Source organism: Dreissena polymorpha, chromosome 4 (genome assembly GCF_020536995.1).
Source record: "Dreissena polymorpha isolate Duluth1 chromosome 4, UMN_Dpol_1.0, whole genome shotgun sequence".
In the NCBI taxonomy this organism is placed as follows: domain Eukaryota; kingdom Metazoa; phylum Mollusca; class Bivalvia; order Myida; family Dreissenidae; genus Dreissena; species Dreissena polymorpha.
Window position 1 is genome coordinate 114,111,300 of NC_068358.1, and position 62,471 is coordinate 114,173,770.

At 35.5% G+C, this 62,471-nt stretch overlaps 2 protein-coding genes across 2 annotated transcripts; both read right to left on the bottom strand.

Moving 5' to 3' along the window:
- Positions 1-25,378: 25,378 nt before the first annotated feature.
- Positions 25,379-43,027, bottom strand: LOC127878713 (sushi, von Willebrand factor type A, EGF and pentraxin domain-containing protein 1-like). Its single transcript, XM_052425245.1, has 17 exons — positions 42,874-43,027; positions 42,405-42,566; positions 40,943-41,104; positions 38,226-38,393; positions 37,546-37,725; positions 36,945-37,106; positions 35,200-35,367; positions 34,199-34,366; positions 33,361-33,528; positions 32,573-32,737; positions 31,978-32,145; positions 30,984-31,151; positions 30,237-30,395; positions 29,507-29,674; positions 28,564-28,734; positions 27,356-27,529; positions 25,379-27,130 (listed from the first exon to the last, which is right to left on the bottom strand). Exons 1-17 carry the CDS (start codon positions 43,025-43,027, stop codon positions 26,415-26,417), a joined length of 3,381 nt encoding a protein of 1,126 aa, XP_052281205.1. The 3' UTR covers positions 25,379-26,414.
- Positions 43,028-43,047: 20 nt separating this feature from the next.
- On the bottom strand, positions 43,048-60,536 carry LOC127878714 (sushi, von Willebrand factor type A, EGF and pentraxin domain-containing protein 1-like). The gene is made up of 18 exons (XM_052425246.1): positions 60,503-60,536; positions 57,964-58,131; positions 56,974-57,141; positions 56,280-56,444; positions 55,015-55,176; positions 54,657-54,824; positions 53,926-54,093; positions 52,744-52,905; positions 52,355-52,525; positions 50,735-50,902; positions 49,618-49,785; positions 48,390-48,554; positions 47,277-47,438; positions 46,127-46,294; positions 45,507-45,674; positions 45,102-45,263; positions 44,728-44,898; positions 43,048-43,378 (listed from the first exon to the last, which is right to left on the bottom strand). The coding sequence occupies exons 1-18, from the start codon at positions 60,534-60,536 to the stop codon at positions 43,185-43,187; spliced, it is 2,892 nt and encodes a 963-aa protein (XP_052281206.1). The 3' UTR covers positions 43,048-43,184.
- Positions 60,537-62,471: the final 1,935 nt, after the last annotated feature.

Genomic DNA, 62,471 nt, shown 5'->3' on the forward strand with positions numbered 1-62,471 from the left:
TGGGCCTGAAGCACGTCAACCAAAATGTCGTGGTCCACGGTATCAAAGGCAGCACTTAGGTCAATTGCGATCATGGCTGTTACTTCCTGGTTTTCCATGCCTGCCAATATGTCATTAACAGTAGGGCAGATTCGCAAGAATGATGCCGTCGGTAGGCGGACTGGTTCTTCGGTAGAAGCTTGTGTGCGTCAACATGTGAATTTAAACGAAGAAGCACTGCTTTTTCAATCAGTTTTGAGAGAAAGGCCAGATTACTCACAGGTCTATAATTTGAAAGATCGAGATCTAAGCCAGCCTTTTTGAGAAGTGGATAAACAATTGCGTGTTTGAATGTGCTAGGAAACACTCCTTGTCGCAGTGACATGTTTACCAGATTAGTGATAAAAGGTAGAAGAGCGTTAATATGAGATTTTAAAATATAATAAGAGAGGTTCAGTATCAATTTGAAGTGAACCGGTGTAGAAATAAGAAAATTATAGTAAAAGGCAATTTTGGGTGGGCGGGGCGCCCCAGAGTTGGTAATGGGGCCATGCATAGTTGAGATTAACTGTATTGTCATAAGAGTGGTTCAGTATCAATTTGAAGTGAATCGGTGTAGAAATGAAGAAATTATAGTAAAAGGCAATTTTGGGTGGGCGTGGCCTAAGCGGGCGTGGCCTTTGTGGGCGGGATGCCCTAGGGTTGGTAATGGGGCCATGCATAGCTGAGATTGACCGTATTGTCATAAGAGAGGTTCAGTATCAATTTGAAGTGAATCGGTGTAGAAATGAAGAAATTATAGTAGAAGGCAATTTTGGGTGGGCGTGGCCTATGTGGCCGGGGCGCTCGAGGGTTGGTAATGGGGCCATGCATAGTTGAGATTGACCGTTTTGTCATAAGAGAGGCTCAGTATCAATTTGAAGTAAATCGGTGCAGAAATGAAGAAGCTAATGTAAAATAACATAAAAAAATGAGTGAAAATCTCTGACCCGGCCCCGCCCCAACCCCCATAACTGTTGACCCAGGGGTCAGATCAAAATTTCGTCACTATCACTGTCGCACATATGCTCATAGCTACCATTTATGTAAGTTTCGAGGTTCTTGTGCTAATAGTGTAGAAGGAGTGGCCAGGACGGACGGACAGACGCACATCACCATAATATCTCCACTTTTTCTCCGAAAAACGTGGGGATAATGATAGAGATGAATATGTATAAACAATACTATCAAATACATGTATTTGCAAACAATGACATTGAAAAACAACCATAACCTTATTTTGCATTATTTAACAAATTGAACTGTTAGTTTAACGTTTGCTGATGATTGTTAGAAAGAATGAAAACGGCATTTATATCATGTGAATGTGAAAAATGTTTATCCATTTCAGTGCTAAATTGCTCCACTGCGACCACAATACTGATGTTATTGCCATGTGTTGATGAAAATGAAGTGAACATTGATGTAGTCGTATAACTTGGATGATGGCTTACAATTTGCAATCTGCTACTCCTTCTCCATTGACATGCTATGTAAAAAGCAAAATATAACCTCAAAGCACAGACATTTGAAAAAGTATGACGGACAGACGGACATACAGACGGAAATGCAAACACTAGATGCCCACTATGGGGGCATAAAAATGAAGTCCTGTTAAAAATCACTTTTTAACATGTTGACCTTCACCATGACTTACAAAATATCCTAAGGTGACTGGGACCATTCAACTTCCTGACCACATTCCTCCAGAGGTGGCTGTGTTTCTGTGTCAGATGGCGGAAAAGTTTCGTCCGAATCTGAAATCTTTATTTAAAAAAAGTAATATAACATTGTAATTGATGTATTAAAACACATGTAATTATTTAAAGTTATTAGTTGTATATTGTATATAGTTACTTTAAACAGTATGAAAATGTGTATGATATTTTATTTAATATACAAACAAGTTATTGTTTCATGTCAAACAAAAACAAGTCAATGCGTTAAATAATTTCCTTTTATCTAAATCACGCCATATTTATGTATTAATGTTATGATCAAATCAATATCTTATTTGCTCATTAAATTAAATTAATAATCTTATATCTTTTAAAGAATATAAAATAAGTATACCTTCTAAAAATAAATATTACATAAATTGTATTGCTTTTAAATCATATCACTTATACAAATTGTTAAACTATTTATAAAACGATTTTCTCAAATAATCCTTGCTTTCCCCTTGCTTGCCAGTGTCTGTACCTCTATAACTGCATCACAGCCATCAGTTCCTTCAGAATCGCACTCATACAGGTCTTCACTCATAGTTCATTAGTGACTGTGTAATCTCTAAAATAAACACAATTTCAATCAATAGGTACGACTATCTGTATCAATGTTATTTTCAATAATTATGTAAAATAAATTAAATTTGGTACCAATGAAGTTTGGTACAAATCGTAAAATTTTGTTTCATAAATAAAACAGTTATTTTCGATTGTTATCCTATGTTTACCCCAAAACAAGTTCAATAGGTTCAAATAAATAAAAAAAACTTACACATGTGTAAGTATTATTATATAATTATATTATTAAACAAACCAATAAACTTCTCAAGTGTTACAGCCAAGTTGTTGTTGTTGTTTGTTTACAATGTAACAGTTACCTCCCTTGTTGTATTTTACCAGGTAATTATAAAATAACAAACATAACATGTACACGCAAAATATTTCAGATTTTTATTTTTTATTATGTAAAGTATACCTTTTTCTTCTAAATAAAACCATTTCATACTTAGAATTCGTAATATAACAAATAAATAATTTAAAATGAAAACTTACCATAAAAAATCGGCAAAGAAATCAACGCGATCGCGAAATATGTTGGTCAAATTCTTCAAGTTTGTTCATCGTTCTATTAAATCCTGTACTTTTTATTTGCCAAAAAATACGTTTTCAACGAGTTATTGACGCGTATTTTGGCAACCTACAGTGGGGTCGGTTTTCGTGAATATACAAAAAACTTATCTCCCCTGAATTAGGTAGGTGTGGTGGTTGCTATTGTAAGTCTGGTTTATACTGCCATAGTTCGACAAATAAAACCCAGTCGAAGTAAAACATAGTAAAACACACTTTTGAAGTATCCGATAATGAAACGTTTAAGTAAAACATATATCTCTTATCTGTAAATAAAGGTGGCTCTGGTCAGAAGGACCCCTTGGGAAACTTTATGTAGACCCAAAAACACACGATTACACAGATATGAAATAGACGTCTGTCTTGTCGAAAGGCTGCTGTATGACTGACGATTCTGCACGACGTTTTCCGGTTTATCGATTAAAAGCAACCGGACTGTTCCGGTTATACACCAGTAAATTTCACCACACTCCCCCCATTTTATCTAACGGGGAAGAGACAAAGGGTCCTTTTTCAGTTTTCAATTTCAACACTTGCTAACTTCGTCAAAAGTTAGGCCTTAACTTACAATATGCCAGGCCTAAGCAATACTTTATTATGCATATGACAATATTTGTATTTTAAAATATATTGCACTACCAGTAGCCTAAATAGATATCGGAAAAAGGCGCCCGGACATTCGGCATTCTGTGTTTATTTTTTATTTTTGCCTTAATAGCCATTGGCAACTAGAATCCGTATAATTGATAACTTATATTGAACAATGGCTACTTCATTTATGAAAACATAATGGAATATTATAAAATAAAGATAGATTTACACTACATAAGGAATAATTGGTATATGACATATGTTGGCTAATAATTTATATGTATTGAATCAATCTCATGGACTTTTTTGCAAACTATTTTGGGAACATGGCATTTACTAGTGAAATTGTAAATTTTAGCTGAATTATTCTGTTAAAGATAAGATAAGATAGATAAGATAAGCTTTATTTAAAGTCGGCAAGACAGCAACATATACAAAACATAAGCTCATGTGAGCTTTTGAACCGACTATTGTACAATAAGGGTATATAATAAAACAAGTGTAAACCAGCTACAATGTTTAGAGGGTAAGTTACATGATAGTTTCACAATTGTAAAGAGGCATAGTATTAAGTAAGAAGGCATCATAGTGCACCTAAAAAGTAAAACATCAAGCAGTTTAATTAAAAAACCCATGAAAAATGCCTATCCGCTTATATATAAATGGTTAAATGAGTATCAGTTATATAAGCTAATGGGATGACATAAATAAGTAAAACAATTTAAAAGACTGTTTAAGAATTCTTCAATAGGAAGACACACAGAGACTTGGCACATGAAGCAGATTGGCAGTAGTCATGATTTGCAGCACAAATACAACACATAGCTATAGGCGATTTAAGATTAGATATAAGCAACGACATAAAATCGACACAAGCAACACCATGCAAATGGCAAAAAACACAGGCATAGTATATGCAAAACTACATTGACTGCTAACTTAAACACAAAGGGGGGAAAATATGACCATGCAAAAGGCAACACAAAAATACATATAAGCACATGAGAAAAAAACACATAGACTGCAAGCTGATGCACAAAGGGGGACACAGAAAAACATATAAGCACATGTAAAACACCACAAAATACAAAGCTGAGACACAAAAGGGAAAAATATGAAACATGCAGCAATAAAGCAATACAAAATACATGAAGCACATGAAATACCACATTTACTGCAAGCACTAAGGGGGGGGGGGCGGAATAAAAATATGCAGCAAGCAAAACAAAATACATATACGCACATGAAAATGTGAACTCCAAGAACTGCTCGTCGGTGCTGTTGGTGCTCACCTACCCAGAATCACAGGCTATGCATTTGCAGTCTTTGTCGCTCCAGCTGGAGATCAGGGTCTTAAACTGACTAAAGCTGGAGCAGGTTCTGAAGTGATCTGGGAGTGAGTTCCACAGCACCGGCGCAGCGTACTTGAAGGAGTTCTTACCATAAGAAGTGGTTCTAACCGCTGGTACCTAAGTTTGCCTTTGAGAGTGACATTGAAATACTTGAGCAGTAATCATCGTAAACAAATCTGAGTGCACGCTCTTGAATCTTTTCCATTTTTTCTAGTATTGCTTTCTGAGCAGAAGTGCCATGCCAATAACAGTGAAAGAGTATTTTTGTTTGGTTCATGCATTATGAATGGCTAATCATATGCCCATCATATAAAAGAAAATCCACCACATAAAGAAATCATTAAAATCACACACACTTTCTAGCTTATCATCTCTATTTCTAAACAACCAATTGGAAATCATCTGAATGGATTTGGTAAAATGATACTTTTTGCGGTTCTTAATATGAACTTGTTTTCAGTAAGGCAATATCAGCAATAGCAGCATTATAAACACTAAAGAGCCCTTTTTTCACAATTAACAAAATAAAAAGATAATCAAAACATTATTAATGGAATTTTTATTAGAGAAAATTTGTTATAAAATAAAATATTCAAAACGTTTATGCAAAGCTTTAAATATTTGCTGGGCGTAAAGTTCACCGCTTTCCCGTCGATTATCCGTCGTAACTTAATGGCTAGAATCCATTTGCGCCTGATAGTATCGTTCTTTGGAAAGCCGAAGAACCCACTGTTTTCAGGACGTGAATTGCATCCAAATGCTGCACACTGCACAATCGTATAATCTGTAGATCCGCAATGTTACGTAACAATTCGAATCGTGATTCACTCATCGTAGATTGAAAAAAAAATGCAAGCAAATGATCAACACAGTCCTGTATACAGCGACGTTTTTCGCTAAATTTGCTAACTGTAAATAACAATGGAGGTCGTTCTGAGTCATGCGCAGTGGTGTTCGACACTACGTACTCGGGAAAACATAGCGGCGGAAATAGCCGAACGCGATACGGAAATTACAGGTCATCAAAATCATCGTTGTTTAGCTCTAAATAATTGTTTTATTTGTTGTGTTTAATTTCAATGGTATTATATAGTATTCATTTTTAAATTGTATTATTAAGTTAGAATTCTTCTGTTGATCTTAAAGTGAGTTTACCAAAACATGTGAAAGTGCAAAATGGTTAACTTACAAGATCAGATAAGCAAATTTTGTCAAAATCATAGCTGTGGCCTAGATGGCGGTGTAACCATAACAACATGTAAACGTAGTCCAATATTCAAAGCTTTTGACACTACAACATTTTACATTTCATGTAAGAGTCACATACGAGCTCAATCCAGGATGCATGGCTCTCGTGGCCGTTTTTTTGCTCAAGAGTCATTGTCTAAGGAACAACATGCATCTTTTCTGTTCATGCCCCCCCCCTTCGGAGAAGAGGGGGTATATTGTTTTGCTGGATGTCCATCGGTCTGTTGGTCGGTCTGTCTGTCTGTTGGTAGCCCCTATCGAAATTGGGGTCACTATTTCAAAGGTTACTGTCACAATAAGTGTGAACATCGTTTCCGATCAATAACTCCTCAACAAATTACCCGATTGGCTTGATGTGCAGGGGACTTGGACAGTAGATGGCCCCTATTGAAATTGGGGTCTATAGGTCAAAGGTTATGGTCACGTCACAATAAGTGGGAACATCGTTTCTGATCAACAATTCGTCAACCAATCGACCGATTGACTTGATACTCCCCATGTGCATTGGCCTTGGACAGTTGATGACCCATATCGAATTTCTGGTCACTAGGTTTAAAGTCAAGATCACTGTGACATAAAGTGTGAAAATTGTTTCCGATCAAGAACTTGTCAACGGATTAAACGATTGGCTTGATACTTCACATGTGCATTGGCCTTGGACAATAGATGACCCCTATTGAAATTGGGGTCACTAGTTCAAAGCCCTGTTTGGGGGACATATGTCTCCGACCGCGAAGCTCTTGCTAATTATTGGTATAATCACCAGTATGCAAGAATGTCAAACATATTTAAATAAACTCACCAGTATATCAGTGAAGTCTTGCATCTAGTTCTTTTAATTGTACACCTCCGTAATGAGGTCGTCCTTGCTCTGGTCCGTATGGAGGTGATATGGCAGGCACCCGTCACCGTTCACATAAATCACATTTATCGAATGCTTCGGGAAGTTCCATGGGCGTGCATTTGTACGCTACGTCACGTGAATAGCATCCAAATGCTGAACAATATCAGACACGCAGACAATTAAAATTCATGGTATTAGTAGATTCTAATGTTCTACTGTCTACTTTTTTAATATGTGTTGGTGTTTATAACACATTAATAATTTTTTAAGAAACAATAAATTCTAATAGATCAATTTAACTTATGGAATGTTAAGTATTTGCATAAGTCCACAAATGGCGTAAGAAGCTTGATACAACTTGACCCTGGTACAACCAATTGCAGACTTTTGTTCGTAATTAACTTTTTTTAGTAAAAACAATTTGGAGGAAAACAAGCAATAGTTTGTTGTTCAAAACGTTGTTCAGAGTTTGGTGGAATACTTCATAGCAGGAACTCGTATGATGTCAAAATGTTCAACGCCATGTTATTTTTTCTCCTGACTTTTCCGTCCTATAATCCTTTACATCAATCGTTGCTTGCTGGTTATTCTATTCTTAACCAGCGTAATATAGCTCCACTGACTGTTGCAAAAGTTCATATCGGGTCGATTAAACATCACTTAACCCATCGAGAGGCCATTGGCAAACTCAGTGCAGCGCTTCCTTTATCAATCCGCAGTAAATGCATGTTTCGGTTCCATTGTGTATGAAGAAGATTATCCCAGTGTGAATCTGTATTCGGAAACCGAATGTTTTGATCTTTTTTAACGAATTATGGTTGTATCTGTTGGAAAGCGTGCATATCCTGAAAAGACAAACTATTTTTATATTAAGATCACATAATAAAACATGGCGTTGTATAGGATGTCAGATACGCTTACGAAACATATACTTGACCAATGCAGGAAACAAATAAGAAAGAGCACAATACTTGACCTGGACAAATATATTGACATAACAGCAATTGTCCAGATTGATGTGTGGGACACAAGTTCCTTTTATATCTTGTAAATACTCCCTTGTACCTTGAATTGTAATCATAAGCCTCAAACTAAAACAAGGGAGTTGCGCGAGTTTGTATTGTACCATGGAAAAGTAGTCCGATATAATCACAATACCCTCATGCGATTATGAGTTATAAAGCAGAAATGAACATCTTTGACCTTTGACAATGCATTTTGACTTTGACCATTTGACCATTGACCATGGTGGATAGAAGTTGTTTGCGACACATCGTCTGGTAATGGAATATCCTCATCCGTACAGACATTACTAGGGCTTTACTCATACTATGTGTACAAACACATGCAAGTCAATCACAACTACATGAATCCTAGGTAAGGGGAGATCATTATGTAAATGCCAATCCCCACATATATTATATGGCCAGGTTGGAATGTGAACTCTAAAACTGCTGATTCAAATTAATGGAAGAGATCATGAAAGCTCTAGCTAATTGGTTGAAATACGATTATTAATAAAAAAATATTAGATGAGTGTGTATGAAGATAAAGTTTAAATAGAAAATATGAATGATATTTAACCAAACTTTATTTGATCATTATTTTATGATCAGTATTGCGATGCTAGTAAACAAAAACCCTTGTGTTAAAGTTTGTAAACACTCATAAAATATTTTCCAATTCTCCAATTTTTCTACATCTCATACCCTTTTGGCCCCCTACCAGCAGCCTCCCGCCTTGTACGAGTCCCTCAGTTCCACGTCTATCAAGCTGCTGTGCAATGGGAAAGACTAAGCGAACGCTGTTATAGAGCAGTACAATCAATTCAGGAACGGTTCTCTTATTTTCTAAGGGGCGGGCAAAAGTAAGTTTACTCTGTTTCCTTCAAAAACTACATGTATCATTCTACCTAAGTACCGTAGTTACCCTTATAAACTATTGGAGTTAAGTGTCTTGTTACATTTGTAATGCGCCAGTATTCACAAACAAAACTGATGACATTTATAGCAAAGTATTGAAACGTTTAATTTGTGCGAGAATAAGGTTAATATTGTAGAGTTGTATCAAGTTATTAGGCACCCTCACAAACTTTCCAGAACAGCGACCTGACATGCTCCAAATGGGCAAGCACACAACAAGATTGAGTTCATACAACGCTACAACGGCTCAAGTCCAGCATCAACAAGGCGAACACAACAACGTTTCCTGGCGCAGTCATCGGGGGTGACTATGACCTAGTGCTCAACACCATCAAGCTGGAGTTAAATAACAAGCGCATCACAAAGAATCCTTGCACGTGATTTGACTTTGGAAAACTGAACGGTCCAGAGATAGTAGATTAATGTCAAGCACAGAGAGTAAGTTTGAAGCATGAACACCGCAGACTAGAACATCAACACCATCACCAACAACATTTAGGAAGTCCTGCTGTTATCGGCCGAAGAAGTTCTTTGGAGAGAGAGAGAGAGCGGGAGAGAGAGGGAGAGAGTGAGAGAGAGGTGAGAGAGAGAGAGAGAGGAGAGAGAGAGAGAAGAGAGAGAGAGAGAGAGAGAGAGAGAGAGAGAGAGAGAGAGAGAGAGAGAGAGAGAGCAGAGAAGAGAGAGAGAGAGCGTAGCAGTCTGGAGATCTAATCGGACAGGGCAGAGAGATCGCGCTCTAGATCTTTACGCCTCTAGCGATGAAGAGATATAAGCTCTATAGAGATATAGGAGCTCTACTCTAGACAGCGCGCTAGAGAGAGAGAGGGGAGAGAGAGAGGAAGAGAGGAAGAGAGAGAGAGAATGAAAAACAAGCCATTGTTGACTACCGAGATCATAAACCTCTGCGACAAGAGACAAGAACCTAGACGTAAGAAGTACACCACCATTCTCTATGAAAGTGCAGGAGCATATGTAGATGTCAAAGAACTAGGTGACCAGCACGAACGTCAGCAGTGCAGTAATCACTTTGAACGGCGAAAAGCTGGAAGAAGTTACAAGCTTCAAGTACTTGGGAGCAACCCTGTCCAATAATTGTACCAGCACCGCTGAGGTCCAAATAAGAATTGTCATGGTGACCTCGCGATGGCAAGACTAAGCAGTTTGTGAACAATCAGCTTCTTAACAACCTACAGGCTCTACAAGTCCCTCGTAGTCTCCATACTACTGTACGGCTCGGAAATCTGGACACTTCACGCGGGCACAGAACGCAGGATACAGGCCTATGACCACAAGTTTCTCCGAAGACTGCTCTGCATCTCCTACATGAAGCACAAGGCCAACGAGTACGTCCGGAACATGACAGCACAGGTTTGCCCACAAGAACCCCTCCTGACGACCGTCAATTGACAAAGCTTGCATGATTTCTGTACGGTACCAGGCATGACTCACTGTGCACAATTGTGCTCCAAGGTACGCTAGAGAACGTAAGCCGTCGAGGACATTAGAATAATAGCTATTTGGAAAATGTGAAAGAGTGCACATACCCCCCCCTCCAATTGATGAGCTATTACAGCAGCCCACAACAGTCGTGACTGGTGGAGTATCTCACTGTCGTCGCCCCTCGTTCATCCCCCTTCCAATTTGGTCAAGGGAATGACGATAATGATGATGAGTAAAAAAGCAATAGCGTGCACATTTGTTTAATTTTTTATACAGACTAGTTTTATATATTTTACCAAATATGTATGTTGAATTGTACGTGTCAATAAATGGATTAATGGCATATAACCCAATACATATATTTGAATAAATTTATGTAAATACATGTTTTCATGGCTTTTGAGACAATATTTATATCAGAAATGTACATGTTAATTATAATATTGATTCATTGAAATATATCAGTCATTTACAATGGTATAATATTATTTTGCAATCAATTAATTAGTTTTGGTTGTCGTCTTGAGCAGACGCACACGTTTGATTTCAAACGAAATAAACTTGTTTGAGTGTTTAAATTGTTTACCATCTGCAAATTACCCACTATGTATGCCTTTCCTTTCATTAATAAATACGAAATATATTTACAAGATACAAGAATCTTTATTTTACGTCGGATATGAACAACAATAAACATTAGCTCATGAGCTATTTCCCGACAAACAAATGTATATATTATAACAAGTATAAATGAGCTAAAAGAAAGATTAAGCATATTATAAAAGCATATAAAGCACAATACTTAGTTAAAACACATAAAACACAAATAAAGTACAAGTGTACATTAAGAGCGAAATATTTTGCATGTTACAAACACATACATATAAGACAAGGTTAAGATACATAAAACTACATTAAAGTTATATAGCATGGTTCAGTATTAAAACATATAATATACACATTTAAACAATTAAAACAAAGCATAGCAGACCTGTAATAAATGTAAGATATAAAAGCAAGAATAGCACATAAATACATGTTTAAAAGCACATGAATAATAGCTACGTAGCATATATATATATATATGTTTAAAACATTTAAAGTACACGAGAGACGAGACATTTAGGCACATAGAACTGACTGATTTAAATCATAATAAGGAACATAAAGCAAACAAACAACAACACAAGCACAAAGTAGAGGTCAATTACACATGGCACATCCACATTTGGGGCCCGTCCAGGTGCGGATCAGCCTCGTGAATTCTTTACGGTCCTTATATGATTTGACAAACTATTCCAAACCCGGACAGCCTCAAACCTAAATGAGTTCTTCCCATGTGCAACTGTCCTCACTGATGGTACTACAAGTGTGTTCTCATACCTAAGATTATATGAGGATGACTTGGTTTTGACAAGATCTCTGATATATTCAGGCGACATACAATTTATCATTTTGTATGTCTCTGTTGCAATTATTCTTAATCTGCTGAGATGAAGGGTAGACAACTTCGCCTTATCTAGCAGGACTGAATATGGAGAGTCATAGTCATTATAGACTATTCGCAAGGCTCTATACTGAAGCTTTTCAAGTTTTTCAGTATTCGCCTTGCTACAAAAGTGCCACACGATTGGACAATAGTTGAAGTTGGATCGGATGAAGGACTTGAAGATAACCATTCTTGTGTTGAAGTTTAGGAGTTTACTTAACCTTTGTAGGACGTTTAATTGCCTATATGATTTTTGACAGATGTTTGTGACCTGGTTATCAAAATATAATTGGGGGTCTAGCATAATACCTAAAAGCTTAACCTCGTCTTCACATTAGATAACTGTACTGTTAAGTTGGAAAGATTTGACCTCTTTATTTGTTTTATTTCCTAGACATATGGCTTGGAATTTATCGGGATTTGCCTGCATTTGGTTATTATCAAACCACTTGATTAGGTCCGCGCTTTCAGATCCAATGATATCTTTAAATACTTTGAGATTGCTGTGACAGAAAGATAAAGTGTTGTCATCAGCATAGTTGTAGAGGGTTGACTTTTTAACAAAAAAGAAAATGTCATTTATGAAGATGTTGAATATCAGCGGACCTAGGATTGACCCTTGGGGCACACCCTTAGTTATTTCTAGCCAGCTACTGTGAACATTATTAATTTTAACCATTTGGGATCTATTGGATAAGTAACTTTGGACTAACTTGCAGGCATTATCTGAGAGACCATAAGCTTTTAGCTTTTCGATAATCAAATCATAGGGAAGACAGTCGAATGCCTTGGACAAGTCCATTAGAATGGTGCAGACATATTTGTTTTCATCAAGAGACGTTTTCCAGTCTTCGATAATGCGGAGAAGGGTAGTCTGACAACCAAACGTTGGTCTAAAGGCGACAAGAAAGGGATGAAATAATTGACTGAAATGCAGATTCAGTTGGTTGCAGATTTGGCGTTCGTATAACTTAGACATCGTTGGAAGTATGCTAACTGGCCTGTAATTTGTCTCAATGAAGGGGTCATCTTTTTTGAAAATGGGAGTAACCTGTGCTAGTTTAAGTTGGGTTGGGAACTGACCTTTCCCTATGATAGTGTTAGCTAGATCAGCTATGGGAAGGGCAAGACACGGGGACCCAGCTTTAATGATCTTTGGCGGTATATTGTCCACTCCTGTAGCCTTCTTACTATCCAGTTTTTTAATACTGTTAAAAATGTTCTCAGTCGTTACAGGGATAAAATCAAATTGGAGTTTAGGTGTATTCTCATGTATTGCTTTAATACTTGGATGCTCTTGATTAACCTGGGTAGCAGTATTTATTCCAATATTTTTTGCTATATTGACATAAAAAGTATTCATTTTGTCAACAACAACGGACTGGTCCGAGATAAGCCTTTCAGACTCTGACTCCTTTAGGATGATCTGACTGTTGGATTTAGTTACGGACTTTTGTGATAGAAACGGTTTGATTGCGGGCCAGAAGTCTTTCGACTTCGGGCCCCCGTCGCACCGTTCTTTAAAGTAAACCGTGATACTATCCCGTTTTACTTTGGTTTTGGTATTTCGGAGTGTAGTGTTCTGTTTCCAATTATCCTGGGTTGGGTTTTTATTATACTTATTTTTGGCCTGTCGGGTTTTAAAAATAATTTTCGATAAGTAGAGTTCATATAGGGTGGTGGGTGACTTTTTTTTCTTTAATAGGGGCATGCTCATCAATAACTTGCTTTAGAAGGGTTTCGTGCGCCCAATAAATATCGTCAATGTCATCGAAAATTTGGGCAATATGAAAGGGAGTTTTGGCTAAATCATTGTTTAAATCTTCTTCATTAAAATTCTTATAACTTCGGTATTTGACCTTGGCCTTAGTAATTGGGTCGTACTGTTCTTTCAGGGAAGTGGCAATGAAATTATGACAATCACTCAAGCCACAATTGAAATTTATTGTCTAGAACACTAGGGGTTTGGAATTTGTCAGAATAACATCAATAAGGGAGGGGATGCAATTTTTCATGAAGCAAGTTGGGTCTTTAACTAGGTTATGGAGGCTAAAGGTATCACAGACACTCAGGAGTGACACACATTTGTCTCGCCGTAACATATCAGAATTTAAATCTCCGAGACATTAGACATTATCAAAGTGTGTATACATTTTGTCTACACAATTAGTAAAATATGCTTCAAATAGTTTGTCAGACATACACACTTAAGATAGCCCATTTTCTCTTTTTTAAGTGTGAGTTCGAAACACATACATTCTAAATCATTCGATTCAATATCGTGTCGTCTTTTGAAAGGCATATCAGCTCTAACGAAGGTCATCAAACCACCTCCTTTCGAATTTCGATACCGCCTTTCCATTTTATATCCTTGTGCTTGAAGAAGATTACTATTGAAGCTTTCATCAAGTTTTGTTTCTGCTATCGATAGAGAGTCAACTAAAATGTAATCGAGCACTTGTTTCAATTCAAAAATTTTATAACGTAAGCTGTTTATGTTTATATAACTTATGATAGGTTTATTTTTGTTTCCTTTCATCAAGTTTTGTTTCTGCTATCGATAGAGAGTCAACTAAAATGTAATCGAGCACTTGTTTCAATTCAAAATTTTTATAACGTAAGCTGTTTATGTTTATATAACTTATGATAGGTTTATTTTTGTTTCCTTTTCTCAAGTTTCTAAGTTGGTCAAATGCATCACTATCTGATGTGTCGTCCGTTGAAGATGTTGTATCATTAAGTGAAGCACTGTTGTCACAATTTGTTGGATTACTGTTATCATTACGCTTACGCTGATACCAAATACTATGCATAAAAATATTGCTATCCCTGCTAGCATGACCCTTGATTTTTCTTGATTTTAGAAAAACAATCTGTATTAGTGTGTTATGTATACAGTTTTTTTCCCTTTCTGTGTGCATATAATCCAACATGTATATATTCCTCATGTATGATAGTGTTAGAATTGTATTTTGATACACCATATTATGCATGTAACAAGAATCCAGTGAAACTATTTAATTTAGATTAAAACATATTTAATAATAATAACATTCATATGATTATGTAACTAAGCATGACTCTTTTTTTGATGGGTTCAGTACATGCTTCAAAATATAAATACATCTGCTATTGTCAAATTTTAACTCAATACCCAGTCATTCAGTGTAACCAATTACTAGATAACTTATGCACTTTAATACCTTCAATTCAATAATTTTTATTTAATAGGTTAATTTGAAATGTATAGTTGTTCAAGGTATTAAAAGTGGAAGACTTAAATCATCCTTTTATTGTTTCATTAAACACTTTATAAATAGCAGTCCTTCATTAATATATTAACAAAAATCTTACTTCATTTTCGCTTTCATATGAAGTTTTTTTAAGTGTTGAGTGAAATTTGGATGTATAATGTAATAACACTGTCTTATTCAATATGTCTTCAAGAGTACTCTCTTTTCTCATATAGATCAGTTACACAATTATTAGGAGAAGTAACACACTTGTCAAATTATATACCTTTTCTACATGCTGATTAAATTATACTGATAATACAAATTAAAAAGAAATTAAAAGTGATTCAAACTAAAGTGTATTTATGTTACAAAATTAACATGCTTGTCAAACCTAAGTTCTCACTTGTATTAAAATTGATTATATAGCTATATTCATTCTACAAATAAAAATTGACTAATGTGTTAACATAATCAAATATAGACAAACCAATTATTATCTACATTAATGCTCCTAATTAAAATGTTTTCAGCATAGGGTTTGATGTGATCATGCAAGTAAATAGAAATTATCACTTACACATTAGAGTTATTGATTTTTTAGGTGTAACTATTTATTATGCTGCTTATAATACAAACTGGCATATCTAACTTGTACCTTAGCTATGTTTATGTTATAAGTTTATGTTATAAGTTTATGGATCATAAGCAAAACTGTTTTAGAAATCACCTTTTAAAGCATGTGTACTTAAATTACATATATTAATCCTAAATAGAAGTTGCAATTATTTTTGTTAAGGGATTGATCCATGTGTTTGAAACTTATGTGTACTTCAATTACATATATTAATCCTAAACATATGTTTTCATTAATGTGTTAATGCTTTTATCTATGGTTACGAAACGTATTTGTTTTTTTTTCTATGTTTATCTTAAAACATTTGGAAAAAAAATATTTTTATTAATTTGCCAAATCTTTGATCCATGTGTATGAAATTTAATAGTTTTTTTTCCATGTTAATCTGAAAATCTTTGAAAAAATAATCCTATTTGTTACCGCCTCAGATTGACATCCGTTGTTGCAAACTTCATTGTGCAAAGTTTTTAACCAACAATCTTATAACCAGCGCGTAATAGATCTTTCAGTTAACTCTACTATTACATGTATAAATTTGTAAATACTCTATGTCAAGCATACGTTATTGTTATGCACTTATGATCACATTAAAATAACAATAATCTTCCATAAGAATTCTAAACGAAGTACATTTATAGATCTCTAATATAAATTTAAAAAAAGTTATTTATTTCTTAATAACATTGTATAAGCTTATATCTGCATTTAAAAAGGGGGAAAGAGAGAACACAAAATCTTATACATATTGTTTATTAAAAATTAAATCAACTTAATAATTTTTAATAACATTATAGTGATCGATATCTGCTCTTAAAAATACTACGAAAGATACTTTATTTAAACATAACTTTCCGAAAAATAATTATGAAATTAACTATTTTCTGATTGCATATGTCTGTTTATTTTTTATAATGTTCAGCCAAGCTGCCGTTACACATATTGTCTTTATTACTTTTACGTTTTTCTTGGTTTATTGTGTGTTTTTTTGCTTCCATCCACAATACGTAGATGATGCTAATGCTTTTTTTTCTATGTCTCCATTGGGGACCAGTCGTTTTTTGTGATTTCTGTTCACCTTTGTGATTACTTCTTTTAACTTCTTCATTTCTATGGAATATTCATCCTCTTGTATCCCTTATTTTTGTTTTCTATTTTTGTTTGCATGTATGGACATTTTATGTCTCATAATAGAAAGCAACTGGACATGTTTTAAAATTGAAACTAACTGTACAAGCACACACGAATTAATATTTACAACACCCTTCATCATTTTAAATGATTAAATTATGTACTTTGAATGTAAAAGGGCTAAACAATAAAGATAAACGCATAAAAATCTTCAAATGGTCAGACGAAAAAAATATAGTATATGCCTATTACAAGAAAGTCACTTGACACATACTTTAGCACAAACCTTAAAAGATTAATGGGACGGAGACATCTATCTCAGTGGACAACAAACTAATAAACAAGGCATTGCCTTTCTAATAAAAAATAATATAGGGATCACAGTCGATAACTTTAACGAAATAATAATTGGCAGACAAGCAAGTATAGATATTAAAATACACGAAACACAATTAACATTTATCAACGTTTACGGCCCTAACATAGATGATTCCACTTTTTACGAAACATTACAATCCTTTATAAATAATAACCGAGATAAAAACATTATAGTCGGTGGTGATTTCAATACTGTTCTTAACCCATTATTAGATAAAAAGAAGGGAAACCTTTATACTCATCCTAAAAATAGAAACATTTTAAATAACATAATTGAAAACTACAATATGATAGACATCTGGCAAACAATATATCCAAACGAAAGCAAATTCACCTGGAACTCAAACACAAAACCAACAATGTTTTGTAGATTAGACTATTTTTTTAATATCTGAGTCTCTTTGCAACATTATTGACACATGTAACATAAAACCAGGATTTATGACTGACCACTCTCTAGTTGAACTTAAACTGCATAATATACAACATGAAAGAGGCCCAGGATACTTTAAAATTAACAACAGCATCTTATTAGATACACAATATCAAGCACAAATAAAACGGGAAATATAAAAAACAGTTCAAAATAATAAAGATGCAAACCCAAACACCTTATGGGAAGTAATTAAAGGAAATATACGTAACACAACAATTAGATACACATCATTTAAACAAAAAGAAACGCACAAACATGAAACTGAAACCATCAAAACCATTGAAACACTTGAAAAACAATTGCATCAAACAAACACAAATGATACCACCGACATTGAAAATGAAATAACATTAAAAAAACAAATATTAGATGGAATCTATCATACACATCTCAATTTAATACTACTAAGAGCGCGTGCACAGCATGTTGAACACAATGAAAAAAATAAAAAATACTTTGCAAACATTGAAAAACGTAGAAGTGAACAAAAAACTGTACACAAATTAGTAGTCAATGGCGAAGATATAACTAACAGAACTCAAATACTAGAAGAACAACGTTTATTTTTTCCGAAACCCTCTACAAACGAAAACATGTTGAAAATAACACCCTTTTTAAAAATACACATCACGCTTTAAATCAAGAAGAAAAACTATTGTGTGACGGATTACTAAATGAATATGAATGTGGACTAGCACTAAAAGAAATGCAAAATAACAAAAGTCCAGGATCTGATGGCATCACCATTGAGTTTTATAAAATATTTTGGAATGATATCAAAACGCATTTAATTAATTCAATAAACCATTCATATAATAATGAAAACTTAACTACGCTTCAAAAACAAGGTATAATATCACTCATTCCAAAACCTGAAAAAACTTAGAATCCTTATCGAACTGGCGCCCAATTAGCTTACTAAACAATGATTATAAAATTGCAACTAAAAGTTTAGCAAACAGAATAAAAAAAAAAATTACCATCAATCATTTCAAAATCTCAATCTGGTTTCATAAAAGGACGTTACATTGGTGAAAACGTTCGTCTTTTCCAAGAATGCATAAACTATTTCAACAATACAAATAATCCTGGTCTAATATTCTTTGCAGACTTTGAAAAGACATTCGATTCGCTTGATCATTCATGTTCTCTTGCTTTGAAAATATGAACTTTGGTGAAAGTCTTAGTCAATGGGTCAAACTATTCTATACCGATATTAACAGTATAATCATTAACAATGGCTTCTTTTCAAACAGTTTTAACATCGAACGAGGGGTTCGACAAGGATGTCGACTCTCATCATCGCTATTTATTATTTGCATCGAGTATCTATCACATCACATTAAATGAAATAAACACATACAAGGCATATCACTAGAACCTGACGAAGAAATCAAACAGTCCCTATTTGCTTACGATGCAACTTATTTTTTAAACGACAGTTACGATTCTTTCCATAACCTAATAGAGTCGCTAACCCTTTACGGAATGACATCGGTCTTAAACTAAACAAAAGTAAATGTACTGTGCTACGAGTAGGTAAATTAAAACAAAGTTATGTCCAATATAAAAAAGAAATGAACTTTAATTGGACATCCGATGAAGCCACAACGTTAGGAATTACTTTCACAAATAATGAAAAGGATAGAGTTCTTAAAAACATACTCCCTAAATTACAGAATTTAAAAAACTGCTTAAAATCATGGCATCACCGTTAACTTACACTAATCGGAAAAAACACAGTATTGAAAACTTTTGCACTTCCTAAATTAATTTATGTATAAACAGTTCTCCCAAATCCACCAAATGATGTTATTAGCGATATAAAATCAGCAATATTTAATTTCATATGGGACGGTAAGCCTGATAAAATAAAACGAACTCAGTGAATTCAATCTGTAGAAAATGGAGGTATTCAATTAACGAATATTGACTCATTCTTGAATGCAATCAAATGCAGCTGGGTTAAAAGATACCTAGATAACACCAATACGAGTAAATGGAAATTATTCTACCAGAAAATCCTTAAAAAATATGGTGACTCCTTACTCCTTTAATGTAACATCAGCAATACTATCTTACATGAAATTGCAAACGAAAACATATTTCTGTCTGATGTTCTATCAGCATGGAGTGATGTCACTCATAACCTAGAAACCCAAACCAGCAGTAAAACTATTTTATGGAACAATTAAGACATAACTTTAAACAATAAGACGTTTTTCTATAAAGATTGGTTTGAACGAAGCATTAAATATGTCGACCAATTATATGACTACAGAATTAAGGATTTCTACTCTTTTGATGATATATGCTACATATACGGAATACCTTCAAATAATTTTCTGAAGTACTACACACTAATCAAAAGCATACCCATACATATTAAATCTGAATTCAATACAAATAATACACAATGTACTCAAACAACATTCGAAGAAAACATACTTGGAAGAAAAAACAAAACGAATAAAATATTTTACACACTACAAATTAAGAACCCTACAGAAAACTCCAAAACCCAAAATAAATGGCAAGTCCTTTTCGGAGAACATGAACTTAAATGGAAACACATATTTACCATGCCATATAAAGCAACTATTGAAAGCACACTGAGAAATTTTCAATATAAATACATCCATAGAATTATAGCTACAAATAAATATCTCTTTAAATGCAAATTATCTAACTCATATCTGTGTGACTTCTGCGGTGAAAACATCGAAACTATAGAACATCTTTTTTGGGAGTGCAAACACATCCAGCCTATTTGGAATCAATAAGTATCTTTTCTTGAACAACAGCAACTAAACGTTAAACTATCTTTCTTAAATGTAAGTTTCGGAATGTACTCATTGAAATCAATAAACTGTAATAATATTGTGAAGTTTATTCTTATATTGATGAAATATTTTATCTTTAACATGAAGTACAAAAAACAAGTACCAAATTTTAATTGTTTTGTCCATAGTCTTAAACTAAAAATCCAGATTGAGAAAGAAATAGCCCTCGGTAATGACACATTACAAATCTTTGAACAAAAATGGAATCGGATTAAATTCTCATAATGTTTTGTCCACTTATATACATTTCACTCTAATGTTAGTTTATCTTTCTAAAATAATTTTGTATATTTTGTTTCAACCTTATAAGATCATTGTGAATATACAACAAAACACACAAGTCCAGTATGCTTTTTTTCAACTTTATACAACTCATCATTTTTCATAACTTTTCTTCTGTTGTTTTTTTCTGACCTCTTTTTAAAAAAAAACACCTATCACAAACAACCAAAGAAAAAACATTTTAACCCAGTTTTTTTTTGTTTTCTTGTTGTTTTTTTTTAATCTAAAGGAAACCAAAAAAGTATATATATTAGCATATCTTGTATAACATGTCTGAACTTTATTGCTTTGTACAATCACTTTGTTGTATGATCATATACATGTATACATTGTATGTATTATATTGAATAAAAAAAAATCATTACGATCTTGAACGGCCTCCAACAAGTTTTCCTCGGGGTCTGGTTGAGGTTGAAAACTGTCATTTATATTAATATAAATGTCACAGTAACTAGGGATTGAATTATTTTGTATATATGTTTGCTGTTGATTATTACATTGGTCAAGGGATAAACAGGCACTACAGATAAGAGTATTTTCGGTGTTTTCACGGCATAATATTAGACACTTGTTATGTATCCATAGGTTGCACAGAGAGCATTTCAGCTCTCTGTGATTTATGTTCACGGTGTTCAAACAGACGCCGCAATGATTGGCGTAACATATCGGTTGTTGAGAGGAGCGTTGTTGCATCAAGCACCTATTGCACGTAAACGAAATATTTACAAGATTCTCTGGTTTTAAAGATGTAGCTGGTAAGGATGAACATTTCTTGTGAACCCAAAGGTTACATTCAATGCATCGGAGCTCCCTGTGATTGGAATTTACTGTACGCGGGCAAATTGCACATTTGAAGTTCCCGGGACCAAGGTTTAGGGCAACATCACCACTTAGTAGTAAAAGGACAAGTAGAAATTCATATTGTCTGCTACACTGATGGTAATGTGGCGTGTATCTCCACCCGTACTTTAGACGTCCAAACTTGTTCTCACTTAAGAAATCAGTCTTGCATTTTAGTATTGTGAGAGCATTGGTATTATAATTTGTAGTGCTAATTACTTTTTATAAAATTGCATTCAAACAAGGGCAGTAGATTTCTATTTTATTCAAGTCTGTGAAATAGTTTATTATGAACGCATACGACACCAAAGCGTAAAGAGCCATTTCGCACATGCGACGAGTTGCACTATATCACGGTATATTTATCACAATGACTCTGTGAATTGCGGTGGCTGATTTCTGCCATATTGTTAGCGGGTTTTGAGAACGGGTTAATTCGAAATACAGAGATAGCGCTGATACAACAAGTTAAAAAACATATAGCCGCTCAGGCGTGTCGACGAATTTCAAATCCGCCAAGACGCTAGAACAACTATGCAGTAGGAGCGCCGGTTGATGCAGGTTTGAACCTACCAGAAGGGAAACACGACACATATATATTGTTAATGCGCCATTGTTAGATTGGTTACCTCCCCTATCGCATACTCTCTATATTGGGATCGGTACAAGCTAATTATACCAGTACAAAATTGAACCGGTTATTTTAAGAAACATATCGCGAGGTTATTCGCGGTTCAGGGGAAGTGATCCGTGTACCATTTCGGGTTTATTTTCCAGAACTTTTTGACAGCTGGCAGGTAAGAATAAAAGTTCGTTCTGGTCAAATAAGATTCATAATACATTTGCAACTTGAATACTGCATGATAAATAAGATCCTCGCGTTACTTAAAAGTGGAAATTCTTGATTTGCGAGCATCTGAATCTTTGTTTTAAAATGTGAAGTCACAATGTGTATGTTGGAGCGTGGTATTTCTCATAAAAATTAGTTATAAAGCACGCTCCGATTGGTCTTCGCGTTATCCAATTAAAATCGCCGATACATTAGCCTGTACCTGTTGTATGTTATAGTCAAGACGTTATACAGCAACCACGGTGCAGGATCAACGGGGTTCACAGATGATTGCACACGGGCTGGACAGATTGAAAACACGCCGTTAAGAACTTTATTTATGCAAAAATCTCAAGTTAGTGAAATATAATTTCAAAACTCGTGTGTGCATAAAAGACAATTTTTCTTGCAGTTTGTGCTGATATCTTTAGATGTAAGAATACATTATTGAAAACGTCTAACATCGGTGCTAAATTTCACGTTGTGTGCAGCATAACCGTGTAAATGACTGTTGTAAACAACAAATTTTGGCCAAGAACACAGGCCAGAATTATCTCCCCTTGAATTTGAGAAAATGAAAATTCATTTTTTATGTGATAAAATTCATTATTTTCATCCAATTTTTTGCAAACTTGCACATTGTCTTTGTATCAATGAGGACTCAAACCATTTTTTAAAAATAGCAATATCGAAACAATTAGTCCAGAATGACTTCCTCTTGAAAATTTTCAAATCCCGTTTGTTTACGCAATTAATAACACAGTTTTCATCCAATTATTTCCAAATTTGCACAGTATCTTTATATCAATGAGGACTTGAACCCTATTGAATATTAGCAGTATCGGAGAAATAAGTACACAATAATCCCCCCTTGAATTTGAGAAAATTCTCCTTGTTTGCGCGATTAAGTACACAGTTTCCATCTTATTCTTTCCAAACTTGCACAGTGTTTATAGTTGTAGTCGTCGTGCGTCCATCCTTCGTTTGTTAGAATTTTTTTGTTTACATATGAAGTTCTATCCTTTTGAAACTTCAACGGATGTTTTATATCATCAAGGGCCAGAACCCTATTGAGAGTGAAGAAAACTTGTCCAACTTATTGTTGAAAAGGAGCCATTTGAAGTTTAAATTTCTCGTTTCTTCTTGTTTATGCGATAAATTTCTCATTTTGGGCCTGTTTATTTAAAACTCAGATTGTTCATACTATCAAGGGCTTGAGCCCTATTTATAATGGAGATGAGTTGAACATTAATAATTGAAAAGGAGCAATTTGCACTTTTACCTCATTTATACAATTAAGTGGATATTTTTAGTCTGATTGATTCCCTATCACCTTTCAAACGATCAGTGTTTTGTTTTTATACTTCATTGCTTTTCAATCCGTGAATACTACTTGTCCTTTATAGCATCTGAATAATTGTTTAAACATAGTAATAAAAGGAGGAATTATTTTAATGTATCTGCAGCAGATAACGTTTTGAAAATGTGCCTTTAGGAAAAAGTAATCGAAGTGAGTAATTTCTCCTTTTCTCACCATGTTCTTTACTCTAATCACAGCAATAGTTTCCATTTTGATTTCACTCGGATAAGTAATTTGCAAACTTTATATGAGTCGGTTCAGAATTGGTTCACTCTCTTCTCTGATGTATGTCATAAAAATTAGAAATATATATATGGTTTTAGTATACTATGCCATGATATGGCCAACCTTTGACTCCAAACAATCATATGATCATACTAAGCAACACAAACAGTGATCAAGCACTGAAATCAGATTATTTTAATTAATATGGCATAAATCATTGTAATTGATCTGATATTTTGAATTGATGAAAATGACATAAACAAATATTGTTAAAACTTTTTCCCAATGTTGTTAAACATTCCAGCCAGTAGAGCGATTCAGGCCCTCATGGGCCTCTTGTTTACATAAGCCGGATTAAAACTGTCTTTTATGCAGTAGTGGAAATGCTTCAGACAAATTGTTTTAAAAAGTTGTTTATAAACAAGGCTATTGTTAAGCAATATGGTCCCTACCTGTGAAATTCCACCATTGTCAGAATTAAAAAAAAATATTTATTGCCATAGAAACCAGAATATTTGGCGTAGTAACAAAATGAAATGACGTGCATAATCTTCATATTGCCATCTATCCGTGTTCTAAGTTTCATGAAAAAATATGAAGAAAGTTATCGCAGGATCCAGATAAGTGTGACTGACTGACTGACGGATACACAGAGCGCAAACCACAAGTCCCCTCCGGATTCAACGGTAGGGGACAAAAAGCACCACTTACCGGCGTGTTTACATCCATAAACATCCTTTTGCGAACCCCATAAAGTCACGTGATCCTGCACCCTGGTAACGACATTAAAGTTGAACATAATCGTTCATACACATTTGAAGTTGACATTAAGAAACAATTTACGTCAGTCACCTTCCAGCGGGCACAGGCAATCAAGTTATTGCACGGTGAACACGTCATTATAAGAACACACCCAGTTTTATTAAGACTTACACAACATAATCAGGTCATCGTTTACTGGTAGTCTCATCTCACTAACCGCTGGTACTGTAACTGAGCAGCGGTCAGGGGAAACCGTGATTAATGCAAATGCGTAATGTATGGTCCCAGATTAGCCTGTGCAGTCGACACAGGCTATTCAGGGTCGATATTTTCCGCTTTTATGGAACATTTTATTTAAAGTTAATATCTTCGAAACGAAAATCAAGTCTATGCGGAGGCTTATCTGAGATGAAACTTAATGCATAAACAGTAAGCCCGGTTTTCCCTAACCCTAAACCGGCTTAAATGGTAACGCATGGTTCTCTATTTTTAAGGTTAGATTGCAATTCAATTATTAAAACTTGGTATTTTATTTAAATAATGCGTTGTACAACATGTCAAACCAATATAACAGGGACTACATACAAATAAATTCATTATAAATGTAATTATTATCAAAAACAAAACAACAACAATACAATAACAGGTAAAGTTGTATCATATTATGAGTGACAAAAACATCAACGCAAACTCATAATAACTTGACATTTAAACTAACTTTTAAATTTGGAATTGAACACCAAATAATAAATTTTATTAAAGTTTTCAATACAATGTTTATGTATAATTTCAATATATGTTGAATCTACCCTGATTATGAGTTTAATTTAGTTCAACATAGACATTTGCTGTTTATGTATACACACACACACAATGTAAAATAATAACACCATTATCAAAACAAAACTCCAGTTCCATTTGATGGGCGAACTTTGGTTGGATGTCTGGTAAGTCATGAATTTCTCGTGTCAGTCTGCATGAATATAATCATTTTAAAAACCTTGGGATCAACTTTTTGACTACCTTTTACCCAAACCGGAAGTTGGCTTAGATATTCTCAACAAAAACGTTATGACTGATTAATTTTCTTCAAGCTTGATAAAAATGTTGCCTCTTGATTGTTAACAAGCTAACAATTGACTTGGCACACCATACCAGGCTTGATGCCCGACATATGGTGAACACAATATCCCCCATGAGCACAGGCCCTTAGCCCTAACCCTAACCCTGTGATCTCAAAATCACACAAGGCTTGTATTCACAAACCTTTTAAGTCAAAACTTAAAGATAACATTTTCTGGGTATCTGAATATAATTCATACTTTTAATACATTGTAAAATATGAAACTCTTTGCATTATTTACTAACTTTAAATATTAAACGTAAAATTCATAATAAAAATAGAAAAAGACATGGCTGCTTTAGTTTTACCCAATGCATGCAATTCTATGAGCAATGTTCCAAAATAAAACCGAAAACTAGGCTTAATGCATGTGCGTAAAGCGCCATCCCAGAGAAGCGTGTGCAGTCTGCATTGGCTAATTAGAGACGATACTTTTCACTTGTGTGGATTATTTCGAATAAAATATCTTTCTTTTTAACGAAAATCTAGATTAGATGAAAAGTGTTGTCTGCACAGCCTAATTTCGGATAACACTTTACACACATGCATTTAGCCTAGTTTTCCCAGAACGTGACTCATTTAAGCATCCATTTCGTCCACCTCGTAGTCCTGGCTAGTACCACTTATCTTGTAGGGTGAGGGGGTACGAGGGGCCATAGGGGAGCTTGATCGGTCCCCCTTTATCACCCTCAGAAAGTCTTTGTCCTTATCAATCAGGTCACTCTTTTTCCTTTGTCTCCTCTCCTTTTCTGTCTCACCACCTTTAGATGAATTTCTTCTTTGTCTCGACTTCTTTGCTGATTCTGCTGCTTTCAATTCTTCAGGATTTCTTGGTGTGAGTATTTGTTCAGGTAAGGTTAGACGATCTAATTGAGAAGATGCCTGTAATGTTTCTGCTGGTGAGTTAATGCCACTTTCATTTTCACTGCCTTCTGGAGGTTTTCTATTAGTGGGACTATGAAGGCCGTGTTTCTTTCTTTCCTTTGGTACAGGTAAAAATGATTCAAATGTTGAAGTACCAAAACTATCATTTGATCGACTCCCTTGAGAATAACTGCTTTTTGGATGTTTTTGGATTTCAATGTCTCTAGTGGTAACTGGGCCCATTGAAGGTGAAACCATGCCACTTAACGTGATGTGGCGACCAGAAAACAAAGGTGGAGATGTCAATTCTGGTATTCCGCCTAGCTCAGTTATGTGGCGCTGGTGACCTCGAGGGGGTTGCATGTCTGGTATTTTCATGTCAAGGTCATCGAACATATAATGCCCTTCTGGACTAGTTTTAATAGGCTGCCCTGAAGATAAATAGTTTAACATAATTACTAGTTTATTAATCCTAGAGTTGAACATAAAGCTGTACTTAAATCCTTCAAAACTGCCTAGAAACCTGAAGAAACACACAAGCTTATGCTCAATGAGACTTGTCACATGTAAGAATTAGTTTGTATATTTAAAAAAAATGACATGTGAATGACTGCAAAAATAGCAGCAAAATAGTAACACATAAGAAAACTTCTTACTTTGGGAATAAGTGATAGTGCGAGTATTCTCTGTCTTGTACTTCCTCCAGTACCTCCAGGCTAGGTAACCCAGGGCGACTGCAACTATGACAACCAGGACCAAGACTACTATCAGAGCAGTGACAGTTGAGTTGCTGCACTCTCCCCCTCCCGAGGTAAGACCAGAGGACTGCACTGGAATGAACAAGATTAGCTAATGAGCAACTTAATTTATAAAACTATTACAGAGTGTAATCAACAAAAAATAATTCAGATTGACAATAGAATCCAATAAAACAAATGGGCCAAGAAGGCCTTATGTCGCTCATATAAGGAATTATAAGAACTTTTACTTAAAAGGAGCTACATTAATGTTTTTTATTAGAAGTTGATACATATGTTGATGGTGGAATACTTTAAACCAAAGGTCAAGGTCATAATTGTAAAAAAAGCAGCAATTTTTTTTGAGACCTGTCCTGTGGTCACCCTCAGTCCTCCAAAAAAACAACAACAACAACACTATTGCTTTAAGTAAAACTATTCAAACTAAGTTGATGTAGTAGTAATTCATACAAAATATTGTGACTAGTATTAGGTTGATTGGGTCATAAATGTGTTCATATCATTTTCCAATAGTCAATTAAGAAACAAATACCCTGCCCCTGGCAACCATGTTTTTAAATTGAGTGGAATGATTTTCAAATTTAGTAGAGATAATCATATAGACAAATGTCTGGCCTAAATTCTTGTTGTTTGGTAAAACATGTATATTCTGGTGTGTTTTCAAGCTAAAATGTGACAATGCATGACACAAAAGCCAAACACCATTAACATGTCGTGATTAGGATCAATATGCTCAGGTGAGCCAAAACACAAGCAAATTGTTAATGTTGCCACATTTTTTTGTTCACAAGATAATTACATAATGACTGAATTGTTATCATTGTGGTCAAGTTTATTCCAATCAATTCCATTTGCCAAGAACCCCTCACAAAAAATACAAAACGCTTGGTTTCTCAACAAGAAAATAGTTGATCCTAATAAAAAGTGAGCCTTGCTCTGAAAAAACAGGTCTTAATGCATAAGTGTAAAGTGTTGTCGTCCCAGATTAGCTTGTGCAGTCAGAAGATTCAGTGAAAGCAGCAAGTCTGCACAGGCTATTCTGGGACGACACTATACACATGCATTGAACCCTGAATTACCAGAGCTTGGTTCTCATAGAGTATTACCACAGGTTGGCTGCTTAGTGTCCCAAGTGCCATTGCGCAGACATGTGACCTGTAAGGCGCCCTCTATAGAGTAGCCGTCTGCACACCGGAACGAGGCCACAGACTGGCCCCCGGCAGTGGCAGACACAACGTAGGACAGGCCTGAACTGGTGCTCATAGATGGGCAACGCACTAAAATGAGAAGTTGTATGGATGACAAACGTATGGAGACATTTAGAATCGTTTGGTCAAACGGGGTCAAAATTTATGGGCCAAGCTCCGTAAAAAGGGGGTTTAATGCATGTGCGTAAAGTTTCGTCCCAGATTTGCCTGTGCAGTGCGCCCAGACTAATCAGGGACAACACTTTCAACCTTAACTTGATTTTCGGTAAGAAGAGACTGTCTTTAAACAAATGATATCATAAAAGCAGAAAGTGTTGTCCATGATTAACATGTGCAGACTGCACTGGCTTATCTGGGACGACACTATGCACATGCATTTAACCCCTTTTTCACAGAGAAAGGCCATATGTAATCCTTATCATAATGGAAAAAAGGTCATGTAGGTTTTTTTATTTCGAAATAAAGTTTAATACCATAAACCAGAAAAAGGTGCAAAAACATGATATCTAAAAGATATTAACATTTTTGTATTGTTCAGAACATACACTGCAATAATGAGCTTAAAGGAGCAGGGTGCAGCTCCTAGTCTCAGCTTGAGAACTTAAAAAATTGTTAGCACAAATCATTATTTGAATTGAGGTATTTAAATATTTTTGAAGTGTACAAATTCATGTTTGTAACCTGTATTAAATGTAAAAGACTGCAATAAACACCAAAAGAACTAATTCAAATAAGGGGCACATTTTAAGGATTAATGAAAACAATATCGTGTAATATAAAATATTATAAATTGTACACAAAGTTGAGTGATATTCAAATTACACAAGGTTGAGTGATATACCACAAACAGGTAGAGGTCCATCCCACGTGCCATCGCCATGACATGTGACATTGTTGCTATGGGACAATGAGAAGCCGGGGTCACACTGGAATACTGCCTGGCTTGTATGTCCATCTGTTACCAGGGAGAGGTTTTGGTTTGGACCAGCTTGTATGTCATCACATTGTTCTGAAGGGTAATACAAAATTGTTTAATGATAAAATGACATAATTGAGTAGCTATTATTGTTAAATTTGAACAGTTATATGTTTTGTTTCACAATTAATTGAGATAAGCTTTTGGGAAACTGTCGTAATTCATGTGCGTTCAGTTTTAATGCATATTAGCCTGTGCAGGCTGATCAGGGAGGGCATATTCTGCCTACACTGTGCAGGCTGATCAGGGAGGGCATATTCTGCCTACACTGTGCAGGCTCATCAGGGAGGGCATATTCTGCCTACACGAGATTTTCATTTAGAAGAGACTTCTTTCAATGAAAAATTCCATAAAAGTGGGAAGTGTCGTCCCTGATAAGCCTTTGAAGTCTTGTTTAAGCCCAGTTTCCCAGACTGTGGCTCAATTCTTTTGTGAAAAAAATCACACTTTTATGTTTCATTACATTTACACTTTTTGTATTATAATAGATTGCTATACACTTACGCAATCTGTTACTTGATGAAAAATCAAAAACCACAAAACAATAATTGTTCACATTTCATCTTATCATTGATCAGCAGTCTTACATACATACCACAACTGGGTTCATTGCCAGACCACCCTGTACCGTCTGCTCTACAAGTCCTAATGGCAGGTCCAAGCAGTGTGTATCCCACGTTACATCTGTACGCTGCTGATAGGCCTCCTGTGATTGACATGCTTCCGTGGGCTGGCTCGGCAGGTGGCTCACATTCTACAGGAAAATTTTGTGAACTTTCATGAAGGACTTAAAAAGTGAAAATAATGTTCATTGAACATTATTTACAAAGAAAATTAGCACAGATTATTATTATTATTGAGTGACCTTAGTTCAGAAATGAAGAAGTGTAAATAATGTTCACTGCAGATTATATAGAAAGATATTTTAAACAGAATACAAATTAATAAATTAAAGCATGTACAGTCTTAAACAATACATTATGAGGTTATACTTTTTATGAGAAACAGTGTAAATGGTATTATTAAAGAATTAAAATGAATTTTAAAGGTCCATTTAAACATTTAAGTCTCGCAATTTAGTTCAGTTAAGTGATGATTTGTTAATTGAAACAAATGCAGTACGACAATTAGACAAAATACTGGTTAGCACTTGTAAAAATGTAAAACTATACATGTAGTTAGTATTATACATGTTATTGTGAAAATAAATGCAAACTATCTTTTTACACAACACTTTAGATCCTCTACATTTTGTTTCATATATTTCCGGTACTCTTCAACGTATACCAGACTTAGCAGTATACTGTTAAATAAAATACATAAATAAATTGAAATCATTTACCACAAGTTGGCATTCGGAAATCCCACGACCCATCAGAACGACATGTTAGTTTGTATTGACCAATCAGAGAGAAGCCTGAGACACATGTGACATAGGCAGAGGTGACAGACCCACTGGTTGTCATGGTGATGTTTCCACCATACGGACTGGACAGTTCTTCACATATCACTGGAAAATGGCATCAGTATTATTTCTTATCAAGGTGGGATTATAATAATTCTTTAAGCTTCAAATTCTTTATTTCAACCTATTTATTTATTACATAAGCAACACTTATAGCCTTTATAAATATATATTCAAACGCTGAAAATATTTTCTTGTTTTTAAGTCAATTCTTATATATAAGATTTGGTGTGTGAATACAGGTCCTGGTTGCATTGTAACCATCAAGTTATCATGAAGATCTAAAGAGCTGACAACAGCTGGTCAAAAGGCTTCTATGTTAAGATGAAGGTAATGAATAATGAACAATTGTATACTTTACAGATCTTACTTACTTGACCAAACCTATGATTAAATGATTATTTTAAAAATCATCACTCAAAACACCACTCAAATAACAACTAAAACAACATAATAAGCTTAAAGGATATTTTAATTATGCATTTTAAGATATATGCAACAAAATGGACTTCAAGACGTAATGTGAATGGCAAGGGGTTTAGTTTTCAGAAACCTAGAACTTACTTGTTAGATGGACCATTTGTACACTGTCCAGGATTTCAGATGGACTAAAACTATATGAATCTTGTTCTGGGAAAACTGGGCTTCATGTTTGTACGTAAGGAGTCATCCAAGATCAGCCTGTGCAGGTCACACAGGATAAACAGGGATGACACTTTCTGCTAATGTATGTAATTTTTTGAAGGATGTCTCTTCTAACTGAAAATCCATGTAAGACGGGAAGTGTTGTCTTTGATTACCTGGTGCGGTATGCACAGGCTATTCTTGGACTGCACTTTATGCACATGTATTTAGCCAAGTAACTAATTACCGCAGATAGGCAGAGAGCTGTTCCATGTGCCATCGCTACGACAACTGATGACCGCATCACCCACCAATGTATAGCCTTCATCACATGAGAAGTTCATGTAGGTCTTTACACTGTCTGAGTATCGCACACTGCGCACGCCGGGGTTAACACTCAGGGTGTTGCATGTATCTAAGAAATATGAACAAAGGAACAATTGGTACCAGGATTTATTTCTTGTATAAGATTGTACCCACAGTCTTTATTGGAAATCAGTAATGTTTCCAAAATTAAAAAACACACTTGTCAAAAATACAATACACTTATGCTTAACATGATTACAATATATTTGGGCCGTGATCAGTGAAAAGGGGGTTTAATGCATGTGCTTAAAGTGTTGTTTCAGAATAGCCTGTGCAGTCTGCACAGGCTCATCAAGGATAACACTTTCCACTTTTATGATATTTTTCGTTTCAAGAAAGTCTCTTCTTAGCAAAAAATCAAGTTAAGGCGGAAAGTGCGGACTGCACAGGAAAATCTGGGACAACACTTAACGCACAGGCATTAAACCCCTTTTTCACAGAGCATGCCTCATATATAATTCTGATACTGTACATACTACAAGAAGGCGCTGTCACTAGTGAAGTGTTGCCAATATGTGTGTCACATGAGTATGTTGTAGCCCCTCTAAGTGTATAACCTGCGTCACATGTGTACACAGCTGTACTCCCATTGGTCAATACTGTCAGATGTCCGTTTGTCGGCTGCGTAAAACTCTTGCAAACTAAAATGGAATTAAATATCATTAACATAACTGTACTTAGGGGCAGAAATCAAGAAATAACTTATTTGTTAACAAAACATGAGATAACTTTGTATCTCATTGAAGTAAAATTATTCTTTGGAATGGTCTGCAAAAACATACATAAATACTAGATCTACCAAGAAGTATTTACAATTTTGTACATCAATGTTGGTTTGGAACAACATTTAGTACATTATTCTGGGTTCAGAACTACATTTTTGTACATCATTCTGGGCTTGGAACTACATTTTGTACATCAATCTCAGTTTGGAACAACATTTTGTACATCAATCTCCATTTAGAACTACATTTTGTACATCAATCTCCATTTGGAACTACATTTTGTACATCAATCTCAGTTTGGAACAACATTTTGTACATCAATCTCAGTTTGGAACTACATTTTGTACATCAATCTCCATTTGGAACTACATTTTGTACATCAATCTCAGTTTGGAACTACATTTTGTACATCAATCTCCATTTGGAACTACATTTTGTAGATCAATCTCCACTTTGAACTACTTTTCGTACATTTATCTTCATTTGTGGAACTACATTTCGTTCATCAATCTCACAAGCACTGCTAGTTTCATTCTTACCACAAGCAGGTGGAGAGAGGTCCCATAATCCATCTGAAGTACATTGCAGAGTGCCACTGCCTGTGAGTTGGTAACCTTGGTTACAGGAGAATGCAGCAGAAGTCAACCTTCCGTCAGTTGTTATGACTACTGCTCCTTGTTGTACTTGTTTCAATGATGGACACGCAGCTTAATGTAACAAACACGTGAAATAAGTGCATTTGAAGTACTTTAAAAATAAGGCCATGAACAATTGTATGTACATACAAATTAATACTCTAGTCAATACTTCAAAAAAATGTATCAGTCAGTGGTTTTTGTTATGATATGTCACACGAGCCGTGAGGCCATTGATGTCATGCAAAATAGCACAGGCAACAAGACTGAAAATGCATGTACTTTTGGAACAATTGAAAAGCATAATACCCCTTTTACTACAAACACTCATAATCTTTTTTTGGGGGGGGGGAGGGGGGGGGAAGGAGATTTTTCATTATAAAACAAGTCCATTTTCTTTTTATGTGTTAGATATTTGATTTTGCTAATTTCAAAAGAAGACCAAGTTTATAAATTGTGGCAGTCAATGGTTAAGGTTTAATGTGATCAAGTAATATTAGGGGCATAAAAATATTCATTTAAGCTTGCTTTGCAAACAGAGTGCTTAAACAAGGACTGAATAAACAAATATGGGTTAAGATAAAAAAAAATGAGGTGAACAAAAGCACATAATTGCTGATAATAAAACAATTTCTTGCAAACCCTTTGACAAATAATTGAGAGGCCAAGCCATAGATATCAATTCCCTGAGCATGTATTGGACATCTCAGCATGTCCATGACTTCTGAAAACCTAACCTTACCACAGACAGGTTGGCTCCCAGACCACTTGCCATCCGGTTGACAGGTAAGTCTCTGGTCCCCAGCCACTGTGTAGTTGAGGTTGCAGGTGAATGCTGCCATTGTTACCGACCCGTTACTAATGATCTCTGTTTTACCAGAGGTTAGGGGCATCAATGATGGGCAGGTCACTGAAACCAACACATCACAATTGATACCTTTTAACCCTTTCCCACTCAGAATCAAAGTTAAAATCATAAAACCAGAACAACAGTCTGTTCAGATTTTTATGCTGTTTGCTGCTCATCGCTATCTCAGGGTTGGAAATGAAGCCTTTAAAATATGAATATAGTAAAAAAGGGTCTAAAATTTAATTTAACTTTCTGAGAGACTACAATTGCGTAAAAATATGTATCTTAGTGGTAAACGGTTGAATATGTATCTAAGTCGTAAAGGGTTAAATACAAATGTAAGTGGTAAAGGGTTAAATACAAATGTAAGTGGTAAAGGGTTAAATACAAATGTAAGTGGTAAAGGGTTAAATACAAATGTAAGTGGTAAAGGGTTAAATACATATGTAAGTAGTAAAGGGTTAAATACATATGTAAGTAGTAAAGGGTTAAATACATATGTAAGTAGTAAAGGGTTAAATACATATGTAAGTAGTAAAGGGTTAAATACATATGTAAGTAGTAAAGGGTTAAATACATATGTAAGTGGTAATGGGTTAACGGATCAATCTGATAAAGCATAACTTGAAATACCAACCTGAGAATCTGAATTGGACAAACAGATCAATAGTGAGTTGTTTGTAAATGTTTGTTTGAACAAAGAGACCAACACATCACACTTATTTAGTTCAATGCTGATAACGAAATCTAAATGGACAAATGGACCAATGGGCATAAATTTTATTTACTTCCAAATATTAACAAAAAAACTGTTTGTTAACCAATAATTCCTACAAAGCTACTTTGTCACCATGTGCAAGTATTTAATTAAAAGAATTAAAACTGAATCTCACCACAAGATGGAAGGGCCAAGTTCCAGATGCCATTTGAAGTACAGGTGATGTTTTGCTGTCCACTTAGGGTTGTGCCAGTAGCACATGTCACAAGGGCAACAGTAGACTGACCATTGGTCAATAGTTGCAGTGAACCATTAGCTGGCACTGTGGGCATACTGCAGAACACTGGAATACAATTAAACAATTGTCAATCTACAATAAATATTTTACTGTATAGACTAGATTATATTTGTTGACATACAATTTTCATGTTAATATATAATATCTGGTGTAAATCTGCAGTTTTCATTTTCTCTAAAATTCATAGATTTTTTTATTGTGTTTGATACAAGACATGGAACTTAGACGTTTGTTGGACATTTGATTTTGTAGTTGAGAGGACCAATGCAAATCCACAAAATTTATTTTCCCACGTATAATAATGGTTTGACAGTATTACAATGTGGCTGAAATGTAGTAACATGCTTTTTATAAGAGCTTAAAGCAAAATATATGAAGGCAAAAGTAATACCTTTGTCATTGTAAACATCAATTAAAACACACTTTATTTCCTTCATGTTAACTATGAAAGTGATTAATAACTCCAAAAGATGACATGGTTATTACTTCTACATAGGACTAATGGAAAACAAGAGCTGTGTTTGTAAAACACAATGCCCCCTACTGTGCCGCTTTGAAGCCATATATTTGACCTTTGACCTTGAAGGATGACATTGACCTTTCACCACTCAAAATGTGCAGCTCCATAAGATACACATGCATGCCAAATATCAAGTTGCTATCATCTATACTGCAAAAATTATGACCAAAGTTAAAGTTTTGGGACAGAATGACAGACAGAATGACAGACAGACAGGCCAAAAACAATATACCCCCAATCATTCGATCCGGGGGCATAAAAATATAACAGCTGTGCTTTGGGAAAACAGGGCCTAATACATGTGCAGATTAACACAGGCTAATAAGGGACAATACTTGCTGCCATAACTAGATTTGTGTTCATAACAGAATCCCTTTTCACAAAAACGTCCATTAAAGCCGAAAGTGTCATCCCTGATTAGCTGACTATGGAGGCTAACCTGGGACGGAAATGTATACACATGCATTTAGCCCAGGTGTCGTATTCCAGAAGCATCTTATGTTAAATTTTATTCTTATCCTTAAATTGGGAAATTTTCTTAAGTGTTTCATTTCATATTGCAATAAATTGGCATCAAGATATACATTTAAACAAGAGATTGCAAAGCAATATGGTCCCCTACTGGTGAAACTCCAACACTGTCAGTATTTTTATTTTTTTTAAATATATTTGTTGCCATAGCAACCAGAAATCTTGATGTAGGAACAAAATGAAATTACGTGCATAATGTTCATATTGCCATCTATCCATGTTTCAAGTTTTAAAGAACTTTAAAAGTTATTGCAGGATCCAGAAAAGTGTGACAGACTGACAGACAGACTGACAGAAAGACTTACAGACAGACAGAGCGCAAACCATAAGTCCCCTATGTTTCACCGGTAGGGGATAATAACATAATTATGCCAATGTAATGATAGGAATACCAAAAAAACATGTGTTTCCTTATTTAGTAAAGTAATACAAAACATTGTAATTTTAAATTTTAAGTGAATTATTTCAGAAATGACTTAAGATGTTTCTGGAATACCACCCCAGTTTTCCGAGGGAGAGGCTCATATATAAATACACAAATATGCAGAGACAAATCGCAGGTGTTGGTTACCACAAGATGGCTGACTACCACTCCAGCCTGTCCCATTGGTTGTACAGAGCCTGCTGTTAGGACCTGCCAGACTGTACCCCGTGTTACACGTGTAGGTCATAGTGCGCCCGTCAGGGGACGTCGTCATGGTGCCATTAGCAAGGGAGGCTGCGGGGTCACATTCTGAAACCATGGGGTATTATTCACATTACAAGATAATTCTTATCTTGGGGGTATTGCTTTACCTGATGATTGTCAAAAATAGAGAATAAAGCTATATTTCTTGGTCTAATATTGTATTAAATTTCATATAAAACCCTATGTTGACTTTTGGTAAATATTATATAAAATTGTATGACTGTTAATACAAGATGATTTCTTTATAAAACTATGACATCAAAAATGACGTCTTTTTAATCAGGAAGAAAATGGCAGATAAATAACAAATTGTATATATCTTACTGACATTACACAAATAAAATCCACTATTTTGTCTAAAATAAACTGTACATTAACATTATTACAATCATAATGTACAAATTAATTATTGATGGTCCAAGTTTTTCACAAATACTCTCTAGCTGGCAAGTTCTTGGCAAGATGCTTGTTCACCAGTACATACTGCAAGTAGGGATGCTGCTATCCCATGAAGATGCGCTATTGCTGGACGCAGCACAGGTCACCATGGCAACACCATCGAGATGGTACCCTGCTGTGCAGGAAAATCTGGCTGTAGGTCGGGTACCGTCAGTTGTTAGGTTGATGGTTCCACTCAAGAGGGGAGTTAAGCTCGGGCATTTCACTGGAAAAGGGTAGTGAATAACAATGTATTTCATTATTTTATCCTATTATAAGATCATATGTCAATAAGAAATTAAATTTGACAACAATTAAATAAAATTGCCTTATTCTACAAACTAGAGTATTTACACTATCAGACAAATATACAAACACACCACATCTACTGCTTTCCTACATTTTTGCAGAAAAATACTAACAGTTCTTTAACATATATATGAGACATATTCTCTATCAACAGCAGAAGCATTTTTATAAACATAAGTGTAATACACCTGTATTAAAATGAATAGCATAACTGATAAATAAAGATTATTTTTTTGATTATTTGTTTACAATTAACAATCAGTTATATTGCATACAGAATTATATAAAAATATAAATAAATAAATATACTATGAATTAATGCAATGACTGATAATATGTTACATTGTTTAAACACAATTAAAACAAGTTCCTTTAGTAAAACACTAATACATGAAGAAATCAGCACAGAGCCCTTACCACACTGTGGCTCCATGAAGTTCCAGGACCCGTCATCCCTGCAGGTGAGGGCTGGGGCCCCCAACAGGGTGTGGTTCACATCACAGGAGAACACGGCTAGGGTGGCTGTACCTTCATACATCAGACTCACATCTCCCCCTGGGGGGCGCCCCAGGCTGTCACAGGTCACTGCAGGGCGAAACCATTGTTTTAATGAGCAGTATTCCGGAAAAACTGGGATCAATGCATGTGCCTTGATGTCCGAGATAAGCTTATACACAGGCTTATCTGGGAAGACACTTTACGCACTATGTATTAACTCAGTTTTCCCTGCAGGCTCAAATAGATGCAAAACAGTATCTAGAGTCAACAATAGACATAGAAATAAGAAATAATTTATTGAAAATTGACAAATGCTTGGAAATATTATCTACTTGGGTATTCAATGTGTGACTTTTTTGGCCGGTACTTTATCCTTTAGGTTCATTATTCTTTGAGTTCATTTGCAAGTATTTGACTTTTTAGTAAGTTCTACGCAAAAAGTGTGTGCATTTTGGATTGATCATTGCATTTTCATGTACATAGTTCAATGATCTAATAATACAAGTCTGTTATAAACATGCACCATATGTATAACAGAATATAGAAGCAGTATACTACAATGACTGTTTGAAACAGAAGGTTTGTGTTTTCATGAAATGAAATAGTCTTTAACAAGCGGATCACGTGAACTATCCAGTATATAAAGTGCTGCTCTTCTGTGAGGGAAGTTTCTTTGGATGCCTCTTGAGTGATGGTGACCCAAGCAACTTTGCGCATTTACAATAGCTTGCTGGGTAGCATGGTGACTCATATATTAGTCCGGGTCAGAGGTTACCTTTGGAAATATTAGTCAGTGCACGTGTCAGGTCTCCTGGGTCAGCCTGAGTCAGTCAAGCTAATTATTTTTGCTTGTACTTCACTGATCCATTGTCCTCCCTGCATAACGCATGCATTGGACACTCTGCAGACACGTTAATATAGGTTGAGGTGACCCAAGTCACCAGAGACACCCGAGATGACCTAAGTCAACCTAAGTCACCCTAGGTGACCCAAGTCACCCAAGTCACCCTAGGTGACCCAAGTCACCCATTGTATATATCCAGAAGAAACGGTAAACACGCTACATATGTACAAATATCTAACTAAACACAAGACCTGTGTCCACATTACATGAATGACCCCCCATTCCACTTTTGTCGTAAAACTCCACTAATGTACTGATAAAAAACAAGCTGTTTATTTTACCATATTTGTCTGTTTACCTCTTAATGTGACCTTGACTTCTGAGAAAGATAGACAGGAAATACATGTCACTCCTGTTGGTAGACATTTGTATAAAGTTATTTTTAATTAAATTATTTATGACAAAGTTACAGCCCAGAAAGGTTGTTTTTTGGCAAAATTTGACCTTTGAACCCTAAGTGCGACCTTTTCCTTTGAGGTAGGAAACAGCACGTTATTGCAACACATTGTCAACATTTGTGCCATTTTTTTTGGTTACAAGTCCATCTTAATATTGCTATGTTATGGCTGAGACAAGATTATTGTTGTATGGCCATATTTTACTTTGACCTCTAAGTGTGACCTTGAACTTAGGAGACAGCTATTTCACGTGATGAGTCATATTTCCGTAGCTTTGTGCAGAGTTATTTTGAAATCAATCAATATATGGCAAATGTATGGCAGAGAAAAAAAAATGAAGATGTTTTATGACAAACTTTGACTTTAGAACTCTTAGTGTACCTTGACCTTTGAGGTAGTGAGACAGGCTGTAAGCATGCCACATTGTCTTATGATTGTTAACATTTATGCTAAGTTATTTTAAAATCTATCACTATATGGCCAAGATATTAGAAGACAGGAATTTTCAGACTAACATCTGGACAATTGAAAGACAGACAACTGCCATATTCTGCTTTCTACAAGGGGGGGGGGATTTAAATGTGTAAGCATCATAAATTTAATATGTCATAGGACAATTTTTATTAACTTTAATATTATATATATACATGTATAGTTACCTGACTGATGCATTTCAATTTTAAATTCACTTATAATCCACAATAAATTAATAACAAGGGACAAAATTGTCAAAAAACCAGGTTTTCAATTTGTAAAAAAGTCTGATAAAGGGAGACAACTCAAACTGAACTAATTTATAACTATACCCCTTTGTTTCAAAATAAATATATTTTTAGTCATGGCAACCTTGACCTGAGAGATATTGACATAATTCTTTTGTGCAACACACCGTCCAATGATGGTGAACAAGTGTGCCAAATGATTTTAAAATCTCACAATGAATGACATTGTTATGGCCCGGACAAGCTCATTTATGGCCATTTTTTACCTTTGAACTCAAAGTGTGACCTTAACCTTGGAGATATCGACGTAATTCTTGATGATGTTGAACAAATGTGCCAAATGATTTTAAAATCTCACAATGAACGACTAAGTATGGCCCGGACAAGCTTGTTCCGCCCGCCCGCCGACATTCGCCGATCTAATAACCAGTTTTTTCCTTCGGAAAACCTGGTTAAAAAGTATACAAAACCTGTGATCCAAACTCTTAATATCTCTTTTTCTCCTTTAATTTTACAATTCTGTGACAAATATAATTGCAAATTTGCAAATGAGTCACTTGAAATGAATTTTAGTTTTCTTACACATCAATGGAAAACATATATGTTGCTTACCACATCTGGGTGGTGAAGTGTCCCATGTTCCATCTGGTCTACAGGAAGTGGTGCTGGGGCCAACAAGAGTGGAACCAACCTCACAGCTGTACAGAGCCACAGTACGGGAACCGTCTGTGCTCAATGTGTAGCCAGTAGGTGTCAGCAGAGGCTGACATAAGGCTGAAAAAAACATGAGGCTTGGTCTGAGAAAACTGTGTTTAATGTATGTGGGTAAAGTGTTCTCCCAGATTAACTTGAGCAGTCTGTACAGGCTGATCAAGGACGCACTTTCTGCTTTTATGGAATTTTTTTTTTACAGGTAGTCTCTTCTTGGTGAAAATCCAGATTAGACGGAAAGAGTTGTCATTGATTATCCTGTGTGGACTGCACAGGCTAATCTGGGACAACATTTTATGTACATACTTTAAACCGTTTCCCAGAGCAAGGCTTAATTATAGAAATTAATCCTGAAAGTCTCTGCTAAATTTCAGACTCTTGTACTGTTTTAACAAGAATCAGAGAATGACAAAGACACATTTACCCAGGTGTGGTGATATAGACCATTTCTAAGACCTGGTAAAGGTCAAGATTGTGGGTTAAATTGGTGGATAGGGAATCATCTTATCAAATACAGACATTCCATATTTTTGACAACAATGCAATTTATTTTTTCCTCAAAAAAATTACCTTTATCTTGAAGGTACCCAAATGATTGTTAGTTCCAAAACGTCATTTTACAACAGTCCACATTTGGGCCAACTCATTTCAAAAGTAAAGTTTTAAAGGCATGATGAAGTTACAGTTTAAACATTTTTAGAGACAAACAGACTGAGGCACAAATAAAAAGGTAAAAACAAAAATGGTATTAAATGCCACACTCAATATCCTGATGGTAGTAATTTGTAGTCAGTTGTCTTAAAATTGCATTTTGAATGACAGTTAAGTTTAAGGCCCAGACAAGCTGTTTTATGTACAAAAGTGACCTTTGACCTGTGAAAGTAGCCTTGACCTCTGAGGAACAGATACAGGTTTTACACAGAAATTGCCGCCCCTCATCGTCAACATAAGTGTTAAGTTATGTTAAGATAATTAATGACAAAGTTGCAGTCCAGACAAGTTGTTTTATGGCCAAATTGACTTTTGAACTCTTATTGTGACCTTGAACTTTGAGGTAAGGAGATGAGTGTAAACCCTTCATGTTGTCTTATGATAGATTGCTTTTGTGCCAATTAATTTTAAAATACACAAATAAATGGCCAAGTTATGTGTTAGACAGGAATTTTGAAGCTATTTTTGGCCAAATTTGACCTTTGGGCACATTTTAATACTGTAAGTTTGAATGAAATCCTTGAAGCCATTTCTGAGAAACTAGCTGAGAGAAACACTTTAACCTAGCCAGGATGCTTTCCTACACTACGGAAAGTTGTGCTTAAAATAACAGCAAGGAACAAACACCTGTTAATTGAACATTGATACTTACTGCATGTAGGTGGTGTGTAGGTTGTGAGGGCAGTGGCCACAGAGCAGTCAATCAAGGTATCGCCAGAAAGCGTGTAACCTTCACCGCACGTCACCATTGCCTGTGTGCCGTTGCTACTCTGAGATAGGTTGCCATGGACAGGCTTTTGGAAGGCCTCACAAGCTGAAATACCAATAATACAACTTTATTGGGAAAAATTAAAACCATTTTAGGATTTCAAAACCATTTTGAAATAAACAGCTTTCACTGACTTATATCTTTGAGAGGCCTTAATTAATCATGTTCCTTCAATCTTTTTAAAGGTGTTATTTTCAATGACAGTCTTTTAAATTGATGAATTAAATTGTGACTTTAAACATGGCGTAAGATTGCAAGGGGAAATTAAAACAACTTGTTCACAGATTAGCAAAATGTCAAAGATGCCTGATATGAAATCTTCAACAAAAACACATCAAACCATTCTACTCACAGCAAGTTGGTGGCAGCCCTGACCATGTTGCGTCTGGAAGACAACTTAGAGTGGCCTCCCCTATCAACTTGTAGCCCTTGTTGCATGAGAAAGCAGCTCGAGCAGAATTATTAATGTTGGAGACGATCACCACACCATTCTGTGGAGTTGCCATTGATGGGCAGGAAACTAGCAAATATGTTATGGAAGTGATGTAACAGGACAAGAATCAAAGTTGTACACTTGAAGGGTAACTATTTAAACAAACAAGTCAATTAAAACTTAGATAAAACAACAACATCTGAACTGCATATATTACAATATGGTATTATTTATGAGAAACTATTTCCATGGTTACCACACTGAGGTAGCTGTGAGCTCCAAGTGCCGTCTGCTCCACATTCCAGCTCGAGTTTTCCACTGAGGGTAAAACCAGTACCACACTCAATGGACACTGAAGTACTTGTACCGTTAGTGGTATATGACATCATTCCATTGGTAACGTTGGTTAATGGCTCACATGACACTATACAATATAAAGGCAAAAACTGCAGGATATACAAAATGAAAATGTGAAGCAAATGCTAAGTTCCACTTACCATGTAAATCACACACATAAATATTCATGTTTTTCACATATCTTTTCTGTTGACATATAACACACAACAGTTAGGTGGTTCTTAAAAGCGATTTTTTGTGTGTGAGCAAAATTCACTTCAATACAAAAACTTCAATATTTATTAGATATTATTGAAATTAGTAACAGAGCAATTATCACTAAGATACGGCTATTAGAAATTGTGTTCAGGTAAACATTGCACAAAGTCTCAATTAACTTCTCGTATTCTACCTTTGAACTTAAATTGCGACCATGGCCTTTGACTTTGGGACCTGGTTATAGTTTGCACTACTAAGTATGCTTGTAATTACTTAAACAGTTATTAAAAATTCCTTAATTTTCTCAATACCCGGTACTATGTTTTGAGCCTTGACCTTACACCTAGTGACATGAACTTTGTGTGTGACACTCAGTCTCACTTTGCTGATAACTTTGCAAAGTTATTTGAATTCCCTCCATGCTCGACAAAGTGTTTAGCGCTAATTTACTAAATTTGAGTTTTGGACTTATATGGTGGCCTTGAACGTGGACCAAGGGATCAAATTTTCTAATGCACCACTACGTCTCTTGCAGATTTTTTTATATTGATTGAAAATACCTCAATTCAACCTCGGGATAGGGTTCTAGCCTGTGACAATCAATCTCCTCATGCTATTACTTATGACAAGTTGTATGCAAATTCATACATGCTGGACAATTTATGCCAAAGTTAAAGTGTCAAGACCAAATTTCCTAAAATTGAACTTTGACCTTGATCACTTATGGCAAGTTATATGATAATCCATTCATGCTGTTTAAAAAATCTTAATTTGACATTTAACATTGAATTATAACCTTAACGTACCTATAGAATATTTAGTGTGCTCCACATTTCTTTTGATCATGCTTATCCCTTATAGTTTATTTGAAAATCCATCCTTGCTGGACATGTAATACTCTGGACAAAGTGTCAGTTACAAATTTCCTAAATCTGACCTTTACCTTGAATTGTGGCTTGTATCTTGGACCTTGGGATCTACTTCTTGCACACGGTACCCAGTCTTATCATGCTGATAACTTATGGCAAATTATATGAAAATCCAACCATGCTGGAGAAATGTATGCCCATGAGAAAGTGTAAATTACAAATTTCCTTAATTTGACCTTTGACCTTCAACCTAGGGACGGTGTTCTTGCATGCGACACTCCGTCGAAATGGGCCTATGAAAATAGTATTACCATTTTTAAATGATAGCAGATACCAGAAGATCACCTACCACACTTTGGAGTAGCCGGTATGTCCCAGGTGCCGTTTGGAAGACATCTTGCAACTGCAGTCCCTCCAAGACTGAATGCTATTCCGCATGTAAATAGTATTTGTGTCATTGAACCATTTGTCACTGTACTTGTTGTTACACCAGCAGGGGGACTAAAATTTTCACATCTCACTGAAAAAAAAGCAAACTTGTAATTTTTGCTAAGATCAGTGTGTTTCCCTTTACAAATGTCATTTTTGAATTCGACTATTAATATAAGGACCATAATTGAATAATCTGCATTTCAAAATTCATTGACATCAATAGTTTTCAATACTTTACAATTCTGCTTCTTATTAGATTCCCACAAATAAAATTAAAAAAGACTGGCTAACCACATGAGGGTTCACTGTCTGACCAGCCAGTTCCATCACTTGCACAGATCCTAGATTGGGAACCAGCCATAGTGTTTTCCTGGTCACATGAGTAGGTCACATGACCACCATTGGATGACATCACATAGGAACCATTGGCTATTCTAGCAGGAAGATCGCACTCTACACAAAAATAATGTATCTATGAGCTCAAACTGTTATTGAAGTTGAAAATCCATTCTTACAGGACAGTAAGATTGTAAATTGGGGTCACGGCAAAGGCTCTATTTATGTCATAAAATAAGATGTTCTTGTAACGACCAACAATATAGATACAGAATCGATAATCGTTTTTTTCCAAAACTGTGGCAAGTATGACAGATATAACAATACATAGAACAACAAATTATACATCAATGTACATACTGCAGACAGGAACAGTTCCCTCCCATTGTCCTGAAGTGTTACACATGAGCTGGTTGTCTCCCTCTAGATGGTAACCGTGGGAACAAGTGTATGTTGCTATGGAGGTCAAGCCATCTGTTGTCATGTTGACCGCTCCACTGGTAGGATTGGTCAAACCAGGACATTTCACTGAAAGCATTTGCTTTTAAATATAGTGACCAAAACAGTTTCAAATTGTATGTTTTTTATAAATTGACTTTAACACATTTATACTATGTGTCAAAATTACTCATTTATAAACATTTGAATCAAAAATGTTGATTTGATGTTTCTGTTTCATTTGCATCTACTACAATACAAATGGATTTCACACATATTTTCTTATGCTGAGACATTGTGTTAATGTAGAATCAACTTTGCTATTTTCAAATGATTCAATATTTCTAATTGGAAAACTTAATACGCTTTATCTTTGTAATAATACACATTGCTACATTTGGGCAAAACAATGCTTAGTTCATGTAAATGATTTTTGTTTTAGATTGGAACTGTCATGCAGTTGACAACAAAACTGTGTGAAATCATTCTGACAGAATACATTTCATGATATTTAATCTTGATATTCTGCTTTCACATCCCACCACAAGCAGGTTGTACAGCATCCCAGGTCCTGTCAGTGAGACAAGTCAGAGTTGCTGCCCCTAGCAGTGTGTAGCCTCCCTTGCAGGAGAAGTGGGCCACACTTCGGTAAGCTTCGGACACTCTGGTCACCTGGAGACCAGTGGTGATGGTCAGTGCTGGGCAGGTCACTGCCAGAAAAAAATGAACAGTCAATATAACATATGTCTTGTATGTATTATCTATAGAGCATAAACCATAATCAAATTAATGTCAACAGGTGCATGGCAGAGGCATAAAAAGCCCTCAGACATTGGGACCACTGCAAGGATTGTTGCAAGATGGTTCGAGTCTTCCAGGGATTGTTTATACTTTGAAATCATTATTATTTGCAAACATTTATTTTCCTATATTTTGTCAATAGACTAATTGACTAATTTAGGTTCCTAACAAACAATTGGTCAAATGTGTGATAAAAAAGACTGAAAAAAAGACTGAATTACTCTTATCATAAAAGACATAAATATGAAACGTAATTCACACATACATCCTGCGTCTGTTTCACAATCTAGATAAATCCAGTTATTACACAAAGAGGAGTACCTTATACTGCGTACTTAACAGACATGTGACATTTCCTGTAAAACGCTAATACAGTTAAGCTGTATCGATAGCTTTGACTTCGTTTAGGTAGAATAATACGGAAAAGCGCTTATTGTTAGCGTTTTTACCCATTGTGTGTATTGTGCTTTTTCTAGAGTGTTGCATGTTATACAGCAAACAAACAGCAGCTCAAAGACAATAAACTCAATTAAAAGATGACAATATGTAATCAACACTTGATTGAAATAGTTTCTGCACTTTTATTACAAAGAAATAAAAAACATTGATTTGTGTTAGGTTGTTTGCAATTAACGACACGAACCAGTATCTAGTTTTTATGTATCTATTTAAATTTGTTAAATTTATTAACACATTATTGTCTGTAATCGAAAAATACCAAAAAAGCGGAAAGTGTTGTGCCTGATAAGCCTGTGCGGACTGCACAGGCTAATCTGGGATGACACTTTGCGCATATACATTAAAACCCCTTTTCACAGAGCATGGCTCATATTTAATTATCATTTCAAACGCTGTGAGATCAATATTTATGTAAGTCTCTGTCCCACATACCACAAGTGGGTGGGGTATTAGACCAAGTGCCATCACTCCTACACTGTGAAGAACTCTGTCCAACCATGGTGTAGTTGGCCCCACATTGGAAGATAGCGCTGGTTGTAGAACCATTTGTGCTCAACACATAGTTTGTTGTACTGTTCAACATGGCACAGGCAACTATGGAAAAGAAACATACATGTATAACTATGATTTTCATGGTATTTTTAACTTTTATGTTTATGTAACTTGTTAGCCAAAAAGTAGCGCTATAAAACTAATTTACCATAAATTTGACCAAAACATTCTGTTTCTTTCTGATTCTTTTTAAATCTTGAAAAATTAAATAAATAACTTAAATGTTTAATTACATTTATTCACTTAAAAGCTATCTTTGGAATAAGACAGACCTATTAAATTCCCTCCAGTTCTCTCTTTAGCATGTTTATCCGTAGTATCGGCCCTCTTAATGAAAACATTCAAATTTTGGAAGTGAACAAATACAAAAACATGCATGTAATATATCACAATATATAGTTAAATGTGTATTCTTTGACATAACAACAGAAACTGCATTTAAATCGGCAAGGTTGTGACGGAATACTGACTAGACTTAGCTCACTTTAGTTATATGTTTCATGTACACCTTGTCTCATAGTATCAGCCCTTCTGATTGATTGTTAAGATTTGTTGCTATGCACACGTGCTTGTTCTAAAATAGTAACTTAATGGAAAAACAAAACTCTTGCTCATTTTGTTTTTAATATATTTTTCCATTTTATTGAAAAATAAGCAGGATATAACACATTTGATAAAGCTATTATTAACCCATCAGCAACATACTTATGTGTGTGTTACGTAATTTGAAAATCATAGCATCACCCTGGAATAAGCATGATCTACTTTCCAATGAACACCAGAAATCATGAGAATGATCATCGTAATAGTCATGGACAACCATCAAATAAATTACAACTTCTAAAATGAAAAAATTAACTTTCAAACACTTCTTGAAGGTTTTTTGTTAAAGTCACGATTCTATGAGGTGGGCCGATACCATGAAAGTAAGGGATAGGCCTTATAAATTTTTTAAACACTTCTTTGGCTAACAATGTGTATTTCAAAACTCACCACATGTTGGTGGAGTGTTCCCAACTAGCTGACTTGCAACGGTTCCACATTCCTGCTGGTTCCCTCCCTTCAACGTGTATCCTTCCCCACACGTGTACAAGGCCACACTACCGTTGGATGATATCTGCACTGCACCATTCGCAGGCTGGGCAAAAGTGGAGCACACTGGGAAAATATATAACAACTTTGTGATAATCAAAACCTTTTATTTTCAGTCAGTACAATACATGTAACAGCTGTTTTTGTATTTAAAGCAACAGTGACCTTGACTACCAACCCTCCCAATGTACATTCATCAAACGAGTATTAATTACCTGTATGATTAAGTTTCATTAAAATATATCAATTTAATAAATTGGAAAAAAAGATATATCTGTATTAAGCATCAATCTTACCCATCCATCCCGTGCAACATTGTACAAGAACATAGCATTTTATCAAAATATAACAATTCATGTGTGAGTACCAGTCCAGACACTTTTGTTCTATTTTTAGCAACAGTGAAATTAACCTTAATCCTAACAACTATATTTGAAATTCTAGACAAGATCTCATTTCAAGGTCTCCCCATATGAATTTTCATTAACCCATTTATGCCTAGTGTCTAGAAAAATGCCTTGGCAAACAGCATAGACCCAGATGAGACGCCGCATGATGCAGCGTCTCATCAGCATCTGCGCTGTTTGCTTAAAGGAATTTCTGTAAGAAATATTCTAAATATAGAAATAAATATACTAGAAATCCCTAATTTTAGAAATAAAATGATCCAATTTATTATATAATAATAAGAGGATGGGAGAGTACACTAGATATAAATGGGTTAAAATTATGATCTCAATATATTCTCATGCTATTGAGTTAAAATGCTTGGAAAGCAGTTACATGACTTCGACACTACCAACTCAAATTGTTTGAAGCTAGTTTCATTGCAATTGGTCAATAAAAAGGTTAAAATACAAATGAGCGTTGATCTGAGATAATGGGGCTTAATGCATGTGCATAAAATGTCGTACCAGATTAGCCTGTGCAGTCTACAAAGGCTAATCAAGGACACTTTCTGCCTCAACTAGATTTTTTTCGCCAAGAAGAGACTTCCTTTTAATGAAAAAAAACATATTAGCGGAAAGTGTCTTCCCTGATTAGCCTGTGCTAAGTTATCATCATCATCACCAAATTCATGTAGCCTACAAAAATCATGACTCTGTAAGAATGCTGGCAAGTTCCCTACCACATGTGGGTGCAGGTCCACTCCATGTCCCAGTAGCTCTACATGACAAGGCTGCACTTCCCACCAGTGTATAACCCCTCTCACAGCTGTAGATTGCCATGGTGACACTACCATTGGTGGTCATGGCAATCTTTCCATTGAGAATGTCACTCATTGTTGGGCAAGACACTAAAATTGTTGTGTAAAATGTACAGAATATATCATGCTTTTCTATTTTATTTTCACTTACAGAATATAACATGCCATTCTATTTTTATTTTCACATATAGATTTGTACATTATTGATCATCTATTACAACATTTGCACACGAACATTTGCATTGAATTTGTTTCATCTGCAACTTCAAACTAACAAGAGCTCTGTCAAAGACAATACAGAAGTCCCCTACCACTTTAATGTTGTGGAAGTAAGAACAGGATTCCCATAAGTTTCATTAACTTAGTACTATTAAGAAGTGGCAGGATGCAGATCTCAGCTTTCAATCATTTTTGCAATCTTAGCTACCCCAAATTTGGTCTGACAAACCAAAACATGGTGCATATTCACCATAATGGCTGGCTCTCTTCCCACATACAGATTTTCCTGAACCTAGCAAAACTTTTTAGTTATTGTATGGTCTAGATTTTCCAGACAGACAGACCGACGGACGGACATAAAGACACACGGATGCACTGACAAAAGGAGAAAGCGGGGGTAAACATAAAGTCCCCTGTTACACTGGTGGGGGACTAAAATTTCATATAATTGAGATGAAATAATACAATGACATTTTAAAATGTGAAATTTTTCATCCAATGGCAACAACTGTAAACAATTTTGTTCAGACCAAAACAACATATCAATATGCATACATGAATGGGACATAGCATAAACTCTGTAAGTTTAACTTAAATTGTGATATTACTTCCTTGGTTTTTGAACACATAAACAAAATAAATACAGAATGTAAAAGGACATGATTAATACATTCAACAGCTAAATGCATTTGATACTTAAACACTTGGATAACCCTGAATTGCAGTCAGAAATTATGCTGACAAAGACATCCCACCTCTTATTTCTCTAGGGAAACACAAGGTCACTGATTAATTGCCATTTTATTCCAGACATGGTTACCACAGTAAGGCAGCTGTGAGCTCCAAGTGCCGTCTGCTCCACATTCCAGCTCGAGTTTTCCACTGAGGGTAAAACCAGTACCACACTCAATGGATACTGCAGTACTTGTACCATTAGTGGTATATGACATCATTCCATTGGTCACGTTGGTTAATGGCTCACATGACACTATAGAATATAAAAGCAAAAACTGCAGGATATATAAGATGTTCACCCTTTACCACTAAGATACGTATTTTGACGTATTTGTGGCCCCTTTGAAAGTTAAATTTAGTTAAAGACCTTTCTTACTAGATCCAAGTTTTAAAGGCTTCAGAACCAACCTTTAGATACAGATGAGGAACAAACAGCATAAAACCTGAACAGACTGCGAGTTACTCGCAGGCTGTTCTGGTTTTATGCTGTTTGCACATAGCCATTTTCACTTTGCTTATGAGTGGAAAATGGTTAAATGTGAAGCAAATGCTAAGCACCTAACGCAAGGTCAATCACAAACATATAATTTCATTTTGTCACATATAGTTTCTTTTTACACATAAAACATTCACAACAGTTGGTTTAATTCTTAAAAGCTCCATGTTGGAGTTACTTGTGTGTGTGTGTGTGTGTGTGTGTGTGTGTGTGTGTGTGTGTGTGTGTGTGTGTGTGTGTGTGTGTGTGTGTGTGTGTGTGTGTGTGTGTGTGTGTGTGTGTGTGTGTGTGTGTGTGTGTGTGTGTGCAAAATGCACTAAAATAAAGATGCTCTAATATTTTGTCAGATATTATTGTACAAAGTAATAACAGTTCTACTATTTTCAGGACAAATATTCACAAAGCTCCTAGGAGAAATCGTAACTTACGTTGTAAACTTTCATTTATTTTCATTGTGAAATTCAATGTTTTCTGACTACAAAGTTATAAAAGCATTATCATTTTAGCAAAACTTACTTGTTTTAAACAATTGAATACACAAAAGACATATCATGAGGTTACGGAAATCTTATAAAGTCAACGTATTTCCTCAATCTTATGAATTCAATGTATTTCCTCAATCTTATGAATTCAATGTTTTTTTCTCAATAATATGAATTCAATGTATTTACTCAATCTTATGAATTCAATGTATTTCCTCAATCTTATGAATTCAATGTATTTCCTCAATCTTATGAATTCAATGTATTTTCTCAATCTTATGAATTCAATGCATTTCCTCAATCTAATGAATTCAATGTTTTTCCTCAATCTTATGAATTCAATGTATTCCCTCAATCTTATGAATTCAATGTATTTCCTCAATCTTATGAATTCAATGCATTTCCTCAATCTAATGAATTCAATGTTTTTCCTCAATCTTATGAATTCAATGTATTTCCTCAATCTTATGAATTCAATGTATTTCCTCACTCTTATGAATTCAATGTATTTCCTCAATCTTATGAATTCAATGCATTTCCTCAATCTAATGAATTCAATGTTTTTCCCTCAATCTTATGAATTCAATGTATTTCCTTAATCTTATGAATTCAATGCATTTACTCAATATTATGAATTCAATGTATTTTCTCAATATTATGAATTTAATGTATTTTCCCAAGTTTTCACTATGGAGGTTGCTAAGCCCAGATGTCCGAGATCACCTACCACACATTGGAGTTGCAGGTATGTCCCAGGTGCCATTTGGAAGACATCTTGCAACTGCAGTCCCTCCAAGACTGTACAATAGGCCACATGTAAATAGTAGCTTCGTCTCTGACCCATCTGTCACTGTACTTGTTGTTACACCAGCAGGGGGGCTAAAATCGTCACATCTCACTGAAAAAAATAAATGCAAAAAAAGAAATTATTATTTAAAAAGTTTTGTTTTGTTATATAAATAAATGTCAATTTATCTCTTTAATTAATTATTGATATTAGATCTACTAACTAATCTGAATTTCAATATTCTTTGAAATTCCAATTTATAACACTTTAAATGTGTAGTTTTTTTAGGAGCTCTCAAAATGCTTTTTTTCTTTAGAAGACTGGTTTACCACATGAGGGTTCACTGTTGGACCAGCCGGTTCCATTACTTGCACAGGTCCTAGATTGGGAACCAGCCACAGTGTATCCCTGGTCACATGAGTAGGTCACATGTCCACCATTGGATGACATCACATAGGAACCATTGGCTATTTCAGCAGGAGGATCGCACTCTACACATAAAATAAATTTATGTAAGTGCTCTAACTGTCATATTTTTAGTACATTAATATACTGTGAAAAACAAGGATATCATCGTCACAAACATATGCCAGTTACTAAAACCTTTATCTAGCCACATCATATTGGACAGTCTCAAAGCATTGGCTTCTTATAGCTTACCTTTTTCCCATGACTTTTAACCTAAGACTAAGCTCTTCTACCCTTCAGGACAAACTCATTCTTCATATAATGTGTTGATATTTGACCTTAAATTGTGACCTTTACCCCAATGACCTGCTTGCTGTGGAGCAAACACTCTGTTACAATTAATGTTGAAATCTATAAGGGGAAGATTTCTTTATTTTATCACAGACCATGAAATGTGAGATTGACTTCTAAGGTACCCTGCTTTTTGTGCCAGAGACTCTGTTTTACAATGCTTGTCAGTTTGTGGAATTTAAGTGGAAATCCATTCTTGTAGGACATTTATGCTCAGGACCATTTTTTTAAATACAACTTAATGCCTACATGCTCAGGAGCTCCTATATTTTTACATGTTTTGATTTCAAATGGACATTGAAAAGCATTTATTTTTATGACATTAACAAAATTGAACACAGATAGACTGGCAATTTGGGTTAGGGCAAGTGCTCTATATATGTATAGAATGCTGTATTATTTAAAAACCATTTTGTTCAATCAATTTTTATTTTCCCCATAACTGCCATAACTGAGATATGCATGAAATAAATAACAGCTCATTGAGCACAGAAATACAGCCAATATCACATTAACCTATTCCCCCATAAGAAGCAAAGTGAAATGGCTTTTGCAACCAGCATAAAACCAGAACAGCTTGCGAGTAACTCGCAGTCTGTTCAGGTTTTATGCTGTTTGCTGCTCATCAGTACCTAAGAGTTGAAAATGAAGCCTTTGAAACCTGAATTTAGTAAGAAAGGTCTTTTAACTTTCTGAGGGACTAAAAATGCGTAAAAATATATATCTTAGTGGTAAAGGGATAATGTACATACTGCAGATGGGAACAGTTCCCTCCCATTGTCCTGAAGTGTTACACATGAGCTGGTTGTCTCCCTCTAGATGGTAACCATGGGAACAGGTGTATGTTGCTATGGAGGTCAAGCCATCTGTTGTCATGTTAACAACTCCACTGGAAGGATTGGTCAAACCAGGACATTTAACTGAAAGCATTCGCTTGTAGTTATAAAGTGGTGACAAAAAAATGTTTCGGATTGTATTTTTGTTAAACTGACTCTTAAACACATACATTCAAAACATCTGATACTAGTCTTATCTTAAATTATTTGAAGAAGAACTGAAAATTGGTGTTTCTGTTTTATTTTTGATAATTGCAATGTTAAATAAGCCCTCGCAAATAACTTCATGTGCATCTTGAATTGATGAAGAAACAAATTTCCTGAACTATTGATTGAAATGATGTAGATCTAGTCTTTCCAATTGAAAGCTCAATATTAAGGATTTCAAGTGCCCAAGGGAAAACAGTATGGAAAAACTAGGGAAAAGTTTTGGAAAAAGTATTGGTTTTTTTTAACAAAAAATGACCAAAGAAGCTAACATAAATCACAATGAAACCTTATATCTTTTGCAGAAAACATTATTTAACTATAATTTGATTGTTTGGACAGGTTTGACCTCTAATTCTGTTGTTCACAGAACTGTTATAAAATAAATATGAAAAATACAATCAGTAATGTAAATTCAATGTTTATCATTCCCATCCTACCGCAAGTAGGTTGTACAGCATCCCAGGTTCTGTCAGTGAGACAAGTCAAAGTTGCTGCCCCTAGCAGTGAGTAACCTCCCTTGCAGGAGAAGTGGGCCACACTGCGGTCAGCTTCGGACACTCTGGTCACCTGGAGACCGGTGGTGAAGGTCAGTGCTGGGCAGGTCACTATCAAGACACAATAGACAGTCAACATAACATACTAGCTTTGGTCCGAGATAACTGGGTTAAATGCATGTGCCTAAAGTATTGTCCCAGATTAGCCTGTGCAGTGGCTGTTTGTTTGTGATGATTGGATATTACTATATTAGGCAACAAGTTATGTTATGCTTTAAATGTGAGTCCCTGCTTCACATACCACAAGTGGGTGGGGTATTAGACCAAGTGCCATCACTCCTACACTGTGAAGACCGCTGTCCAACCATGGTATAGTTGTCCCCACATTGGAAGGTAGCAATGGTCGTAGAACCATCTGTGCTCAACACATAGCTCACTGTACTGTTCAACATGGCACAGGCAACTATGGAAAAGAAACCCACATGTATAACTATGATTATCATGGTATTTTATCTAGTATTAATGAATTAAATAGTTTAGCTTTGTTTTCAACAACATGCACTTTGTGACCTTATTTGCAGCACTAACAAGATGTGTTTGTGAAACACCAATGTCCCCCTATATGATGTTTGACATTGTAAGATGACCTTGACCTTGTGAAGGATGACCTTGACCTTGACCTTTCATCACTCAAAATGTGCAGCTTCATGAGATACACATGCATGCCAAATATCAAGTTGCTATCTTCAATATTGCAAAAGTATTCATAAAATAAGCGATTTGGGCCACATATATTTGACCTCTGACCTTGAAGGATGACCTTGACCTTGACCTTTCACCACTCAAAATGAGCAGCTCCATGAGATGCACATGCATGCCAAATATCAAGTTGCTATCTTCAATATTGCAAAAGTATTCATAAAATGAGCGATTTTGGCCACATATAATTGACCTCTTACCTTGAAGGATGACCTTGACCTTGACCTTTTACCACTCAAAATGGGCAGCTCCATGAGATACACATGCATGCCAAATATCAAGTTGCTATCTTCAATATTGCAGAAGTATTCATAAAATGAGCGATTTTGGCCACATATATTTGACCTCTGACCTTGAAGGATGACCTTGACCTTGACCTTTCACCACTCAAAATGTGCAGCTTCATGAGATACACATGCATGCCAAATATGAAGTTGCTATCTTCAATATAGCAAAAGTTATTGCAAAATGTTAAAGTTGGCGCAAACAGACAGACAGACAGACCAACAGACCAACAGACCAACAGACAGGGCAAAAACAATATGTCCCCCACTACTATAGTGGGGGACATAAAAATTCACTTAAATGTTTTGACCATTACATTCCAGATCTATCTGAGTTTTAATAGCATAGGAAAATTTTAAGTCAATTACTTACATGTTTAAATGCATTACAACTAATGCATTCATGCAACAAGTAACTGTAAAATCAGATATAGCAATTGAATTCTTTGGAATGCTCTCTTTATGCCTAAAAAATAATGTAAACACTTTTTTGTTAACAAAGTGTATGTATTGTCAAACTCACCGCATGTTGGTGGGGTGTTGCCCACAAGCTGACTTGCCACGGTTCCACACTCCTGCTGGTTCCCTCCTTTCAGAGTATATCCTTGCCCACATGTGTACACAGCCATGCTACCATTGGATGATATCTGTATGGCACCATTTTCAGGCTGGGCAAATGTGGAGCACACTGGAAAAAACATCCAAAAATAAGGTACCAAGGGGTTAACCTTGTCAATCTTAAGTCTGACTAACCATTTACCAAGTGAAAAAAGCAACTTAATTTCCTGCCATGAGGAAATGCATTATTGTCATGAAGCATCAAATACATTGCATTGGAGGTTAGTCATCCGGAGATAAATATGACCCATGCTCTGTGAAAATGGGCTTTATTGCATGTGGGTAAAGTGTCATCCCAGATTATTCAGGGATGACAAATTCTGCTTTTATGATATTGACAGTTTAAAGAAAGTTTATTCTTAGCAAAAAACCAGTTTAGCCAGAAACTGTGGTCCCTGTTTAGCCTGTGCAGAGCATGGCCCATATGCTTTACTAAAAGTGTCTTGCTTTAGATTAGAAAATTAAAATGGCAGGCAGATTGTTTTTAATAAATAAATGCACTCAGATTCATCAAATGTTCTAAAGAAAAATTAGCATCTTTTGATGATTCATAAACAATCTTATTTCTCTATAGAAAGCTTCCACCACAAGTTCCCTACCACAGGTGGGGGCAGGTCCACTCCAAGCCCCACTAGCTCCACATGACAGGGCTGCTCCTACCACCAGTGTATAGCCACTGTCACAGCTGTACATTGCCATGGTTACACTACCATTGGTCGTCAGGGAAAACCCTCCGTTGTAAATGTCACTCAAGGTTGGGCATGACACTGGAATATGAATATGGAGACTTTCAATCTCAATATTTTATTCCAAAAATAATTATTGAAGTATACCAGTGGAAAACATAGAGCTACAGACAATATTTATGCAAAGAAAAATAGAGATTCAAGTTAAAAGAAATACAAAAGCAAAAAGGAGTATGTTGGTGTAGAAATTGATTTTGGTTTCCTTATAAATCAGTCACTTTTACATCACAAGTTATTACACATATTGTCTTCATGTAGAGCTGAACCAAATATTTCACATACATGTAACTTAACCATTTCCAACTCAGAAGCAAAGTAAAAATGGCTATGTACAAACAGCATAAAACCAGAACAGATTGAGAGTAACTCGCAGTCTGATCAGGTTTTATGCTGTTTGCTGCTCATCATTATATACGGGTTGAAAATGAAGTTTTAAAAAGTTAAATCTAGTAAGAAAGGTCTTTAATCAAATGTAACTTTCTAAGGGACTACAAATATGTCAAAATAGGAATCTAAGTTGCAAAGGGTTAAATCTCCATATATCATGGTACACTAATGCATGGGCAAATACCAGAGATAAAACAATAAAATGAGCCTCGTTCTGGCAAAAATTGTGCGACATGCATGTGCGTTAAGTGTCATCCCAGATTAGCCTGTGCAGCCAGGGTCAACTATTTCTGCCTACACTGGATTTTATTTAGAAGAATCTTCCTTCTAATGTAAAATTCCAATAGAGCAGAAAGTGTCATCTCTGATTATCTATTTTGGGACTACACTTTATGCACATGCATTATGCCTTGTTTTCACAAATTGCAGCTAAAATATACACAAGGTTGTACCTACCACACTGAGGTTGCTGCATGCTCCAGCTTCCGTTGCCCATACAAGCCAGAGTTGCTGCCCCTTGCAATGTGAAGCCAACACCACACATATACTGGGCGATGGTGGTGGCACCATCTGTAGTCAGCGATAGATGGCCGTCTGGTATAGAGGACTGAGCACTGCATGGTACTGAAAAACAGAAATAAAAATAATGTTACTGGTGGATATAATTATACAAGGTAATGAAAATAGACAGATGATGACATTAGTGCAATTGGTAGATATGAAAGAGATATAAAACGAATGTATGCCAGTTAAGAGACACCGGAATAAGAGAAATCTTAATAACTAGAAATGTGCCGCAGACACCGATGCCTCCACAGCACAGACTAATCTTCTATATATCCTACAGTAAACAAAAATAAAAAGGGCCATAATTCAGCCCAAACTGGTCAAAATTCCTTTACTTGCAATCATATAAACATTCAGGTAATTAAACAGTGAAGTGTTTGAGCAACTTTCACCAAGATGTTAAAACGAAGTTTAAACAAAATATTTGGGGACAATATATTCTTAAGTAGAAAAACAGACTAAGAGCCATAATTCTTCCCTAACTCAGCCAAAATGTATTTTCTTTACAATTACAAATACATTAATGTTATTAAATTGTGAAAGTTTAACCCTTTACTCCTTAGATAAGTATTTGATACATTTATAGTCCTTGAGAAAGTTAATAAGACTTTTTCTTACTAGATTCAAGTTGTAAAGGGTTCATTTTCAACCCTTAGATATTGATGAGCAGCTGCTCTGGTTTTATGCTGTTTGCACATAGCCATTTTTGCTTTGCCTCTTAGTGGGAAAGGCTAAGCAATATACAACCAGTAGTTCAAGAAGAATGGATATCACAAATTGTTAGGGCTATAAGTCTGTATTGGACAGAATACTGCCAAAACTCGCTGCAGCAACATTTCTTTTGTTAAGATAATTTACACACTGTGAAAGTTTGAGTGTGACGCACCCAGCAGTTAAATAGGAGTTAAACACACAAACGTCTGGGGACTATAATATTCAATTTTGGAAAACAGACAAAGGGCCATATTCTGCCAAAATTCAAAAGTCCTGTCTTTATGATTTTATACTCAAAGGTTGTTAAACTCTAAAAGTTTGAGCAAGATCCACCGAGCAGACAGAGGAGTCCAAAGTGCCAGCTTCATGACATATGTTACTGTACATACAGATTCCCAAACAAGTGTTATGCTTAATTCCTTCCACTCCAAGGGGGGATAAACTCTCATCATCTTTCATTGTAGGCCAGTGACTATTGCAAGTAAAACACTGAACAAAATGACCATCAATAATATTCTCAAATACTGCTTACGTTTCAAGGAAATGTACTCTATGAAGGTAATTGTTTAATAATTATCAATATTGGCCATGCTCTGTGATTGTGAGGGGTATAATGCATGTGTGTAAAGGAGTATAATGCATGTGTTAAAGGGGGTATAATGCATGTGTGGTAAAGGGGTATAATGCATGTGTGTAAAGGGGTATAATGCATGTGTGTAAAGGGGTATATAATATAAATGCAGTAAAGGGGTATAATGCATGTGTGTAAAGTGTTTTCACAAAGTATGCTAATCAGGGCCGACACTCTCTGCTTTTATTAACAAGGTTTTCCGAAGGAAAAAAAAACTGGTTATTAGATTGGCGATGTCGGCGGGCGGGCGGGTGTACTGGCGGGCGGACTGGCAGGCGGGCTGGCGGGCGGGCGGGCGGAACAAGCTTGTCCGGGCCATAACTTTTTCATTCATTGTCAGATTTTAAAATCATTTGGCACATTTGTTCACATCATTAGACGGTGTGTCACACGAAAGAATCACGTCAATATCTCCAAGGTCAAGGTCACAATTTGCGTTTTGAAGGTCAAAAATGGCCATTAATAAGCTTGTCTGAGCCATTACTATGTCATTCATTGTGACATTTTAAAATCATTTGGCACATTTGTTCACCATTATTGGACGGTGTGTCACGCGAAAAGAATTACGTCAATATCTCCAAGGTCAAGGTTGCCACACTAAAATAGATTGATTTTGAAACAACTATGTAACTATGAAGTATCAGTAACAATGCACATTTTGATTTTGAGTTGTCTCATTTTATCAGACTTTTTTTTTCTAATTGAAATCAAGGTCAATTTTACACATTGGGGTTAACAATACACATTTTGAATTGTCTCCCTTTATCAGACTTTTTTCAACTGAAACCTGGTTTTGTGACAATTTTGTCCCTTGTTATATTTTTTGTTTCAAGAAAGTCTCTTCTTAGCAAAATCAAGTTTAGGCGGAAAGTGTCGTCCCTGATTAGCCTGAGCAAACTGGGATGACACGTTACACATATGCAATTAAACCCCCTTTTCACAGAACATGGCCCACATAATTATTGTTTTATGCAACACTCATTCAAATCCAACTTTCATTAAAACTGTAGGATATTTTCAAGACATTAAGTGATTGAACGCAAAGTATACCACAACTGCGTTTTAATTGGATGGATATTATACCACAAGTGGGGTTCTGGTGTGCTCCATGATCCATTCTGGAGACAGCTACTTGTGGACCTCCCCATCAGGGTGTGGTTCACATTGCACCTGAATGTAGCTACAGTGGTGAGTCCATCACTGGACACAGTCTGGTCACCATTGAAAGGAACTGCTAGTTGGCTACACTGGTCTAGAATAAACATCATTGAAATATAGACAAAAACATGACAAACATGAATGCATGTATGCTTGAATAAGACAAGGTGAAGAGTTTTGACCCATTTAGAGTTTGCATGATAAGATTATAAGAGAGTGGTATACAACTTGACACCTTTTTGCACATCTTGCACTTACAATAAAAGTTTCCTTTAACAAATATGAATCCAGTTAATTTTTCATACATGTAACTAAAAAATAATCCTGGATAATGTTAAAAACAAGGATTATCTTAAAAGGTTAAGAAATTCTCCTTTTGAATAAATCTGTATTTCTTCTCCAATAATTTTAATCAATTAAACAGCAATACATGAGCTCATGGAAAACAGGGTTTAATGAATGTGTGTAAAGTGTTGTCCCCGATTAGCCTGTGACACTTTACACACATGTATTAAGACCCATTTTCCCAGATAGAGGCGCAAATATTTCATGGTGGTCTTACTGCATGAAGGAATGGTTCCCAGCCAGCCCAGTCCTGATGTGTCACATGACAACGTCTGGTTCCCGATCATGGCAGTGCCTATAGAGCAGCTGTAAGTCAACTGGGAACCATTGGTAGACACTGTGTATGTTCCATCCTGTATGGCAGGCGGTTGGCACACTCTGGAAACGACCATTAGAGTTTGTTAAATAAAAAAATTCTACTAAGAAGGCTTTTTATAGTAAACAATATTTTACTTTATGGTCCTAAGTCTATAAGAATGAAAACTGAACCCAGCAAAATGCTACACATGAACAATTTTATAAATAAAAACAAAAATGTACTGTGTTAATCCTTTAAAAACCAGAAAATAAAGTGTGTATATGTTTCTTAAAACAACATGCACACAAAACATGTAAAGCGTAATGTTGTTGAACATTTAGGTTATGTAGCATTTGATTTGATGTAACGATAAAACTTTGTATATGGTATGCCTGCGTGTGAAATGTTTAACCCTTTCCCCCATAAGAAGCAAAGTAGAAAATGCTATGTGCAAACAACATAAAACCAGACCAGCCTGCGAGTAACTCGCAGTCTGTTCAGGTTGTATGCTGTTTGCTGCTCACCAGTATCTAAGGACTGGAAGCGTTTAAAACTTGAATCTAGTAAGAAAGGTATTTAATAAAATTTAACTTTCTAAAATGTGTATCTAAGTGGTAAAGGGTTGAATTACTTACTGCAGACAGGCGGCAGACTGCTCCATGTGCCATCGAGTCCACAGGTCACTGTGGGAGCCCCGACAAGATCATATCCCGGTGCACATGAGTAGCTAGCCATCGTCATGGAGCCATTGGTTGCTATGGATACACTTCCACTAAGAAGGATGTCAAGGTCAGGACATTTCACTGAAATGTGATAGAAGTTTAAGTCACATATAGCTTGACTAGGAAAGTAGACTCTGTTACTATGTATTGCATGGATATGACTATACATCAAAAACGTTTTGTAATTGAACATTAGAATTTAGATATCTAAATCTCTACAGATCATCAGCTTATGCAGACAACCACATCAGGAACATTTTTTAATATTCATTAAATTCAGCAAAAGAATTTCAGGGATTATATTTTAATGTACAAATTGGATAAACCGCCCATCTTGCTGGACTTAAGCCATTATAGCATAAAATACATAAACTATCTGGAAAACACCTGAAAAACATTTTTTAGGATACAATTTTCCTAACCACCATGCTGTGGAATCCAAAACATAATTCCACGATCCATCCGAACGACACATGAGTAGACTAGGTCCAGTCAGTGTGTAACTACACCACATTCTTACCTTGACCTG

Excerpts from the sequence above, each read along its gene's own strand:
- LOC127878713 (XM_052425245.1), bottom strand. The coding sequence starts at position 43,027 with ATGGCAACTCCACAGAATGGTGTGGTGATCGTCTCCAACATTAATAAT. Across the intron at positions 37,107-37,545 it reads TAGCAGCATCCCTACTTGCA|AATGTGACCCCGCAGCCTCC; the intron begins GTATGTACTGGT and ends CCATGGTTTCAG. Across the intron at positions 28,735-29,506 it reads TGGACCTCTACCTGTTTGTG|TGCGTTGCCCATCTATGAGC; the intron begins GTATATCACTCA and ends TTCTCATTTTAG.
- LOC127878714 (XM_052425246.1), bottom strand. The coding sequence starts at position 60,536 with ATGGATCATGGAGCACACCAGAACCCCACTTGTG. Across the intron at positions 50,903-52,354 it reads ACCTGCAACTCCAATGTGTG|TGTCATGTGAGCCATTAACC; the intron begins GTAGGTGATCTC and ends TATATTCTATAG. Across the intron at positions 49,786-50,734 it reads CTCACAGCTGCCTTACTGTG|TGTCTTGCCCAACAATGAGT; the intron begins GTAACCATGTCT and ends CAACAATTTTAG.